Raw genomic sequence first — 60,948 nt, forward strand, 5'->3', positions numbered from 1 at the left:
ATTAATTTTCATGCAAGTAATTAATAATTTTATCAACAATATAAATTTCTCACCCTAAATTAATTTTATTTTTTCTATATTACTTTTAATTTCTGTCCTCCACCATAAAATTTATTTCTCGCCGCTTCTATATTAATTTTCATACAAGTAATTAATAATTTTATCAACAATATAAATTTCTCACCCTAAATTAATTTTCACAATCAGTAAATTAATTTTATTTTTCTTTCACAGTTCTCTCAATTTCTGTCCTCTATCAGAGAATTTCACACTCGCCACTTCTCTATTAATTTTCACGCGAGTAATTGATTATTACATCAACAATATAAATTTCCCACCCTAATTAAATTTTTACAATCAGTAAATTAATTTTATTTATTTTATATTACTTTCAATTTCTTTCCTCCACCATAAAATTTATTTCTCGCCACTTCTATATCAATTTTCACACAAGTAATTAAACTTTATGGTGGAGGACAGAAATCCAGAGTAATATAAAAAAAATAAAATTCATTTACTAATTTTAAAAATAAATTTTGGGTGGGGAATTAATTATTTTTTTAAGAATAACAATTTCCCACCCTTAATCAATTTTCACAATCAGTAAATTAATTTTATTTTTTTTATATTACTCTTAATTTCTGTCTTCCACCATAAAATTTATTTCTCGCCGCTTCTATATCAATTTTCACACAAGTAATTAATAATTTTATCAATAATATAAATTTCCCACCCTAAATTAATTTTTAAAATCAGTAAATTAATTTTATTTTTTTTTATATTACTCTCAATTTCTGTCCTCCACCATAAAGTTCAATTCTTGCCACTTCTATGTTAATTTTCATACAAGTAATTAATAATTTTATCAACCATATAAATTTCCCACCCTAAATTAATTTTTATAATCAGTAAATTAATTTTATTTATTTTATATTACTTTCAATTTCTTTCCTCCACCATAAAATTTATTTCTCGCCACTTCTATATCAATTTTCACACAAGTAATTAAACTTTATGGTGGAGGACAGAAATCCAGAGTAATATAAAAAAAATAAAATTCATTTACTAATTTTAAAAATAAATTTTGGGTGGGGAATTAATTATTTTTTTAAGAATAACAATTTCCCACCCTTAATCAATTTTCACAATCAGTAAATTAATTTTATTTTTTTTATATTACTCTCAATTTCTGTCCTCCACCATAAAGTTCAATTCTTGCCACTTCTATGTTAATTTTCATACAAGTAATTAATAATTTTATCAACCATATAAATTTCCCACCCTAAATTAATTTTTATAATCAGTAAATTAATTTTATTTATTTTATATTACTTTCAATTTCTTTCCTCCACCATAAAATTTATTTCTCGCCACTTCTATATCAATTTTCACACAAGTAATTAAACTTTATGGTGGAGGACAGAAATCCAGAGTAATATAAAAAAAATAAAATTCATTTACTAATTTTAAAAATAAATTTTGGGTGGGGAATTAATTATTTTTTCAAGAATAACAATTTCCCACCCTTAATCAATTTTCACAATCAGTAAATTAATTTTATTTTTTTTATATTACTCTTAATTTCTGTCTTCCACCATAAAATTTATTTCTCGCCGCTTCTATATCAATTTTCACACAAGTAATTAATAATTTTATCAATAATATAAATTTCCCACCCTAAATTAATTTTTAAAATCAGTAAATTAATTTTATTTTTTTTTATATTACTCTCAATTTCTGTCCTCCACCATAAAGTTCAATTCTTGCCACTTCTATGTTAATTTTCATACAAGTAATTAATAATTTTATCAACCATATAAATTTCCCACCCTAAATTAATTTTTATAATCAGTAAATTAATTTTATTTATTTTATATTACTTTCAATTTCTTTCCTCCACCATAAAATTTATTTCTCGCCACTTCTATATCAATTTTCACACAAGTAATTAAACTTTATGGTGGAGGACAGAAATCCAGAGTAATATAAAAAAAATAAAATTCATTTACTAATTTTAAAAATAAATTTTGGGTGGGGAATTAATTATTTTTTCAAGAATAACAATTTCCCACCCTTAATCAATTTTCACAATCAGTAAATTAATTTTATTTTTTTTATATTACTCTTAATTTCTGTCTTCCACCATAAAATTTATTTCTCGCCGCTTCTATATCAATTTTCACACAAGTAATTAATAATTTTATCAATAATATAAATTTCCCACCCTAAATTAATTTTTAAAATCAGTAAATTAATTTTATTTTTTTTTATATTACTCTCAATTTCTGTCCTCCACCATAAAGTTCAATTCTTGCCACTTCTATGTTAATTTTCATACAAGTAATTAATAATTTTATCAACCATATAAATTTCCCACCCTAAATTAATTTTTATAATCAGTAAATTAATTTTATTTATTTTATATTACTTTCAATTTCTTTCCTCCACCATAAAATTTATTTCTCGCCACTTCTATATCAATTTTCACACAAGTAATTAAACTTTATGGTGGAGGACAGAAATCCAGAGTAATATAAAAAAAATAAAATTCATTTACTAATTTTAAAAATAAATTTTGGGTGGGGAATTAATTATTTTTTTAAGAATAACAATTTCCCACCCTTAATCAATTTTCACAATCAGTAAATTAATTTTATTTTTTTTATATTACTCTCAATTTCTGTCCTCCACCATAAAGTTCAATTCTTGCCACTTCTATGTTAATTTTCATACAAGTAATTAATAATTTTATCAACCATATAAATTTCCCACCCTAAATTAATTTTTATAATCAGTAAATTAATTTTATTTATTTTATATTACTTTCAATTTCTTTCCTCCACCATAAAATTTATTTCTCGCCACTTCTATATCAATTTTCACACAAGTAATTAAACTTTATGGTGGAGGACAGAAATCCAGAGTAATATAAAAAAAATAAAATTCATTTACTAATTTTAAAAATAAATTTTGGGTGGGGAATTAATTATTTTTTCAAGAATAACAATTTCCCACCCTTAATCAATTTTCACAATCAGTAAATTAATTTTATTTTTTTTATATTACTCTTAATTTCTGTCTTCCACCATAAAATTTATTTCTCGCCGCTTCTATATCAATTTTCACACAAGTTATTAATAATTTTATCAACAATAAAAATTTCCCACCCTAAATTAATTTTTACAATCAGTAAATTAATTTTATTTTTTTTATGTTACTCTCAATTTCTGTCCTTTACCATAAAGTTCAATTCGCGCCACTTCTATGATAATTTTTACTCGAGTAATTAATTATTTTTTTAACAATAAAAATTTCTCACCCTAAATAAATTTTTACATTCAGTAAATTAATTTTTGTTTTTATCATATTACTCTCGATTCCTGTCCTCCATCGTAACAATTAACTTCGCTGATGTGCTGTTGGCAGCAAAATGCCAAGATCAACCATAACCTGAAAACGAAATTATTGTTGTTTATAAATTATTGATACTTAGAAACTTTTGTTGTCTTTTGTAATGTTGAATTATCATGAATTACCTTCAGCGTATCAACTGATCCTTGTTTTCTTGCCTGGAGTTATGGGTTACACATCTTTTGATTTTTTCATGCTATTTGAGCGACCTGTAACATTTGTTATTAGTATTCGATTCGTTCTAAATTCGACTCGAGTTGAATAGTTAATTTGTTCCATTTTTCACTTACCTGAGTTATTTAATCAACACTTAATTAGTAGAACTCACAAAGTAACTTTAGCCTGACAGTCTAACGGATCAAAAGTTAAGGTTATGAAAGTGCAATTTTATGTATATAGCAACGGCCATTTTGATTAACCGTCACGAGGAAAGTGGCGGGTTTATTCAAATAAATTGTATTACCATTACTTGTGATATCAGAAATAATAATGATCCTGAAGTTTACAAACAGTTAATAATTTTTGAATTTTTTTTTCAATAACTCAATTACATAAAAAAATAAGAATATGCTCATGTAGAAAATTAAAAAATCTACAAGTGTAATATTTTTAAATATTTTTTTTTTTATAATTTGTTGTTTTTAAAACAAATTCAGAAATTATGAAACGTCGGCTAAGTTCAGTATCATAAATAATACCGGATGATATAATGTTTAAACTGTATCTCTTCATTTTAAATGTTTTTATCGCCTACCCTTAACATAATTTTTTATTTATAAATAAAAATAAAAATTATAATTTGTTCAATAAAGTATTAATTATTATTCAATTAATCATTATAAATTAGTAATTATAAATATATTGCCACCGTTAATTATTATAATAAACATGCTATCGGATGAAAATTAAAGAATTGAAATTGAAAAGATTTATTTTATAAAACAGAAACTCAGAAAAAAATTAATTTTTGAATAAAAAAAAAAACAGTTGTAATTTATTATTTATGAAGTAAATAAATTCGATAGAGTCTTTGAGAACCCTGAGCAGACGTTAATAGGGACTCAATTCGGTGTTAAATATTTTAAACCTAAATTATTAATCTTTTTATATTCAAAATATATAACAACAAAGTCTGGCCCTATTAACTTCTGCTGAAGAGTCTGAGAGACTCTCGTTAATTAATTCACCTAATAAATAATAAGTTACAATTATATTTTTTCCGTTCAATAATTTTTTTTTTATTATTTAGTTCTGAAAAAAAGTTTTAAATTATTAGACGTCGGCTAACTTCAGTATCATGTATTCATCTACATAATGAAAAAATTTCATCATTGAGTATATATGTGGTGCGTTCCACTGAGCGTTCACAACTCTCAAAACTCTTCAAAATCATATCTAAATACACGTGAGCGTGTGTGGTGAACGTCAAATTGAACGCACCCATGGTAGTAGTAAGCGTGTGTCTACTGTTTTTGACTTCTTTGTCTCATGCATTTATCGCAGTGTGAGTGCGTGTGTACTAACACACGCCTCATATGATATGTGTGTACGACTCGGTCCTCTTTTTAGTGGTCCTGTCTTATATGTATGTATACGTCCCACACTGATAGTTCGTGCGCCCGACCAATATTTTTATTGTTTCCTGATACTTTGGAACGTGTATAACCGTCGAGCATAATACCCTTTTTACAAGACATTATAATTACACAAATTCATTGTTTACAGTGCAATTTAAATAATTAACATTAAATTTAATTTAATAGTTAATAATAAAAAAAAGTTGCTATTCAAGAAAGTTAAAAAAATGAATCTTTTTAGAACACCAGCACGCGGTAAGTCTTTTATAAAAATATTTCTTTTATTAGAATAATTATAGAATAATAGACAAATCAACCGAATAAATAAATAAAACATAATATTTTGTTGTGTTAATAATTTATACAATTAAGTTTATAAGTTTTACAATTTAAACAGGCGCCATCCTGCTAGCCCTCTTATCAAAATAATCAATTGTACCGTTAATTTACTGATTCCTTATTAATTCTTATTAATTTAATAAATCACTTTCAATATCTTTTTCTAAAAATCTTTGAATGGAACTTAAAATCACGTTTTTTATTTGATAATAAAATCAATAGAAAAAAATAGTTGTAGCCGATTTTTTTTTTAAGTCTTAATTATTTTTTTCAAATAATTAATTCATACAATCTGACTTTAAAATATTTTATTTAAAATTGATGCTATCTTGCTTATTTTTTTAATGACATAAATCAATTCTACTGATGATTGAATAATTTCCGATTCCGTACGCGGTAAGGCTATATATTTTTAATGAATTAAATATGTAAAATAATTTGTTCTTATCATTTTTTTTTCAACAAAATAATTTACAATAAATTTACTTGGAAAAGTTTTCAAATCGAATTTGATGCTACCTTTGCTATTTAACCCAAAAAAAAAAAAAAAAAAAAAAAAAATATTGAAGCTGTGCATTTATTGTTTTGTTACTAATTTTTTAATTACGTAAGTAATAAATTAGGCATATGTACATGATTTGTCTATTTATTGAAAAAAAAAAAGAAAAGAAAAAAAATCAGGTTGCATCTTACATTTCTTGAATTGGATTTTATGATTGAGATTAAAAACAAAAGCATTTTTATAAAAACCTCAGATTTTCAATTAGATTTATTTATTTTTTATTTGTAAAATAAAAATGACAGCGTCACGTTTGTTTCAATAATTTTTAGAATTTAAATTTGAATTGTTTATTTGAAACAAATAATTTATTTCAAAATTATATTATTTAGCTACTACACGCAGAGAATTTTATAGTATTTTTTACATCAAAAATTTATAGAAAAATTACTATGTCATAGTAACATGAGGACAGTATGTAATTATTGAATAAATTACCGATAACGTAGAAATTTTTAAAATACATCGAACTGAATTTACAAGGTGCATTGTAGTTTTGACAAAGCAACAGATTAAGAAATTTAAATTTCTTGGATAAAATTACAATGCACCTTGTAAATTATGTTCGATGTATTTTAAAAATTTCTACGTTATCGGTAATTTGTTCAATAATTCCATACTGTCCTCATGTTACTATGGCATAGTAATTTTTCTATAAATTTTTGATGTAAAAAATACCGTAAAATTCTCTGCGTGTATTTTTTGAATTTCGTTATATGTACTGGACTGATTAAAAAAAATCGACTATTTTTTTTTTTTATTTTTCAAAGACACTCAAACGTTTCAGTAGGTTGAAAAAAGACGCCTGTTAAAATTGTAGCCCTTAATATTAATATTAAGTACTTCCTGATTGCGATTTTTTATTTCCCAATTAAATAACTTGGGAATAAAAGGTTTAAAGTTTGGAATTTTATACCTTGGAAATGGCGTATTGAACAAATAAGCCCAGGGTCCTAATTTGTAGGGAATTTAACGCTCCACAATAAAGGTCTCTTATGATTTTTTCATAAATCCATCCGCTCAAAAGTTATTTCAGCTTGAAGTCAAATTATTCATAAATTTCACGATCTTTTTACTTTTCCAGCGAAACTATCAGACTTATTACAAAATGTCATAGAATCTTTTTTATAAAAAGTTTTACTCCCTACAAATTATTGCTGATGAAGTTTTTTTAAATTCCGCATCATTTTCTAATTGTTTCCATTTTCATGTAAAGTTCTTAAAAAAATTTGTGTTCGGATCAATTCCATGAGCTGGCCATTAAGATGAAAATAACTAGAAAGTTATGCGGAATTAGAAAAAACTCAATCAGAAATCATTTTTAGGGAATGAAATTGTCTACAAAAAAGATTTCATGACATTTTGTAATAAGCCGAATACCTTCGCTAGATAAGTATAGAGATCACGAAATTTATTATAAATTTGATTTCAAACTGAAATAACTTTTGGACAGATGGATTTATTCGAAAATCATAAGAAACATTTTTTATAGCGCGTTGAATTCCTTACTTAACTGTGTCCTGGGCTTATTTGTACAATACGCCATTACCGAGGTATAAAATTCCAAACTTGAAACTTTTTTTTTCCATATAATTCAAATGGGAAATAGAATTCACAATCAGGAAGTACTTGAAATCAATATTAAGGGGTCAAATTTTAACAGGCGTCTTCTCTTATCCTAGTGAAACTTTCAAATGTGTATTTGAAAAAAAAAATAGTTGATTTTTTTAAATCGATCTAATATATACTTTAGGTGATGTTGGGCATGAACTCATGTTCTTTAGTTTATTATTCAGGTATTTGAACAAAAAATTTTCTTTACATTTATTTCTATACTTCAGGAAAGCGATCGAGAGGAGCACGAGGAGCACGAGCTGCACCGACAGCACCTTCCCATCAACTGAGAAATCGTGGAACCGTGGCAAATCCAACGCCTGGACGTAGTGCTAACTACGCACCATTACGGTCTTCTCCACGGAACAGGAACGCGCCAGTAGCACCAATTATCAGGGATCAGATACATAATCCGCCACCAGCACCAATTATCAGAGATCAGATAAATAATCTGCCACCAGTACCAGTCGTCGAGGATCAAATCAATAATCTGCCACCAGCACCAGTCATTGAGGATCAGATAATTCACGCGGCTGAGATGATTAATGACGCACCAATTCCAGTCATTGAGGATCAGATAATTCACGCGGCTGAGATGATTAATGACGCACCAATTCCAGTCATTGAGGATCAGATAATTCACGCGGCTGAGATGATTAATGACCCACGAGTTCCAGTCATTGGGAATCAGATCAATAATGCGGCTGCGATTATTGATGACCCACCAGCTCCAGTCATCGGGGATCAGATACATAATGCGGCTGCGATTATTGATGACCCACCAGCTCCAGTCATCGGGGATCAGACAAATAATGCGGCTGAAGTAAATGATGGGCCAGCAGTACCAGCTGATAGAGCTCAACCCATCATTTCCAATAGAAAATTTAAATTAATAAGAAAATTTAATGCCAATTTCAACAAGGCCCAGAAGATGTTCAGGAACGTAAAAAAACCCGTAGCTACTCCTCAGCTGCCTGTCGCAGCTCCACAACTGCCCGTCGTGGTTCCACAGCAGCCCGTCGTTGTTCCACAGCAGCCCGTCGCGGCTCCACAGCAACCTGTTGCGGTCCCACCGCAGTCGCAAGTGATTCAGCCGGGTTATTATTGGCCACCGTCTCCACAATATCCACCTCCTTTACAACCTTACCCTTACACTCCCTATACTATCAATCCGCTTCAACAACTTTATCAGGCTCCTTACTACTATCCATGTCCACCAAATTATTCGCCTGCACCCAACTATCCATCACCATACTATTCACATCCCCATTATCCTCCCCGTTATCAATAAATCAGAAAAAATAATCATTTAACTTTTTTGCATATTTTTTAACTTTTGTATACGAAAAATAAATTTTTGAGCTCACAATTATTATTATTTTTATTATTGCTTTTCCGAGAAAAAATAATTGGATCGAAATAAATGTACTTCACTTTGATTTTTTACAGTGATAGTTATAAACATAAATTAATGACCAAATTGGAATAAAAAACAAAATCTATCAATTTTATTAATATACTTATTAATATACTTTATTCTTATTCTTTATAAAAACTCAAGTTTGTTATAATTCACTAATCTAAGTCTATATTTATTATTTTCTTTGAAATCAATATTTTTCGGTAAAGACTTAATTTTAATTAAAAACGTTATGAATGTAAGTACTATAACAGTAGAATCCATTTCTTTTTTTAATGATGAAGCATTTGACTTACTGTTTATAAAACTTACCATATAATTATACTTGATGCACCTGAAAATCGGAACGTTCTTCACGAAACGAAAATAAAACACCAGAATGAAATGTAAAAAATCTACTGGATCTAGATTTCTGAAATGTTTCACGTAAGCGCTAGTATATCAGCCAAAAATTGCAGGCCACCCCCTACCCCCGAAACTACTCCTTAAGTCACCTGTCAGCAGTCAAATTACATGAATTTTTTTGATTTTCGTTACCCAAAAAACGTTCTGATCTTCAGGTACATTGCATTTGAAAATAAAATATTTTATTTATTTTTTATTTGATTAATTATTAGAAAGGTTGAACATAATTATTAGACTGATTCAAAAAAATCGACTAATTTTTTTTTTTCTCCATTATATTGAAAATATTGTTGGAAATGACGAAAAAAAAAATACTGTGAAAGTTTGAGCTCTTAATATTAATATTAACAGCTGCCGCATCGCAATTTTTTATTTCCCGTTAAAATAACATGCCCGATGAAAAAAGATATTATACAATTATATATAGACTATATATAGAATATATATGATTATATATAGACTATATATAATTGGATAGAAAAAATGGCCCGATCCAATTGTATACAATTTGTATAAAATCGTATACAATTTCTATACAATTGTATACAATTGGATCAGGCCATTTTTTGTATATAATTTTATACAATTGTATAAAATCTTTTTTCATCGGGTGGGAAAATTTATTTTTTAAGCTTTTGTAGCTCACGGTGGGACCAATACTTTTAAATGTTCAAAACTTATTCTACTGGGACATTTGACGCTCTATAAAAAAGGTCTCTTATATTTTTTCGATATTTTTATTTCTCCAAAAGTTATTCGAAGTTAAAGTTATATTGAAGATCACTTTTTACATTTTTTAAATTTTTTGACGCAGCCATCAACTTTATCGGAAAATTTTATAGGATATTTTTTGTAGAGCATTTTATTTCCTATAACTTATCTTAAAGAAAATTTTCGATATTTCTCACAAGTAGTAAGTTATTTGCAATTAACTGAAAATTTTCTTAAATAATCTAAATTTTGTTGCTTAAAATTAATCACATTAAATTTTTAGTTAATTGCGAATAACTTACTACTTGTGAGAAATATCGAAAATTTTCTTTAAGATAAGTTATAGGAAATAAAATGCTCTACAAAAAATATCCTATAAAATTTTCCGATAAAGTTGATGGCTGCGTCAAAAAATTTAAAAAATGTAAAAAGTGATCTTCAATATAACTTTAACTTCGAATAACTTTTGGAGAAATAAAAATATCGAAAAAATATAAGAGACCTTTTTTATAGAGCGTCAAATTTCCCATTAGAATAAGTTTTGAACATTTAAAAATATTGGTCCCACCGTGAGCTACAAAATTCCAAAACTTGAAAAATAAATTTTCCCATGTTATTTAAACGGGAAATAGAAAATTGCGATGCAGCAGCTGTTAATATTAATATTAAGAGCTCAAACTTTCACAGTATTTTTTTTTCGTCATTTCTACCAATATTTTCAATATAATGGAGAAAAAAAAATTAGTCGATTTTTTGGAATCAATCTAATAATTCTATTATATTATTTTAATTTAATCATACAGTTTTTAATTCCGATTTGTTTTACGGGTAAAAATAGATATTTTTAATTAAAATCAAGATTATTTAAATCTGATAGAATTTGATCAAATTAATAAGACTGAATAATTAGATATAATTCAAACGTCCCTTTTATTAACAAAACACTAAATAATTTTTAATTTGTTATTAGCCGATTAAACTCTTTTTTTTACATAATGAAGTAATGACAGTTTATAATAATCAATATACATTAAATCAGAGATCAATCAGAGATCACATTAATTTTTCCAACACATTTATACAATAAAATAAGTTCAATTATTTTCATAGGTATTTTTAGGTACCATTGAGTATAGAAATAATTATAGGTCTGGACTTGAAACTTTTTTTTTTCGTTTTCTTTGTAGTATTCAGTGGATATATAAAAACTGATAATAAAAAATCTATAATTGTTACAGTTTTTTTTTTAAATCATAAAAATTCAAATTTTTTACTTTGTTACAATTTTCAGTATAATTTTGTTCTCGAGTTAAATGTAGAAAAAAATGTAAAAAAATTATTTGGTGATATAAATCAATCACATTCTTACATAGAAAAATTATTGAATCCCCAATTGTACGTAAATATTTTTTCTATAAAACTAGAGTAACTCGACTCTAATGAAGGTTATTCCAAAAAGGTCAACCTTTTTGACTTCCGGCTAGAAAATTTTCAAAAATTCGGGAAGGTATCGTTTGTAACCTAAATTTCGAAAATCGAGATTTCATTTAATGTCAACGTTTAAAGGTCCTAGAAAGCTATTCCGAGCATTTTCATACGGATGTCTGTCCATTCGTCCGTGTGTATGTATGTGTGTATATTGGGGTGCGTCATTTCGGAGCAACATTTTTTTTTTAAGTGCATATGGAAAAAATCCTAGTTCAACACAAATAAAAAATTTTCGCGCAAGAAAAAAAATTCTATGTCGACTACAGACCTAGCTCATTAAAAAATTCGATTTTCCCATTTAAATAACACGGGAAAAATGTTTTTTTTAGCTTTAAGTATTTTGAACTCTTTAACTAAGTAATAGATCGAATAGACTAATACATATTTTTTTAGGAAATTAAACGCTCTACAAAAAAGGTCTCTTATCATTTTCCGATGAATCCATTTGTTCAAAAGTTATTGGAGCTCAAAGTAAAGTTACAGATCTTTTCACTATTCCGGCGAAACTATCAGACTTATCACAAAATGTTGTAGTTTCTTTATTGTTGACAATTGTATTCTCTACGAATTATTATGAATAAAGATTTTTCAAATTCCGCATTGTTTTCTAGTTATTTCCATTTTAATTTCAAGCCCTTAGGAAAGTGGTTCTGATCGATTTCAAGAGCTCGACATTAAAATGGAAATAACTAGAAAACAATGCGGAATTTGAAAAAATTTCACAAATAATAATTTGTAGAGAATAAAGTTGTTAACAAAAACGATTTTACAACATTTTGTGATAAGTCTGATAGTTTCGCCGGAAAAGTGAAAAGATCTCCAACTTTACTTCGAGCTCCAATAACTTTTGAACAGATAGATTTATCGAAAAATGATAAGAGACCTTTTTTATAGAGCGTTCAATTTCCTACAAAAATGTGAATTAGTCTATTCGATCTATTACTTAGTTAAAGAGTTAACAATACTTAAAGCTAAAAAAAAAAAAAATTTTTCCCATGTTATTTAAATGGGAAAATCGAAAGTTTCAATGAGCTAGGTCTGTAATTGACATGGAATTTTTTTTCTTGCGCGAAATTTTTAACTTCCCGCTAAGAAAATTGTAAATTTTCAAAAATTCGGGAAGTTATTCGTTTCGGTCCGATTTACGAAAATCGAATTTCCATCAGATGTCGACGTTTCGAGGTCCTAGGAAGCTATCCTGACTAATTTCACGATGATGTCCGAGTGTATGTATGTATGTATGTACGTACGTACGTATGTAAATACCTGTATCTTTTGAACGGATGAACCGATTTTGAACTTTAAGGCGTTATTCGACGCGGATTGTCAATATCTTGAAGCCGAGAGAAAATTGAGCTTGATCGGTAGGGCTCGTTCAGAGATATTTCAAAAATAAAGTTTTTTCAAAAATGTTTTTTTTGGATAACTTTTAATGTGCTCGATGGATTAATTCCAAAATTGACTGGGCTCTAGAGCTTTATAAGCCGCGTCGAATGCCACCTCAACCATCAAAATCGGTTCATTCGTTCAAGAGAAACCGTTGTCGAAAGAATTTAAAAAAAAAAAATTTTTTATTTTTCCTGGAATATCTCAAAAACGACTCGATAAATCGAATCCAAAATTTGATCAGCTTTAGAACTTGACAAAACGCGTCGATTGCCGCCTCAACCATCAAAATCGGTTAATTCGTTCGCGAGATATCGTGGGAGAAAGAAATGCTAAAAAATGGTTTTTTACAAAACAACGGCATACAAAAGTATTTGCGAGCTCGAAGAGCTCGAAAATGTATTCACAATAGTGTTTTCGAGCTCAACGAGCTCGAAAACAGCGGGAAGTTTTGGGGCTGGCCCGCAGGGTCAACTGACAGACCGATTTTTTTTTTTGTGTTGTACTGTGATTTTTTCCATATGCACAAAAAAAAAAAAATGTTGCTCCGAATTGACGCACCCTAGTGTATATACATGTGTGAACTCTCTATAACTTTTTATACTAATCAAGCGATCAAGGTAGTTCTTGCAAGAATGGAAAGAGCTCATCAGTTTCGGGAAATAGAGATACCGGGGGAGAAAGAAATGGTAATAAACGGTGTTGTTTTAAATACCTTCGAAATGACTAAACAGATCAAATCTAAAATGATTGTTTCAGAAGTAATCGACAACGAAATATTAAAAAAATTACAATTTACCTAAGTTTTCGGATAACTCATTATGTAATTTATGAAATGTTCCAAAAATCATCATCTTTCTATCTTTTTAGTATTTTTGAAACGCCAGGTAATTTATTGTAATTAGTTCGTTAATCAAAATAATATTATCAACAAAGAACAAGAAAAATTACCGTTTTTCACATTTTTCTCGGATGTTTTTTATATTTTATGATACAATTCGACTTAAAACTCATTCAACTCTCTATATCATCTGATTCTATTAATATCCTTCGAATACATTTATTTTATCAAGTTTGATTGTGAATGAAAATAGAAAAACACTTGTCTATTTTTAATCGTTTGCTTTAATTTTAAATTTCAATAAAAAATGGAATTCTTCTTGAACTTCAAGAGGTCAAAAATCGCAATAGAATTAGGCTATGTTCGAACTGAAAAGCTCAAACATAAAACGACCGTAATGTTTACGAGTTTTTTGGATTCGATAAGCGTGGGGAGTAGGGATCCGCAAGGTTAACGGGGTTCCCGATTTTTTTTTGTTCTTTCGAACACCCACATTAAATAGACACAGCGTCGTGAAATGAGACACCTGTTTTTATTTAAATAACATGAGAAAAACTTTATTCAAGGTTCGGAATTTTTTTAGCTCATTAATGAATCGGGGAAATGAAATAACGAAAACATTCGTTTTGTAAAAAATGAAACGCGATACAAAAGGGTTTTTTTATCATTTTTTGATAAATCAACCCGTTCGAAAATTATATGAGCTAGAAGTAAACTTTAAAGTCCCCAGGAAAAAAATTTCATATCTGACTATATATAATTAGATATGACCATATAAAAACATATATGAATCATATAAGATCATCTATGAAGGAACATAAAAAAATTTTACATGATGTTTAACTCGTGTAAGATATGGTCAGGAATGAACAATTGGAATTGATCAATTTCAAGCTTTTTCGACTTTTCCGGTAAAATAATCAAACTTATCCCAAAATATCGTAAGATTTTTGTTATAGATCAATTTATTTCCTAACAGACTATGTCGTTGAATAATTGCAAATCATTATAGATTTTAGACAAAATATTAATCGTAAATATTTCGGATATTGTCGATTTTCATAGCGGGAAATTGAAAATTGGAATTTTCCCGTAAAAGTAATTGATTTTTTCTCTTATTGTATTTAACTATCTCAAAAATTTTTCTCAACCACATAATTCGTAAAAAAATTCTACACAATAATTGACATTTCAATTATGTGACTATAAATTATCTGATTCGATATCAATTTAATTAAATACAAACAAAATTCCATTATAATGAACTATAGTTTATAAAAACATTTTAATCTGGAAGATAACAAATGTCATAAGACACTCCACGATGTCTTATAATTTTAGTGGAAAAGTATACAAAACTTGAAATTTACAATAAATTTTACTTCTAGCTCACATAACTTTAGAACCGATACATAATCTAGAAAAAGACAAGAAACTTTTTATCGAGCATTCAACTCTCAAAAAAAATGTTTTGGTTATTTTAATCCACTGATCAATTAACATACTACAAAATTCTAAAGTTCAAAAAAACTTTACTCATTTTATTTAAATAGTCAATAGAAAATTACAATGATCGACCTAAATATTTGAATATAAAAGGCTTGTCTATTAAAAAATATCTTATTTTAACTTGAAACACATTTCTGCTGTGCTTCTGAAGAGTTAGGTATGATTTATTTCAGAAAAATCGAAAGATCTTAATTTACCAATATACCTTTCGAAAGTGAAATGAGATCTAAAATTCATTAACAAAACACTATTAATATGGAATTGTAGCATACTTTTATCTTTATTAACAAATATTCTTCACGAAAATTAATATTATATGTGAGAAAAAAAGAAACGGTTTCGTCCCGAACGTAACTACATCTTATAAATGATGTTAATATTAGTCACTTTCTGCCTTAGACCGTTAATGTTTGTTATAAACATATAATTGTACACCTTCAAATTAATTTTAATGGACATACGTCAGAATATATCTTTATGAAGGTGCAGAATGTTAGGTAACAAAAAAATTTATTATTTTACCAAAACTATATGTATAATTTATCCTAAACATTATATGAAGGATTCATCAGTAAGGCTTCTATAATTCGTGTTTAGGATATCTTCATTGGAAATCATTTTGAAGGGTAATTTAGTGCACGGAAAAAAAAACTGTTGTCATCAGCACGATGCAGTATTTCGACTTTTACGATACTTACTCACTTCGCTATTTGAAGGTTAGTGAGAGTAGTAGTATGTATAGTACCGAGAGAAATAGGATCGTGGATGGGACTAAAATCGATCGCGACAGTAAATATTCCGATCGCGATGGTAGCTGTACAGATCGTTCCGATCACAATACAGTATTTCCGTGTTTAAAATTGTTTCCAGAGCTTTGATACAGTTGAGTTCTACGTTTTCAAAGTACATGGAAATTGTAATAATTGATTTCTTTCAATTATTTGGCAAAGCAAATGCTGTCGCATTTCTGCTGCATCTTGCGAATATTCAAATTTTGTTGGATCACCGCCTAATGCAATCGTTGTGGCATATGCAGCTGCATAAACGCCACAAGAACTTCCATCAGGTTGCCGAGTAACTGTCTTAAAATCAATTAGATTTTGTTTAATTTGTTGCGAATATTGTACTCGCAAATAATTAATTTCAACATCTGACAGTTGAGATAAATTACTGCGATTCAAGCTGTCATAGATAGCAACAATTTGACCATTAAAATGTAAACAACACCAATGTTGATTACTTTGATGACCACCAATAATGAGTAAATCATTATTTGAAGTGGATTGTTTCACAGGATTCAGAATAGTGATTGGAAAATGAATAGTGAAATTTTTTTCCTCAAGTAGCAATAGGAAACGAGAAATGGAAATATCATTTAAATAACTACCACTACTTAGAATATTTTCTTGATATTCTTCAATCGATTGATTCAAGACTACTTGTCGATAGTTATTAATAATATCCGCATCGTAGCCATTCGTTGAAAAATCTACTGAATGATCTAATGCACTGCTTAGCTGTGACGCTTTGGCGGCAGATTTCTCAGCTTCTTTTTGAGCTTTCTTAGCTTTCGCTTCAATTGTAAATAAAGCTTCACGAATTGGCATACTTCGTTCTAATCTACTGTCGATAATTTCATCGATTAAAGCAAAATTGTAAAATCTTTCCAGCTTATTTTTCATGTACCGATTCCAAAAGTTATCATCTTTTCTAATTAAATTAGCTACTTTCAAGCCATTCGGTGTATAAGCAGCAAAGTAACAAAATTCTCTTTCAGTGACATGAAGCTGTCCTTGAATGACGTAATACACTGGATGATTGATGTTTACTACATTCGGATCTGATTTAGAGAAAATATTTTTCATATTTCGATTACTTTCTAATGCTTCATCAACATTCATTTTTTCATCTTCTGAAATACAGCCAAGAATGACAATAGAGTCATTATTTACGACCCCGTCGGGTCTGGCACACAAATAAAAGCTTTCTTCATCATTGGAAACAAATATACCACAAGGTAAAATGTCATGACCAATTACAGATTCTAGCTTTCGGAGAGATGCTTGTCTACACGTTTCTGTAGACTCTAATGTGTCGTCTTCATATATAATTGGATTACATATGTCATTGATGACAGGGGCGCATGATGTCGTTTCTAACATTCGACAAATTTTTCCAAAGAAAATAGAAGGAATCATATCTCGTTCAAAACAATGTGATGTTGAAAAGAGTACCTGCTTGGTTTCAGCTTCAATACTATTTCGGATCTTTTGACGATCACGAAGCTTTGTATGATGCTCTTCTTTCTTTAATAGATATAGATTATAATCTGTTTCAGATAAATCTGGTTGAGCAGCATTAGGACCATAATCTTTATCTGCACCATAAGATATAACTCTCCTTTTTCTTTTATTTTTATTAGCTTGGCGATATTTTTTGTTACTTTCTCGTTGCAAACCTCTTTCACGTTCTAATTTTACAATCCTTTCAGGAACATCTTTTTCGCAAAATTTATAAAATGTCGATAAAGGTCTTCCTGAAGTCGCTTGGTCTAGAGCTCCCATGTAAATTCTGTCTTGGAGTTCATCTGCACCACCGAATTCAATTCTTTTACCAATAAGGTATTTTGCTAAAATGGCATGGTATTGTTCTATTCGATTACTTGTGAGCTGATGCAATAAATGACTTGCATTTCCGCTCAAGTCGGCGATAATTTTTTCAACTCGTGTGAACAAACCATATTCTTTAATTTTAAGTAAATAGTCCGGCTTGGATTTATCACAGGTCCAATCAGAAGGGCATTCATCATGATGTCCGAAAACATGAAAAGGTACGATAGGAATATTGTTCCTCAATATGTCAGTATTTTTTTCAAACATCTGAACCAATTCATCTTTTGACAAACTGTTACTGTCTAATTCTTTTCTCAAACGATCGACAACACAGGTTATAACTTTACGCATTTTTAGCCCACTGCAATTGATCTTTCGTCGTATAATACCGACACCTCGTGTATCTACAACTTTAGTTTTAGATGCCTCTCTAATTTTTCGACCCATTGCTCGAAATAGATGATTGGTACACTTTATTCTCTCTACTGTGATACCATAATCACGATACGGGTTAGAATTGAGAATTTCTTTATAAGTGCTACTGTCATCGTCGGAAATCATAGTTTTGTAAATTAGTCCATGTAATTGAAGACTACGATTAAATAATTTGAGTGTACCATGAGATTCCATACTCGAAGAACTTTTTTTTCGATCGAAATTCATGTAGCACGGATGTTTTGGTGGCTCCATATCACAATTTTCATATCGAGCATGGGTAGTGCAGTTTTTATTCAAAACTTCTACATCAATAACTTTTTGAGTAGCATAACCAATTACTGCAACAGAAGCTCCAAGGGAGTCATATTTACCGCCATGATAACTTCTCTTTGAATAAAAACCATCTGTAATAACCTTTATACAAGGAATACCGTCTGCAGTAACGTCACCATTCTTTACGGCAATTTCTGCTTCTTCTAGTGCATTTAAATGCATTTGATGACTAAGAGCAGCGTGTAAAGGCTTAATCATTTTTTTTCGATGTTCTTGATAGGTTTTATGTGTAATATAGGGTATATTGAATACTGCTAAATTAGTTTGGAAAGATGCAAAAGTACTAGGAGAACCTAAAACACTTATGGCAGCAGTATCGTTAATATGAAAATCGTTCTGAGGTTTCGGTGGATTTGTATATATTTTACTAATGAAACCACATTCAAGACATTTCACATAACATAAAAGATTTAAGCCTATGTTTTGAAATTGAAAAAAATCGACATCCTCTAAACGTCGACTACATTTAGAATTATGATTTTTACGACCACCAAAATTTTGCAGCTCCTTTAAGAAATAAGCTACATTGACAATACGACAACCAGAAATAACCGAAGAAAAATCAGTTCGTTTATTTTGAGAAATTGATTGATTGTCATTTTGACCGTTATCCGAGGAACGGCAGTTCAATCTATGAAAACTACTTTCCCGTGAAGAATTATTGTAGGCTTCACTTGAATCTTCCATAAATTCTGGCTCACTATCATCATTATAAATTTCATTAAATGCCACAGATTCAGGAGATATATCATACTCATTTTCATGTACACTATCAAGATCTGGATGATTTGATACTTCTGACAACAGAGAAAATGCGTCATCACAGTCAGAGTCTAATTCGTAGTAGTCAGACTCATCAAAAATACTGTCTTCCTCTGATTGCTCAGAGTATATTTGGCTTGTATTCAAAACATTGTTAGTAATACCATTAATTCCTACATTGCTATTATGCAAATATACATTGCATGAAATAGGGATACCAAGTTCGGATTCATCAACAGTACTAGGCTCTTGACCACTCCTTTCCTCTGATTGCTCAGAGTATACTTGGTTGGTACTAGCAGCATTACAATATGTAATACTATTGTTACTTAATATACTATCATGCAAAGTTGTACAGCTTTTATTAAAAATACCAAGTGCGGATTCATCAAGAGTACTAGGCTCTTGACCACTCCTTTCCTCTGATTGCTCAAAGTACACTTGGTTGGTACTAGCAGCATTACAATATGTAATACTATTGTTACTTAATATACTATCATGCAAAGTTGTACAGCTTTTATTAAAAATACCAAGTGCGGATTCATCAAGAGTACTAGGCTCTTGACCACTCCTTTCCTCTGATTTCTCAGAGTATACTTGGCTTGATTTGTGTACAAAATCTACAGACTCACAAATTGTAAGTTGATTGTCGATAAATTTTGTAAGCGAACTTAAACTACTCGAATTGTTATTAAAAATTACCTGTACTTCCTGTATTTTATCTGCTATGTCAATGTCTTCATTGTCTTCAAATTCAATTATTTCTTCTATAACTTCAACCGTTTCTCCAACTTCGTCTTCTTCTTCTTCTACTTCTTCTTCTTCTTCTTCTTCTTCTTCTTCTCCAACTTTTGCATCATAGATTCCTTGCCCTTCTTGAAACTGCAATATCTCTTCATCAACTTCAGTCCCTTCTTTTTCTGTGTTTGTCTTCTTCTGTCTCTTCCGGCTAAAGAATTAAACATTAGAATTAAAATAAAATATTATCCGGAGAAAATCTATTTTTGCTATACCATAAAGTGATTTTTCCGATTTATTAAGAAATCTATAATTTAATGTTTGAAGGGCACGTTTAAAAAAGCCTGTTAAAAATTTAACCGTTAATATTATTATTAAAGTCTTCCTATGCTTGCGATGTTTTACTTTCGATTCAAATAGCAGTGAAATCCCTAGCGGATCCGAATTATGGTAAAGTACCGTATTTAATCACAAAATACCGTAATTTACTGCAAACTTGCAGCAGTTTAGTGTAATTTACAGAAGATTATGGCAAGATATCGTAATTTACGGCATTTAAAAGAATTACTGCAAATTAAAATACCGCCGTAATTCCTCCAATTTCGCGGTAAATTGCCGTAATTTTGCCGTAAGTTTGCCTTAAACGTGATGTTTTACCGCAAATGACCGTATTTTACATCAATTCTTCATGATACAGTAAATTACGGTAATTAACCGTAATTCAGATCCACTAGGGATCTGGCTTATTTTGATAAAAAGTGAAGTGAACGATAGCTGTTAACAATTTAATTGTTTAAGTTGCAATAACTCCCGACTCATTGATTAGCCAGGGAAGTTAATAAAAAAAACTAAAGAAAAAAATCTGTCTATCGGTTTACCCTGCAGGCTAACCCCAAAACTTCCCGCTGTTTTCGAGCTCCTTGAGCTCAAGGAGCTAGAAAACATTGTTGTAGATACATTTCCGAGCTCTTCGAACTTGAAAATACTTTTGTATACCATTGTTTTCGAAAAAACAGTTTTTTAGTATTTCTTTCTCCCGCGATAACTCTCGAACGAATAATCTGATTGAGATGGGTAAGGCGGCAATCGACGCGTTTTATTGAGTTCTAGAGCTGATTAGATTTTGAAGTTGATCACATAAGTCGTTTTTGAGAAATCAAAAAAAAACTAAAAAAATAAATTATTTTTTTTGTAATTCGCCAATATTATCGAGTTTACTCGATCAAATGATCTGAAATTTCCAGAAAAGTTGATGGCCAACAAGCTCTTTCGATTGCCGCCTTAACCATCTATATCGATTCATTAGTTAAAAATTAATTTACATCACCACAGTCATATGTCGTAATGATAAATAATTGTAATATTTCTTAACAATTTAAATACTTCGTTTGTGAATGCAAATTAGAAAATGAAAATAATTATTTTGCCATGCATAGATATGTATGATTAGATATGGTTATCCTTAATCCATGTAATTATATATTACTACGTATAGCTCGATATAATTATTGAATTCATACAGGAACTTTAGATACAATTGTATATTAGGGTGATCCAAAAAAAACAAATTTTTTTTTTCTCGCAAACAAGTTTAAAAGTTTCATTTAGATAAAAACAGACAAAATTAGAGCTCTTAATATTAACATTAAGAGGTTCCGCATTGCACTTTTCCATTTTCCATAAGAATAACATGGAAAAAAATTTTTTTGTTTCTTCTGATTTTTATAAGTAGCTAACGATGCGTCATAAGAATAATTGGCAGGCATATTTTTGTAGGTAATTGAATGCTCTACAAAAAAAGTTTCTTATCATTTTTTGATAAATCTATTTGTTCAAAAGTTATTTGAGGTTGAAGTCGAATTCATATTAAATTTTGAGATCTTTTTACTTTTCCGGCGAAACTATCAGACCTATTACAAAATATCATGTGACCTTTTTTGTAGACAATTTTATTCCCTAGAAGTTATTTTTTATAAAGTTTTTTCGAATTCCGCATTGTTTTCTAGTTATTTTCATTTCAATGTCAAGCTATTAAAATCAATCAGAAATCTATTTTTTTAAGAGCTTGACATTGAAATGAAAATAACTTGAAAACAATGCGGAATTTCGAAAAACTTTATTTTTAATAATTTGTAAGGAATAAAATTATCTACACCCAAAATTCTATGACTTTTTGTGATGAGACTGATAGTTTCGCCGAAAAAGTGAAAAGAACTCAACATTTACTATAAATTTGACTTGCAGCTTGAATAACTTTTGAACAGTGGGATTGATCAGAAAATGATAAGAGACTTTTTTTGTAGAGCATTCAATTTCCTACAAAAATGTTTATTGTGCATAAAAATCCGTTAATTGGTTTGTGATCTAGAAAGTTGTAAAAAAAAAATTTTCCCGTGCTATTAAAATGGAAAATAGAAAAACGGATTGAGGAAAACCGTAATATTATTATTAAGAGCTCGAATTGGTACCAACATTTTTATTTTTAGTTATACTTTCAATTTTTTTCACCTTAAAAAAAAAATTTGTTCTTTTTTTTTAAACACCCCGATAGTTACATATGATCATTTTTTTCACTTCGAGTGTTCTGTCTAGTTATGTATAATTTGAAATAATTATATATAACTAGACATGATTAGATATAATTATATATAACCATAAAGAAATTTGGATATAATCATATAGAACTATGAATGGTCATATCCAATTAAATATAGTTAGATATAATCATTTTTTCTCGGGACGATAAAATTACGATAAAAAGATTAAAATTACTTACTTTTGTCGACAAGCAAATTTTTTGGAAAGAGGACGAGTTTTCCTCCGTCGTCTTTTTTTTTTATTATTATCCACCACAACGGGATCACTAACATTGTTTTTAACACTAACCATTTTTTTAATTTTATTAAAAACTTTAAATAATAGTTACAACAGCACCAGCGCACTGTAACGTTTTAACAATTACCACTCATAATAATTTTACATGAATAAAACTTAATTAAATATATAATAAATAGTTTTCGATATTAAATAAAATATCAATACGTCCTAGTAGCAACAAAAAGAAAACGACTGCGATGATTTTACCAAATGATACTACGTCTTATATATATATATATATATATATCACATCATGCGTGTTGTGACAATGCATAGACGAGTTATGGCAATGATGGGTAAAATGGACGCTCGCCTGCAGCGCGGTCTTTGTTTTATTTACTATCGTACGTATTAGTACACTTGACTCTCGTTATAAGCAACGATCCTGTCTCACTCTTACTATCGGGAAAAGATCCGATTAACGTAACAGTCAGGAGAGCGCCACATGTTGCTTATAACGTACTACTGTAAATATAAACCACACAGAATATTTAAAAATACTCAATAAATTTTATTTGAGCATATACTTTTAAGATTTTAGAAAAGATTTTTTTAATATTAAACTCATAAAATTTAAAAGAATATTTACAAAAATATGTTTGAAATATCGAATGAACATTTGCAAGAATGAAATAAAATATATTTAATCACGATAAGAAAAAAAGTTTGAAGAAAACAATATATACATATTTTAATAAATCGCAATACAAATATATCAGAAAAGATATATTTGAATGATATTCCAACATAATAGTTGATTAAAATATTGAAAAAAAATTTAAAAAATTCAAATTGAATAAAAAATATTATTAGAATCTGTATAAAGAACATAAATTTTAGTTTGATAACATATTTTAAAAAAACGAATTCACGAAAATATTTTTTTAAAAAAAGGTCAGACGTGTCAAATAGTTAAAAAAGAAGAAAATGTCAGCTGAAAACAATTGAAGGAAATTGTAATTTTTTAAACAAATTTTTGAGAATTCCATTTACTCATTCCCCCCAATAGAAAGTATTCGAGAATTATATAAAATAAATAAATTACTGTAGAATTGATAATTTGTTAATTAATGAAAAGTTATAATGCATTTAAGTTTATTTAATATCTAACATTTAATTAAATATTAGTTTAAATGAAATAAAGAATTCACATCTCAAATTAATATATTTATTACCAATATGTATTAGATATTTGTAGTTGAACAATTTCTGTAATAACAAAAAAAAAAAAAAATGATTTGAAAATATATATATTGAAATATTTATTTATACAATTCGGTAATTGCATGATTTTTTAAAATCTTTACGTTGTGATATTAGAATTTTCTTTATCATTTTTCATAATTTAGAAACAAAAAATTATTTATTTTTGTTTATGAATTTTGACAACTTCATAAATAAATAGTAGCTGATATTTAAACGAATAACCAATGCCATATCGTGCATGTGACGTCACAGTACATTTTTTTTTTTTCAAATTAATGGCGCCAACCCCTTTTGCAATATACTTTTATAAGCACGTGGTAACTGCTGTTGTGATTTTTATTTTAAAAATCATTTGTTTATAGATTGTTTATCACTTAGTTTACTTTCATATGCTGCTACAAATGCTGGTTAGCATTCTCAATAAAATAAAGCATGTTTATAACCTCCACACCCATATTCACATCAGCTCTTAAAAAAATCTTCGATACCGAATTTATCGTAAATTTTTCTATTTTATTCTGAGTAAATTCCAAAATCAAAAATCGATCAATACATTTTATTTGAAGTAAGAACTTATTCAAAATTGTTTTAATATCCCAAAATAACATTAACTACACATTATGGATTCAAATAACGCGCTGAGAATATGCACAATGACGTCGGGCCAATCAAATTGCGTTTCACGTCACGTGACCTATGCAATTTAAGACACCCTTTTTATTAATTTATTTATTTATTTAAATCAATTATTGATTTGTTTTTAAATGTTATATACCTCAAAGAATTGATTTGTTAAATTCTTAGAGTTATACCGTTTTTATGCAAATACCCAATTATAGTATATTTAAATTGAAACTTATATTAAAAAGATTAAAAGATTTGGAGTTTTACAGATATGGTAATTTTTGATCTACTTTTGAATGTATTTATTTCGTCAACTTTATTTTTAAAGTTTTCTGATCAATATAGATATTTTTCTATTAAAAATTATGGATAGATTTTTTCAAATATTAGGCTGACAATTTTACTCCAAACAGTTTTATCTGTCAAGTAGTAATGCATGAAATTATATTAACATAATATTTTAAATAAATAAATAAATATATATATATATATATAAATATACATATACAAAATGATGCGTTTTTTTTAGAACGCACATCACGCAAAAACTACTGAATATTTTGACATGAAATTTGTACCATAAAATTCTGCGTGTTTCAAAGATGGATTTTAGCTATATATATTGTTATTGTTTTGATGATAAAAACTCTATTTTCTTCAAATTTTATTTTAATAAATTAGATCGACTATCGAGCGTTTTTTTTTTTTTTTTTTCAAATATGACAAAAGAACATTATATATGGGGTATTGTACCCCAAATCGCCTACTTTGGGACCCGATCCCCTTCGATTGGGCTGAAAATTTTTTCTATTTTTTTACTCGATCAAAAACTTTTCTCAAAGTTTTGTCAAATTTTTGTACCCAACCAAAAAAAAAAATTATGAATTAAAAAAAAATTCTTTTTTTTCAATAAGCTATAACTTTTTCAAAAATTGACTTATCAGGACTTTTTTTTTTCAAAATTTTTGTTTTTAAATGTAGTTTTTGGAAAAAAATACAAAAAAATTATTGCAACCTAACTTCATTGTTTTTTTGTAGATTTTTAGAAAAAATCAAAAATTTTTCGGTGTTTACCATTTTTGATTTTCTTTTTATATAAAACTTTGATATTTTCTGCAGATCCTCAAATTTTTTCAGAGTGATGTTTTTTCGATTTATATTTTTTTTTCCAATTGAAAAAAAAAAATTTTTACAACTATCCTTATTTCTCATAACACCATGCTAAAAATTTTTGAAAGTGGTCAGAAAACTCAAATTTCGAAAAAAAAAACAAAAAATTTTAATGATAATCCTCGAAATAATTTGAATTTTGTTCGAAAAATCAAGTTTAAAAATAGAAGGACCGTCTGAATAATTTTTTTGTATTTTTTTCTGAAAACTACATTCAAAAACGAAGAAAAAGAGAAAAAAATTTCGTTTGGTCCATTTTTGGACAGATGCTGGCAATTCAAAAAAAAAATCTATTAACCATAAAACAATGAGTGTAGAAGGAATTTTTTTGAATTGCCAGCATCTGTCTAAAAATGGACCAAACGAAACCTTTTTTTTTTCATTTTCTTCGTTTTTGAATGTAGTTTTCAGAAAAAAATATAAAAAAATTATTCAGACGGTCCTTCTATTTTTAAACTTGATTTTTCGAACAAAATTAAAATTATTTCGAGAATTACCATTAAAATTTTTTGTTTTTATTTTTTTTTCCAAGTTTGAAAGGTTTCTGAGCACTCTCAAAAATTTTCTAGCATGGTCTTATGAGAAATAAGGCTAGTTGTAAAAAATTTTTTTTTTCAATTGGAAAAAAAAAATATAAATCGAAAAAACATCACTCTGAAAAAATTTAAGGATCTGCAGAAAATGACAGTTTTATATAAAAAAAAAAAAAAATAAAAAATAAAAAATGGTAAACATCTAAAAATTTTCGATTTTTTCTAAAAATCTACAAAAAAACAATGAAGATAGGTTGCAATAATTTTTTTGTAATTTTTTTAAAAAACTACATTTGAAAATAGAAATTTTGAAAAAAAAAACGTCCCAATCAGTCGAATTTTGAAAAAGTTATAGCTATTTAAAATAAAAAAAGTAATTTTTTTCAAAAATTTCTGACTTTTTTTCGGTTCGGTGAAAAAATTTGAAAAAATTATGAGAAACGTTTTTGATGGGGTAGAAAAAGAGAAAAAATTTTCAGCCAAATCTAAAGGGGTCGATTCAAAAGTGGTCGATTTGGCGTGGAATGCCCCATATATATCTATATATGTATATATATATATATATTCATAATACTCGTATGTATATACGCGTGTATGGTTCCCTGAGTGGATTCTCTGATCGTCTGTTGAATTGTCAAAATATACCTTTCTAATGCCATCTTTAGGAAAAAATCGAAGCTAAAAAAATTAACACAGAGAGTCATCTTGTGGTGAAAACAAAAATACACAAGCTCATTGTTTTTGTTTACATTTTGTATGTGTAATGAATAACCTCACAATTGTTAATTAATCCCGTTTTTTGACTTCAATAATTATCAAAATTGTAAATTAAAGTGTAAAAATAATTCTTTTTATATCTCCCGTTGTACCCGTTCTCAGCTTTTTGATGATATGTGTCGTAGAAACATGTTACAGTCGATTTTATGGTCAACGTGAGGTACGTCTCTTCAAATCCACTATTTTGCAAAATTCGATAATTTTTTTTTTTTATTTTTGAGGATAAAAAAAGAGGAAGAGGCGAACTAGAAAGTTTTTTCTGAGTACGCATGCAAAATTTCATAATTATTCATCGGTTAGTTCGCCTATAAAATGGGACACATGAATTCCGCTCACTACTGGGTATAACAAACTCTCCAACATCTTCTTAAGACAAAAAAAGTCACATTCAAGTCAGAATTGCGTCGATTTTAATACATTTTACTTAGATTTAAGTTAAAAAAAGTTACATTAAAGTCAGAATAAAACAAAATTAGACAGTTACAACGCAATTTTAAAAAATACTTACAATTAGTAACATATAATTAATGATAGTAATAATTATTCGAGGTGTTTATGGTTTAGAATATTTTCGATTATTATTAAATGGTATATTGTTTATATCAAAAAATTATAAAGAAACATTAAAAAATAATTCTTCCTATGTAGCATTTAAATACTTGAATGAAAAACGTTTTGGTCTTCTTCATTCTTTTATAACAATTATTGATAAATATGCGATTGTCAAAAAATTAGTAATTGTAAGTGCCTTGGCCATCATTTTGCAATAATAACTCTTCTGCAAACAAAACCTTTCAAAGAGCCTGTCAGACTTCTCCAACTATCACACTTTTATGAATTCATTGTGACTGAAAATGTATTTGCGATTCCTGTCGAAAATTTACTATCGGTATGTTTTTATATTAATACAGGTAATAAAACGTTTATTGCAGAATTGGTTAATCAGTATGAAAATAAATGATATTGTAAACAAGAGTTTATACAAATTCTTCAGGAACAGAATAAGAAAAAATCGTTCCAATAAAAATTTTTTTAATAGTAATTTTAATTTAATCAGAAATAATTGTTATAAAATTTTGCTGTAATTAAAATTGAGTTTTAATTTTAAATTAGTTTAATTAATAAATAAGTATAAAAACCACGTTCGATTTGACTTAATTTTTAAGTTAAAATTAAGTCAAATATAGAACTAGATTTCGAATCGATAACAAGTTGTTTTTTTAAGACAAAATAAGTGAAATTTAAGTCAATGAAATAATTTAAGCCAAAAAAAGTTAAATTAAAGGAAACTAAACAATTTAAGTCAAAAAAAGTCTAATCTAAGTCAAAAAAGTTAAAAAAAGTCAAGATTAAGTCAATATTAAGTCAAAAAAAGTTAAAATGTGGAATACAGTTGTCGGCATATCGACGACTTCAAAAAAAATTAAGTTAAATAAAGTCAAATTTAAGATTTTTTTTTGACCCGGGGAGTTACAGTCAAAAAACGTTAATAGTCTCATTTAAGTTACCTGACATTATTATTATGACTATTATTTTGATAGGCTGTCATCAAATTTTCAAATTTATTTTCGAGGTATAGAATTTTTCAAAACGGTTTTTATCAGCCTTGGGAATTAAAAGTTCAGAAAAAATAGATCGATTAGTTAATTTATTATGTATTGATATATTTTTAGAGGTCATAAGGCAAACATTTATCGGAAATAAATATTAAAAATAATTGTTTTTAATTATTTAACTTGAGATTAAAACTAAAACTGTGCAATCGTGGATAAATAATAAATAAAAAAATTTTTTAAAAACTCGCGATTTATTGAGACATATTTGATCTACGCACTTTCGTGATTGACTCACGAGTAGTCAGTAGTTGGGTGGTTATTTGAAACGTAAATTAGTTATTATTAGTTATAATGAAAAACATTCAATTTCAATAACTATTTTATTTTTTTAGTTCAGGAAAAAAAACAATGAAAATTTCGAAGTTAATTTTGTTATTGTCTATTTTTTTGATAATTGGCTTCTACGCCAGCGCAGTTGAAGGATGTCAAGGCGAGCCGGTAAGAAATGGCTTCAATTATGAGAAAAAAAATCTGTCTATTGGTTGACCGTGCGAGCCAGCCCCAAAACTTCTCGCTGTTTTCGAGCTCAGGGATCTCGGAAACATTATTACTTGTAAATTTTTGAGCTCTTCGAGTTCAAAAATTTGTTAGGCCGGTAAAACATAACTTCACTAAAAAATTATAATTTTTGTTTGACGATATCTTTGGATGGAATGAATCGATTTGGACGTTCTTGGTGGCAATCGAAAGGGCTCAACAAGACTTAAAACTGATTACATTTTAAAGTAAATCGGGCAAGTAGTTCATAAGTTATAGGAAAAAAACCAAAAAAATAAAACTCGTAAACTACATAACCGATCTACCCCAAAATCTAATCAAGTTTAAGTTTTGGTGAGCCCTTTCGATTGCTACCAAGGACGATCAAATCGGTTGATTCGTTCCAAAGTTATCGTCGGACAAAAAAAAAATCACACACACACATACACACGGACGTCCATCCGGGAATAGTCAGAATAGCTTCCTAGGACCTCTAAACGTTGACATCTGATGAAAACTCGATTTTCGCAAAGCGGACCGAAACCAATTATTTCCCTTTTTTTGAAAATTTTCAATTTTCTTAGCGGGAAATTAAAAACATTTTTGAAACATCTCTGAACTTACCGTACCGATTATGCTTAATTTCTCGAAAAATGTTGGATCTAATGAAATACTTCAAACGCCACCTCAAAAAGCTAAATCCGTTCAGAAGTTACAGAATATTTACCTACGTACGTACGTACATACACACATACATAAACTCGTACATCTTCTCGAAAATAGTCAGGATGGCTTCTTAGAAGTCTAAAACGTCGAGAACTGTTGAAAACTCGGTTTGCGAAAATCGGACCAAAACCAATAACTTCTTTTTTTTGAAGATTTTCAATTTTCTTAGCGAGAAGTTAAAAAGTATAACATTGATTTTTAAGCTCTGACTCGTAACTTTTTACTTAAAAAGTCTATAACTTTTCTAATTTGAAAATTACAGACTCGCGTCATGAGAAGATTTTGTCGAAAATTTAAAACTCTAGATAAAAGGACCCGTGACGCGAGTCCATTAATTTTGAATCTAAGTAGTTGTAGCCTCTTTTTCAAAACCCGGGAAATTCAATTTTTTTATTCTTTTTGTTCTCAAGTCCCGTAACTTTGTAAATTTTGGATTATGGACTTACGTATGAGAAACGTTTTTGCAGAAAATTTAATTTTCCACACGGAGAAAAAAAAACAGTAATTTTTCCTACGTTGGCATAGTAACTATTTCTATGTGCACATAGGAATTTTTCCGATGTAAACATAGGGAAATTCCCTATAGAAATATAGGAAAAAGTACTATGTTACATAGGAACTTTTTCTATAATACGTAAGACAAGTTCCTATGTTAACATAGGAAAAATTCTTGTGCTACAAAAATCATAAAAGGATGAGATTTGTTTATCGTTTCTAAAATTCTAAAATTCAAATATTCAAATTCAGACAAAGTGGGAATGATTTAGACGTTCACCAATCTGAGTGCGTTAAAACGAACCATTAATTTGATTAATCCCGCTTAAACATATATATGTGCAAAATGTGCCCCTTAAGGACAAAATTTTCCAATCCTCAGTTTTTAACTTCCCGCTAAGAAAATTGTAAATTTTCAAAAATTCGGGAAGTTATTGGTTTCGGTCCGATTTACGGAAATCGAATTTCCATCAGATGTCGACGTTTTGAGGTCCTAGGAAGCTATTCTGACTAATTTCAAGATGATGTCCGATCGTATGTATGTATGTATGTACGTACGTACGTACGTACGTATGTAAATACCTGTATCTTTTGAGCGGATATTCCAAAAATAAAGTTTTTTCAAAAATATTTTTTTTGGATAACTTTTAATGTGCTTGATGGATTGATTCCAAAATGGACTGGGCTCTAGAGCTTTATAAGCCGCGTCGAATGCCACCTCAACCATCAAAATCGGTTCATTCGTTCAAGAGAAACCGTTGTCGAAAGAATTAAAAAAAAAAAATTTTTTTATTTTTCCTGAAATATCTCAAAAACGACTCGATAAATCGAATCCAAAATTTTATCAGCTTTAGAACTTGACAAAACGCGTCGATTGCCGCCTCAACCATCAAAATCGGTTAATTCGTTCGCGAGATATCGTGGGAGAAAGAAATGCTAAAAAATGGTTTTTTACAAAACAATGACATACAAAAGTATTTGCGAGCTCGAAGAGCTTGAAAATGTATTCACAATAGTGTTTTCGAGCTCGTTGAGCTCGAAAACAGCGGGAAGTTTCAGGGCTGACCCGCAGGGTCAACTTATAGACCGATTTTTTTTACTCCTTTGCCAAGTATTTTATTTTAATTTGTTCTGTCCATTGAAAATAAAAAAATGAAAAAATGTTGGGCAAAATCGGCCCCCCCTCAAAAAATATTTATAATGTGAGTTTTTCAGCTTGCGTCACTTTTTTTTCCTTCTGCTGAGTTTTCGGTGTTAATTTGCTGTGTCTATCAAAATTAATAAATCCTGAAAGGTCGGGTAAAACGGGCCCCCAACAAAACTCAATAGCCATTTTGCCTTCGTGGCCCACTTTGCCCCTCCCCGCCTCACCCCAAATACTTTTCATGCAAAAAATTTTGGGGGGAGCATTTTGCCTCAATGTCCCCCCCCCAACCCAAACACTTTTCATATTAAAAATTTTAGGGGGACCATTTTGCCCCCGATTTCGAAGCATACAAAATTTTAGGGGGGCCATTCTACCCCCCCCCCTCCCCCTTCCCCTATATGTAACGAAAGAAGTAAACTATCTTTTTTAAAAATTTTTTATGTATAGAAATTACTCCTATGTTAGCACAATAGAATTTACTATATAGACATATTTCCTATAGGGAAATGTACTATGTAGCATAGGAAAATTTACTATGCTAACATGGGAATAATTCCTATGTTGCATAGTAAATTTCCCTATGCTACATGTAAATTTTCCAATGCTGCATGGTATATTTTTCTATGTTCACATAGGCAAATTTATTATGCTCGCATGGTAAAAATTCTTATGCGAACATAGGAAATATTACTATGCAACATAGGAAAATTACCTGTTTTTTTTTCTCCGTGTACAAAAACAACCTTATACCGCGAGTTTGTAGCTTGAATATTTAAAAAGTTACAGCCTTAATAGTAAAACCGCAAATATTAAAAATTTTTTGTGGTTTTGACTCTAGTCTTGTTTTTAAATTTTAAATTAATGGACTCGCGTCTCAGAACTTTTTTTTCACAAATTAAATTTTTTTTTAAAATAAAAAAAAAATGTTCTTAGATTTATCGCAGAAAAACTAAAAAAATTGAAATTTAAAAATAACAAACTTGTTGAAAAATAATACAATTTATTTTTTAGTGTGATCTTTACAACGGCCAAGATTGTTGCCATGGTTATGAGTGTTCTCACCGCTCTCACGTCGGCACTTGCAGACCCTACCGTCAACTATACACGAGCCTTTAAATTTACGAGAAACAAAAAAACATGTACATAATTTTATTTAAACAATAAAATTGTTCACAAATAAATAATAAATGTCTTTTTTCGCTGACACAGTGATTTTTACAGACATGTAATTACACGCGACAGATGCTGTACTCAATCATAATACATTTGCTCTATTCTATTTCTGTGGTTCATTGGCAGGGAGCCTAGTATATGGTGGGGACAACTGAATCGATCGCAGCGCCCGCTGTGGGCACAATTTTGTTGAATTATGCTCTCGTTGAAAATAAATACGTGAAAATTGAGTTTAAAAATAGTGCATAATAGTTATTGTGTCGTTAATGTTTGCTTTGCTAATCGTTTGAGATTCAAACAACTTTTATAATTTATCAATTCAAATCCGGTTCGGATAATGATTTTCATCATTGCCTAAAAGTTGTTTTTTAAAAACACATTTTAAGTTCCCTAACGGACCCAAATAACGGTAAATTACGATAAACCCACCGTAAGTTACGGTAATCCACCGTAAAATGCCGATTTACCGTAAATTACGGTGGATTTACCGTAATTTACGGTGGTTGTACCGTACTTCACGGTGGATTTACCGTAAAATACGGAAATACGGTAATCCACCGTAAATTACGGTAATTCGGTAATCCACCCAAATTTTTTACGGTAGATTTATCGTATTCGACGATAAATTTACGGTATACCCGCCGTAATTTACGGTAATCCGCCGTAAAGTACCGATTTACCGTAATTTACAGTGGGGTTACCGTAATTTATAGTGGTTTTACCATAATTTACGGTAGTTTTACCGTAATTTACGGTGGGTTCACCGTAATTTACCGTAAATCTACTTGAATTTTACGGTATTCTACGGTAGATTTACGGTAAAATTACCGTAAATTTACGGTAAATCATGTCTGCTAGGGTTAGTACTTTCTTAGTTACGATTCACAAGCAAATTATCATGAATTAAAATAAAATTATTTATTTCAATTTTGTTGAATAAACTCAATTTACTATTCTACTATTTTTAATAACTTTTATCATTGTAGTTGTCATGTATTATTTGTTTTGGTTTTATCGGTTATCCTTACCCTAGCGGATCCGAATTACGGTAAATACAGTGATTTACCGTAATTTACGGTACCTAGCAGAATTACCGTAAATTACGGTAATCTACGGTAAAATGCGGTAAATTACGGCAATTTGCCGTAGATTACCGTAATTTACCGTGGATTACCGTAATTTACGGTAATTCTGCTAGGCACCGTAAATTACGGTAAATTACGGCAAATTACGGTAAATCACTGTATTTACCGTAATTCGGATCCGCTAGGGTATTCTATTCTAAAATAATAGTATTTATTATTTATTAAAATTTTTTATACTTAATTTCGTTATTGAAATATATTTAATTTAATTTCTTCTGTCAAAAATTCAATTCCGCATTTTTATTTATATCATTATAAATTTTTATATTTTGATTTAACAACGAATTTTTATTTTTTAGACTGATTTTATATATCTTATATAATTCTCGAGCATGATTTTTTGTAACTATCAGATGTCGTTTTCGTCGCGCTTTCTGCCTATATGTGAAATACGAATAAATAGACAGTCAACCCGGTAAATAATCCGCTCACGCGATAGTGGCTAGTGGGCTGTAATGAGCTCTATACAGTCGAGGAGGAAGTTGCGCATGCGTGGACTGATCTTCACACAGTCGAGTAGCTCTGTTGTCAGCTGTAATTTCGAGAAGTTTGCCGGGCGCATGTTATGCTGAAAAGATAATACAATATCAAAAGCAAATTCTGACGGTATTTCTTGGTTGTTTAATAAGAAATAAAGTTTCGAAAAATAGATTTGGATAATAATAATTCTGATAGCGAAAACTGTGACATACCAATTAATCACAAGTACTCATTTTATTTCTAATCATTAAATAGGATTACGATAGGTAACTTTGTTAAAGAATTTATTTGTGATTAATTTATTAATGATTAATATATTTTGACGTTAGAATTTATTTAACTTAATTAAGTAGTAAGAAACAATAAGATAAAACAAGAATATTAAGTTATTAAAAAATGTAAAATCTGTGTATTTTTGCGACGTATGCTACTTATTTACCGATCGAGTGACCTCTCCACCTAAAAACCCACATACGTCCACCGTAGGGTGAAAAATTTTTTAAGCACCATGGGCAAACCTCGCCTGCCAATACGGTCTCAGTGATTAATTTTTGCAGCAGAGATACAAAGCCTTGGCCCTAACGTGTCTCGGCTTTATACTATCCCTGCTGTAAACATTACTCACCTCGACCGTAATGGCGCGAGGTTCATCCAAGGTACATAAATAACTATTTCTTGCATAGACAAAGAATTTTCGTACTTATCCTGTAATTATTCACGTTTTAATTATAAAAATGATAAATTTACTTTTTAGAATGATATTACTTGTCGTTCTCAACTTACATAATTAATTTTTTCCGTCTATATGCATATCTATAACTGTCATGAGATAAATATTTATCTTTGATCATTCCTAAAAATAATTTTTTTTCGCTATTGAACTTGATATTGAACCGCAAATCGTGTAACCGCAGAAGTAGAATCGATAACAAATGACTATATATCGTGAATTATCATAACATATATACTCTCAACTCCTGCCTGGAGTATTTGTTACTGCAGTGTGCAGTAGAATTAACCGCAAGATAGGAGTAAATTCAACTTATTAACTTGGTAAAATTTGATGCATATTTAGTAACTGTTATCATTTATATGATATTTTTAACTACAAAAACATTTACTGCAATCTTGTAGTAAATGATACTGCATATTATTGTCCATGATATGATGATAAGACGGCCAGATTAACATATAGATAGACAGAAAAACAAACAGAAAGATAGAGAGACAAACAAAAATTGCAAAAATGGTATAATGAAGATTAATAAATCATAAAGTTAATATTCCACAAAAAAATTTAATCAACAAATCAAATGTGCTAACAAAGCTTACAGATTCAGATACTCATATACTACGAAATATTTACTACGAAATTTTTGAAGTGGCATTTTGTCGTTACAATACTACTTCCATATTTTTAAATCATTAACGTCTGCCTTCACTAATTGCTCCATTAGGTATACAATTGCCTTGGCTAAAATATGAACTGCATCCATAGAAGGAACAACAACCATAGCCTTGGGAAGGATGACACTGAGAAAGAAAAAAAAAGTTAGTTTTTAGAAATTTTTTTTTATAATTCAGTTTAAAATTTTTTTTTCATTTGTTTGCAACAAACTCAATTATTTTATTTTTTAAATATTAGGGTTGTCCTTCTAAACCGTCTTAAATCGTAAAAAAGTTAACCAGGTTAATAAGCTGGTTAGCTCGTCAACTTAGTTGACTTAACCGGTTAACTTAATTAGCTTTTTTAATTAGTTAAAGATTAAAACGTTTAATTTAATTTTTTATCAATTTGCCATTGAATGTTGAGAAACAAGAAGGGATAATCAAATCAAATAAAATTTTAAGCTGAAGAAGCAATTTTGTAATATAAATACATAAAACAATTTTAATATATGAAATTTTAAAGTCGAAAATAAAAAAATTAAAATTTCTCGTCGGTTTTAGATTTTTAGCTATAGAATATTAAATTTTGAATAAACGAGTTCGCGGATAAGTACTTTTTTTTAATAAAATTTAATTTCGAAAAAAAAAGTCTAATGCCGCGGGCCTGTAAATTTGAAACTTCAAAAGTAATGATAGAAGTCAAATTTTTATAAAATAAAAAAAAATACCGCGTTACTAGAACCATAAGGGCGTATAAAATAGTACCTTAGATAACTAGTGCCATCGAGTATAATACTCGAGTTCGGAGTTTGGGAACACGAGCGAAGCGAGTGTTACCAACCGAACGAGAGTATTATACTCGATGTCACTAGTTGTCTACGATATTTTATATAATGAATGCTCAAAATTAAAACGTCGTTAAATGCATAACGTCAGCCTCATGCGGTCGCGATTATTTTAATAATTTGTCTTTATAGAAATCAATGTTTTTTTTTTGGTTCAAGTTATTTATTTATAAAAAATTACTCAAGTGCTTATTTATTTAATTATTAAAAATAAAATTGCATACTTATTTATTCAATAGAAATTAAAACAATCTTTTTATATTATTGTTTTATTAATCAATAAACATGAAAACTAACCAAATACGAAGTCTAATACATGTGTATTATTCAAATTATAAACTTGAACAAATTTTTTTTTGATATAAATCTAATAAGTCTTAGAATTTTAGGTTAATTAACATTCTCCTTTGATTAGATTTTATTAAAATGTAGTATTTATTTTTACTTTCAATCACTTTTTGATAAAATTAGAGTTCAGGTTATAAATTTAAGGTGACACAAATTCATCAGTTAATGACGATCCACAATCGTTAGCCGATGAATTTAATGCGCATGTGTAATCTAGGGAATTTTCTTTGGTAGTGATGCAGTTTTAGGTAAAGGTGAGCTCACCCCGGTAACCTATCTTGAACATTTTGACAACTTGGATTACAGAGTAGGGATATATCACGCCTATTTTCGTCGAATTTCGGGGTAGAAGGAATGCACAAATGCTTTAAGAGAGTTTAAACACTGCATTTGACCAATCAGAAGTCATGAGTGTTTAATGAAAAAGTTTATGAGGCCAAGGTTAGGCATTTAACGGCGTTTATTTTAAGCATGTATTATATAAAAATTTTTTTTAACTCCAATCAAAGTAAAAATGTTGAAAACATTAAAATCAATGGATAAATCGAAAAAAAATTTTTTTGTTATACGCTGTTTTGGTTTTAAGAAAAAATTTTTTTAAAGTCATAAGGGCGTATCCTGTTTTTTCGGTTGTTATCAATTATAGGTCAAAGTAAGAAAAAAAATCTGGGCGTCGGTTGGCCCTGTGGGCCAGCCCCAAAACTTCCCGCTGTTTTCGAGCTCAAGGAGTTTGAAAACATCACTGTGAATATATTTTCGAGCTCTTCGAGCTCGAAAATGCTATTACATGCAGTCATTTTTTTATGAGCTTTTCAAGATCTAACAAGTAACGTTTTATGCTAGAGTTTAAAAGTTAAGAATCAAAAATCATTAATAAAGAAGCGGCTTTTAACTTTTTATTTTCGATTATGTTCTCTGAAGTACATGTTATTGAGGCAGAAATCAATGCCAGTGATCAAAATCAAGATTTAAATGAGTTTTGACTTAGGTCAGAGCAATAATATATGGAATATCCGAGAAAAACATTAAAGACTGGGTTTTTAAATTTTTTGCTGACAATATGTTTAAAACTAAGGAACAAGTTACATGAAATTATTTGATAATTGAAAAAGACTATAAAGAGAAAGAGTTGGTATGATTTCAGACACATTTTAGCACATTAGATTTTGATTTATGCGGAAAAAATAACATTTTATGTTATTTTTTTAACTTTTCAGCGCCGATATCTTTTGAACTAATGAACCAATTGTGACGTTCGAGGTGGCATTCGGCGCGTTTTATTGCGTTCTAGAGCGGATTAGATTTTAAAATTGATCGGATAAGTCACTTCGAAGATAATCGAAAAAAACTGTTTTTTATCATTTCTTTCGCCAACGATTTCTCTCGAACAAATTAAACGATTGAGATGGTTGAGGTGGCATTCGACGCGGCTTATAAAGTTCTAGAGCTGATTAGATTTCGAAGTCGATCGTTTCAGTCGTTTCCGAGAAATCACTAAAAAACTAAAAAAAAAAATTTTTTTTTTTTCGTAATTCGCTAATATTTTCGAGTCTACTTGATCAAATGATCTGAAATTTTCAGGAAAGTTGACGGCCAACAAGTTCTTTCAATTGCCACCTCAACCATCCAAATCGATTCATTAGTTAAAAAGTTACAAAGAGTTTACACACACACACACACATACATACATACACTCGGACATTATTCTGAAAATAGTCAGAATAGCTTCCTAGGACCTCAAAACGTCGACCTCTGATGAAAACTCGACTTTCGAAAATCGGACCGAAACCAATAACTTCCCAATTTTTCGAAAATCGTCGATTTTCTTAGCGGGAAGTTAAAAAAAAGTTATTTTTACTAAAATTAACTCGACCCTTTTTCTAAATAAATTTTATTATATTTTCAACTGTATTTTTATATATAAAAATTTTAAAAACATTTGTTTTTCGACATACATATTTTCAAATAGAAAAATATTTGTTTTTACTTATCAAGTATCAATATTGTTTGTTATTGTAATTAATAAGTGTTTTTGTTTACAAGATCGAGTGACTCTTACGTATAGATATGCGGTAAATTATATTATCGAACTATCGGGTTCAAACGTGCATGGTTAAGACTAAAATATAAATACTCCTACCCGAAGAGTTGATCATCAGTAAACACAAAACCAACGTAATTGTTACATTCAGCGCAATAAAATAATTAATATGTCAAAGTTTACTATTTTGATTTTATTGGTCGCCTTGTTGGCTATCGGAGCTGAAGTTAACGCTTGTATACAGCATGGAGGAGATGTAAGTATTTTTATAAGTTCAATTATCATAAATTTTTCATTATCTAAAATAAGGGCGGATGAAATGGGACCAGTAAGCAAAACAGACCCCAAAAATTTGGTAAATAGTATATTACACAACTAGGGAAGTAAAGTAAGAAATGTCTGAAATCACATGTTTGTTGGCCTAGGTGAAGCCGAGCCGCCATTATATGTGATCTGAGACATTTCTTACTCTACTGCCTTAGGTGTGTAATATAATATTTCTATTACAATCGGAAATTTGGTCCAAGACCTTTATACGTAAGTCAAAAAACAATTTCGCTGTATTCCCATTTTGCCCACCCTCCCCCTATCAATTATTTAGTTATTGATATATTAATAATAATGTCTTATGTGTTTGCAGTGTTCCGCAGGCGGTAATTGCTGTAATCCTTACCATTGCAGAAAAAATTACTTCGATAGACTTGAATGTGGAATGACAATGAGCTCATATGGTGACGATGACTAATCAGTCTCGGATTTTTTTTTTCTGACAATAATTATGATTGCAAAGATAATAATTATTTTCGAAACCAAATAATTTGTCATGTAAAACTTTTTTTTTCATCTATTTGATGTATGAGTGAATTTTTTTGTAAGCTTCTATGTCAAATTTAATGTTCAAAATTTATCAAAATAAATGACATATATTTGTGTAAATTATACGATTACATATATTATTATTTTATTTTATAAAATTGATTAAAATATGTATCCTTAGAAATTATTTTCTCAATTGATCTGAACAATTCATACAAATATATGGATAAAATATATGATTTTAACGAGCTATAATAAATTTAAAAGTATTTTCTGTTAGCGACATATTCCCGCCGGAAAATATTGAGTTGATAAACATAATTACTGTACATATTTTTTAAAAACGTGAGTGCCTGAGTCGAAAGTTCAGGTCTGTTTTCATCGTAATCATAGGAGTTTTGACCCATTCTGACACAGTTACGATCAAATCAGGCCCGAAATAATAATAATGTAAAATATAATAATAATGGTAATATTATATTTAAAAATACCTAGCAACTCAAGTTCAAATCCCACTGGGGTCATATATTTTTTTAAATAATTTTTCATTTAAATAGCATAACATTATTCATAGTTGCTAATAATAATTATTAGTTGTATTATGTATTGATCATAATTATAGGGGAAGGGGGGGGGGCAAAAGGGGGTAGGGTGGGCAAAACGGGGTACCCCAAAAATTTTATAAAAAAAAAAAATTTTTTTTTTTCGTCTAATTAGTATAAATCCGATATATTTGCGCACTTTTAGCCCTACGCATAACACCTAGGGCAAAATGGACCAGCCGAAAATTTTTAAAAAATGATGCTTTCATATTTTTATCGTCAAATTGAAAAAATTATAATACACTAATCGATTTTTCGGCTGATTTGTTATAGCTGGGGCAAATTTTGCCACTAAAAATATTCAAAAATAATATTTTATTTTTTTATTGATAAAATATTTTAAATAATGCAAAATAATCTGCAATCTACAAAATCAAAAAACACGTTTTTTGGGTTCAAAATAATGACAAATAAGAAATACAGAATTGTTTTTTTTTATTAAATAGCAATTAGTAATTAAGCTAATCGAGGGGAAACGATTTATTACACTTAAAAAAAATTTTCTTGAGTATTATAAAACCAAAAATAGTTGTCAAAAGAAAGAAATACATTCTTAATAATGAAAACAATTAAAAAAAAAAAAAAAAAAAAAATCATTTTTTGGAGGGAGGCCTCTCTGCCCCACAAAAATTTTTTTTTTTGCCTTCGTGTCCACCAATGATGTGAAATGTAGTTTTTCTTTATGTATATTACATATAAAAGATTCAAGTAATAAAATTTGATCGATTTTCAGAAATTTTTTTTTTCAACTTTTTTTAAGGGTACCCCGTTTTGCCCGCCAAAAATAAAAATTTTATTTTGCAACGGCAGCTGAAAATTTTGTCTATTTACCTCGAATATCACTAAAAACAAAAAGATTTAGCGTATTTTAGTCCTCGAAAACTTAGTATTTCCTTAGGTACCCCCTTTTGCCCCCCCCCCTCCCCTATAGTGCTTCATTGAAATTAATATTGATAAAAACATAATATGAAAAAAATCTATCATGTTATTTGCGATTCAAAGTCTAGATTAAGAAGCAAAATTTTTATTTTTTTTTTACTCTGGATCGTAGTTGGAGATAGGATGTTATAGCTTCAAGGTCAGGAGAGGTGACTTTTATTCGCTTTGTAGAGATATAATCATACTATACAATTAGATATTACACATACGCTTAACTTATTAAATACAAATTATTAATTATTTTCGCCCATCCCGAGATTCGAACCTACAACCTAACGCCCGCCGGACTATCGCTTTACTCCCTAACCACGTCCGGAATATTTGGGTCTTGTCTGAGGTGCGTTATAAGTTAGTCGTAAAATAATAATAAGTCATAATAATAATAATAATAATAATCGTACATCTTTTGATAACCTTTACGATTGAAACGGTACTGCTCAGGCCAGGTTTAATCGTATTTATTTTCCGAAACCGTCATCTACGCTCAAAACAGGTCTCGTTTTAGGCGGTAAATGAGACTTCAAAGGGTTTGGAAACTTTTACGATTAAAACAGACCTGAGATTTCGACTCGGGTGTTATCATTTTCCATAGCGCAAGCAATTATTTGATCAACTAGACGTTACGTCACTTAGTCTTTAGTACAAATAAATTGTATTTATGTGTAGCACAGCTTAAACTTATATAAGTAAATGAATATTAAGCTATTGATTGGGTATACTCTGTGAAAAAAATCTGGGCGTCGGTTGACCCTGCGGGCCAGCCCCAAAACTTCCCACTGTTTTCGAGCTCAAGGAACTTGAAAACATCACTGTGAATATATTTTCGAGCTCTTCGAGCTCGAAAATGTTGTTACAGGGAATCATTATTTTATGAGCTTTTCAAGCTCTAACAAGTTACGTTTTATGCTAGAGTTTGAAAAGTTAAGAATCGAAAATCATTAATGAAGAAGCAGCTTTTAAATTTTTATTATCGATTATGTTCTCTGAAATGAATGTGTTGAGGCAGAAATCAGTGTCAGTGATCAAAATCAATATTTGAATGAGTTTTGACTTAAGTCAGAGCAATATTATATGAACTATCCGAGAAAAACATTAAAGACTGGGTTTTTTAAATTTTTTGCTGATGATATGTTTAAAACTAAGGAACAAGTTATATGACATTATCTGATGATCGGAAGAGACTATAAAGAGAGTGAGTTGGTATGATTTCAGACACATTTTAGCACATTATATTTTGATTTATTGTAAACATATTGTGCAAATGTGTTCGGGTGTGTGCGAATGTGTGCGTATGTGTGCGAATATGTGCGTGCGTGTGTTCGGGTGTGTGTGTGTGTGCGTATTGGTTGATCGGTACTGTAATACGCGAATTTTTATTTCGACTTTACTTAGCGGAGTTATATTTTATTAATAATAATTTTAAAACTCCCCTCCGGAGTGAAATTCACTCCGGAGGGATTAAATTGAAAAAAAATTATTCACTCAGCGAAAACTCCCCTGCGGAGTGAATTTCACTCCGCAGGGGAGTGAATAATTAAAAATTCATTCACTCCGCATTCACTCCGAATTTAATCCGCATTCACTCCGCGAATTTTTTACAGTGTATTGGTGAATTACGAAAAAAAAAAAATTTTTTTTTTGTTTTTTAGTGATTTCTGAGAAACGACTCGAACGATCGACTTCAAAATCTAATCAGCTCTAGAACTTTATAAGCCGCGTCGAATGCCACCTCAACCATCTCAATCGTTTAATTTGTTCGAGAGAAATCGTTGGCGAAAGAAATGATAAAAACAGGTTTTTTCGATTATCTTCAAAGTGACTTATCCGATCAATTTTAAAATCTAATCCGCTCTAGAACGCAATAAAACGCGCCGAATGCCACCTCGAACGTCACAATTGGTTCATTAGTTCAAAAGATATCGGCGCTGAAAAGTTAAAAAAATAACATAAAATGTTATTTTTTCCGGATAAATCAAAATATAATGTACTAAATGTGTCTGAAATCATACCAACTCTTTCTCTTTATAGTCTTTTTCAATTATCAGATAATTTCATGTAACTTATTCCTTAGTTTTAAACATATTGTCAGCAAAAAATTGAAAAACCCAGTCTTTAATGTTTTTCTCGGATATTCCATATATTATTGATTGCTCTGACCCAAGTCAAAACTCATTCAAATCTTGATTTTGATCACTGACATTGATTTCTGCCTCAATAACATGTATTTCAGAGAATATAATGGAAAATAAAAATTTATAAGCCGCTTCATTATTAATGATTTTTGATTCTTAACTTTTAAACTCTAGCATAAAACTTTAGTTGTTAGATCTTGAAAAGCTTATAAAAAAATGACTGCATGTAATAGCATTTTCGAGCTCGAAGAGCTCGAAAATATATTCACAGTGATGTTTTCAAACTCCTTGAGCTCGAAAACAGCGGAAAGTTTTGGGGCTGGCCCACAGGGCCAACCGACGCCCAAATTTTTAACTTCCCGCTAAGAAAATTGTAAATTTTCAAAAATTCGGGAAGTTATTGGTTTCGGTCCGATTTACGAAAATCGAATTTCCATCAGATGTCGACGTTTCGAGGTCCTAGGAAGCTATACTGACTAATTTCACGATGATGTCCGAGTGTATGTATGTGTGTACGTACGTACGTACGTATGTATGTATGTAAATATTCATAACTCTTGAACGGATGAACCGATTTTGATCGTTGAGGTGTCATTCGACGCGGCTTGTTAATGTCTTGAGGCCGTAAAAATTTGAACTTAATCGGTAGGGTGCGTTCAGAGATATTTCGAAAATAAAATTTTTTCAAAAATGTTTTATTTGGATAACTTTTAATTTGCTCGATGGATTGATTCCAAAATCTAATCAGCTCTAAAACTCTATAAGCCACGTCGAATGCCACCTCAACCATCAAAATCGGTTCATTCGTTCAAGAGAAACCGTTGACGAAAGAATTCAAAAAAAATTTTTTTTTTGGTTTTTTCGAAATTTCTCAAAAACGACTCGATAAATCGATTTCAAAATTTGATCAGCTTTAGAACTTGATAAAACACGTCGATTGCCGCCTCAACCATCAAAATCGGTTAATTCGTTCGCGAGATATCGTGGGAGAAAGAAATGCTAAAAAATGGTTTTTTACAAAACAATGGCATACAAAAGTATTTGCGAGCTCGAAGAGCTCGAAAATGTATTCACAATAATGTTTTCCGAGCTCAACGAGCTCGAAAACAGCGGGAAGTTTTGGAGCTGGCCCGCAGGGTCAACTGACAGACCGATTTTTTTTCTTACTTTGACCTATTATTGATAACAACCGAAAAAACAGGATACGCCCATGTGACTTTAAAAAAATTTTTTCTTAAAACCAAAAGGACGTATAACAAAAAAATTTTTTTTTTTCGATTTATCCATAGATTTTAATGTTTTTAACATTTTTACATTAAGTGGAGTAAAAAAAATTTTTTTATACGCCCTTATGGTTCTGCAGAACTAAAAGAGCGTATAATTTGAGATACGCCCTTATGGTTCTAGTAAAGCGCTATTTCTGTGGGTTTTATTAAAATTTCAAACAATGGGCTGAAACTTTTATAATTTCATACATTGAAGTAATTACTTACCCACTGGCCATCACACTCGCCAGCTGCAGTGGCAAAAATGCCAATTAATACAAAAAGTGATAATAATAAAATGATTTTCGACATTTTAAGTTTATTGTTGAGCTGGAAAAAATAAAAAATAAACTTTCATAAATATTCTGACGGAAATGTCAAATGGGACTAAAAAAAAAGTCAGATTTATTTCTACAAACTTGAAAATAATATATACTTACTTATTAATTACAGAGAGAGCAAGTACACTCAAGTCAGGTGACAACTAAGAATAAATAAATATACTATGACAAATCGCGATATATATAGTCAATTTGTTGTCGATTCTTTTTCTGTGGTTAGACAATTTGCGGTTCAATCTCAATGTTAAATTGTGAAAAACAATTGTTTATAAAAATAATTACGAATATAAATAGATCTTATGAGATGTAAATATATACGTCCATCTATGATGAATTATGAAATCGATAACCATGTAAATCGAATAAAATTAGAATTTAAAAGACAGGATATTCTGATTAAAAAAATTTTAAGTCTTATTTTAAACAATATAGGGGAGGGTGAGGCAGAGCGGCCCCCCTGAAATTTTGACCAAAAAAAAAATTTTTTTTTTTTCGACTAATTACTATAAATCCGATATGTTTGCGCATTTTTACCCCTACGCATGACATTTGGGGCAAAATGGACAAGCCCAAAATTTTGAAAAAGTGATTTTTTCATATTTTTATCGTCAAATTAAAAAAAAATTATTATAATTCCACATTTCTAGCTCTACGCATAACACCTGGGGCAAAATGGACCAGCCGAAACTTCCGAAAAAATTATTTTTTCATATTTTTCGGCCGTTTCTCTATATAAGAGGCAAATTGGGTCACTAAAAATTTATAAAAATTAAATTTTTTTTTTTAGTTGATAAATTTTTGAAATAAAGTAAAATTATAGAATTGATTTTTTAATTTATTAAATAACAATTAGTAATTAAGGTAATCGAGAGTGAACGATTTTTTACGCTTTAAAAAATTTTTTTCGAGTAATATAAGACCAAAAATAGTTGTCAAGAGAAAGAAATACATTCTTAATGATGAAAACAATTAAAAAAAAAAAAAACGAAAAAAAAATTTTTTTAATCATTTTTTGGAGGGGGGCCGCTCTGCCCCACAAAAAAAAATTATTTTTTCAGAATTTTGGCAAAATGTCCATAAATTTGTTCGAAATAGGACTAAAGTAAAGTGATCTTATGGTTGAAAGCCACAGAAAATAATAATTGGCTTAGGGGGGCCGCACTGCCCCACCCTCCCCTAAGACAATTAAAAAAGTTGTTCAGACCTTTTTTATAGAAAATTTATTGAGCTATAAAAAAGATCCTTATCCGCGAATTGATAAATTTTAAATTAAAAAATCGGTCTATCGGTTGACCCTGCGGGCCAGCCCCAAACCTCCTGCTGTTTTCGAGCTTCTTGAGCTCGAAAACATTATTGTGAATGCATTTTCAAGCTCTCCCGGGAAAAAATGATTTTGTCTGATCAGACATGATCATATATAATTATACATCAGATTATATATAATCATATATGATTATATATGCGATTATATATAGTTATGCATGAGCAGATATAGGATTATATATAATCATACATGATTATATATGGACCTGTATGAATATGTATATAGATATAGATATAGTTAGATCTGATCGGACATGAGTAACACACGTTCATGTCTAATCATATATAGGTCTATATATAATCAGACCTGATCATATATAACTGTATATGCCCATGTCTAATCATATATGAGATATTATATATAATCAGATCTGATCTGACATAATTGATTATAAGTCCATATATAATCAGACCTGCCCATATATAACTGTATATGCCCATGTCTAATCATACATAAGATATTATATATAATCAGATCTGATCAGACATAATTGATTATAAGTCCATGTCTAATCATATATAGGTCCATATATAATCAGACCTGACCATATATAACTGTATATGCCTATGTCTAATCATATATAGTCAAATCTGACTAAGACATAACTGTGGTACAAGTTCATATCTGATCATATATAGATCTACATATAATTAGATCTGGTCAGACCTGACGTTTGTATGAGAGCCTGTAGTTTGTTATTTATAGATATATGTTTAAATTTATTTATAAAAAGCTTAATTAAAATAATCAAAGGTTCATTAACAAAAGATTTATTAATAGTTTCAATATATTTTTCACAAATTATTATTATTATTATTATTATTATTGTTATTATTATTATTATTAATTGTTTTAATGTAAGTTGTCAAAAGTCATAGCAATTTATTACCAAACTTTTTTTATATTGTTTGGTGTTTTACATAAATAATTACCGACCCTTACAAGTTGCATTATCAATTTAATATTATTATATTTGATAAGCAATAGATTATTGGTCAATGATTGGATCTGACCATATATACTTACCTATACATAATCATGTATGATCAGATCTGACCATATCTAATTATGTATAATCATATATGATTAGATCTGGCCAATTTTTGGATCTGACCATATATTACTAATTATATATGATCATGTCTGATCAGACAAAATCATTTTTTCCCGGGTAGAGCGTTCACATCCACACACACTCACACACATACATACATACAGACACTTAGACATCATTCTGAAAATAGTCAGAATAACTTCCTAGGACCTCAAAACGTCGACATCTGATGAAAACTCGATTTTCGCAAATCGGGGTGAAAACAATAACTTCCCGAATTTTTTGAAAATCGTCGAATTTATTAGCGGGAAGTTAAAAAAAACAATTCTATATTTTTAAGCCAAAAATCGTGTTTTTCGATTTTTTAGATTGATAGTTTCTCTTTATTAAAAAAATTCTATCAATTAAAATACAAATTATTATTTTTGAATATTTTTAGTAGCCAAATTTACCCCAGCTGTAGAGAATCAGCGGAAAAATGGATAAGTATATTAAATTTTTTATAATTTGACGATAAAAATATAAAAAAAAATTTTTTTAGAATTTTCGGTTGCTCCATTTTGCCCCGGGTGTCATGCGCAGAGCTAAAAATGCGGAAATATATCAGATTTATAGTAATTTGACAATAAAAAAATTTTTTTTGATCAAAGTTTCAGGGGGGCTGCTCTGCCCCACCCTCCCCTACAAGCAGTGATAAAATTGAACTAATTAAGTGGGTAAATATTGACTAATTTCTAGTTGTGTACTCATTGCAGGTAAAAAATATTGAATTTTTACTGTGACCCAGTAAAAATACACATTTTTATGTTTAGTCTAAAAAAATTTTTTTTTAATGATTTTCAAATAAACATATTTGTTTGTAATTTATTTACATATTAATTTATTGTAGATAATAATTTTATATTTGCTTTTCTAAACCTATGATCTTTTACAGTGTTAGATAATTACAAATTCCTTGATCTTAAAATGTCAAGAAATCGAAGTTTTCCAAGAAAATATCTAATAGTAATACGTAATTTGAATAACAATAATATCATAATTCCGCGAGTTAAGGAAAACAAACGACCACATACTCAGCATTAATCAATTGATTCTGTACGAATGTAAATTATTTAAAGTTCGGGACTTGGTCTTGCAACGAAAAAAAAACTATTTAAGGTCTCATAAATTTTTTTTTATTTATTTTGTGGGAAAAATATTTCAATTTAATAATTTTTTTGTTTTTTAGACACAAACAAAAAATGACAAAAATTATTTTATTATTGTTATCAATTTTATCATTTGTCGTTGTCTATAGCGATGCATTTGGATGTCCTGGAAAATGGGTGTGTATAAAATAATCACAATTAATTTTCAATTAATTCTAGTACAACTTAAAGTATTTTTATTTTAAATTTTAAGTAAAAAAAAAAAACAACTATACTATTTTTTTATGGTTTATTTAAATTTTAAAGTTCTGTACACGGAAAGAAAATTATGGGAAGTTTTGCTATGCATTATGGGAATGGTTCCCATACCCTAGTAGCAATTTTGTCAAAGCCTTGTACCAGCCTGGATCAAGATACTTTAAAAAGATTTTCGATCAAGAATTGTACAAAAATTGGTCCAGATTCTTGACCAAGATTATTGGTCAAGACTTGAGCCAGACTGTAGTCAGAATTTGTCAAGAATTTGACCAGAAATCTGGAGCTGTCTATTGCTAAACTTTGGGACTATCCTATATAGAGGTTCTCATTCTACATTAGTTTGTTTATAATACTGTAGTCGAGAAATGAGTTCTCTGTAGAAAATGAATCTAGTTTTTTTAAAAATGCGAGCGACAGCTTATTGAATTCGTCATTAAATTTGACAAGACATTTTTTTTTTTACAAATAAAAATAGCAATTTTTATAAGTCAAAATCAAATAGAAAAAATGAGAGACTCTGATTATTAGCAATAACTCAAAAATTAATAGAGGAAGCGTAAAATTAAAAAACGATTATTAAAGAAGAAGCAATTTTCTATTTGTCACAACTTTCGGAATTCTATTCCCATTTTTTATAATTTTAATTATTCATCTTAATCTATTCAAAAACTTCCGAAATTTTTTAAGTGCTAAAAAATTCTGAAAATCAATTTTTGTAGGCATTACTACAAACTCAATGCGTAATTTAAAAAAATAACATTTTTAAACTTGTTGACTCAACTATAAATGAGAACCACTGCAATACTATACTTTTTATATTCAAGTGGAAAGGAGGGAAATAGGTGCGCGCTCGTCGTCTTTTGCGTTTCTCGCGCAAGTCTATGTCAAAACTCTGGGTCAAGAATCTGGTCAAATTCTGGTCACAGACTGGCCCAAGTCTGCAGCCAGTCTGGATAAAGATTCTTGATCAAGTGTCTTGGTCGAGAATTGTACAATTCTTTACAAAGTGCTTCTTCAAGTATCTTGCCAAAGAATCTTGCCCAATTCCATTGCTACTAGGGTAATGGTATGGGAATAGAACCTATATTACTATAGGGATGGTTCCCATATATTATGGGAACCATTCCCATAATAGTATGAGAATAGTTCCCATACCATTATGGGAATGGTTCCCATAATGATATGGGAACCATTCCCATACTATTATGGGAATGGTTCCCATATTGGTATAGGAACTATTCCTATAATATTATGGGAACCATCACTATAATATCATAAAATTTTTTTTTTGCACAATAGTGTAGAAATTTCCCAAAATTTAAATTTTCTTGAATGTTTTGTGCTGACAAAAAATTCTTGTTAAAAATTTTAATGTTTTTTTGCCAAATACGATTTTTTTTTTCAATGTTTGAATTTTTATTTTTATGTTTAATAATATTTCTGTGTATTGTAGAAGTGATTACCACACTTCTTTAAAATAATTTTTTCATGATAATATGGGAACCATTCCCATAATATTATAGGAATGGTTCCTATAATAGTATGGGAGCTATTCCCATAATATTATGGGAATGATTCCCATAATATTATGGGAATGATTCCCATAATGGTATAAGAACCATTCCAATTGCATTATGGGAATCATTCCCATAATATTATGGGAATAGTTCCCATACTATTATAGGAACCATTCCCATAATATTATGGGAATGCTTCCTATAATTTATGGGAATGGTTCCTATAAATTATAGGAACCATCCCCATAAATTATAGGAATGAATCCCATAATATTATAGAAAGTATTCCTATAAATTATAGGAACCATTCCTATAATTATAGGAACCATTCCTATAATTATAGGAACCATTCCTATAATTATAGGAACCATTCCTATAATTATAGGAACCATTCCTATAGTGTTATGGGTATCATTCCCATAATTATAGGAACTATTCCTATAATTATGGGAAACATTCCTATAATTATAGGAACCGCTCCCATAATTTATGGTCGTAATTCCTATGATGGTATAAGAAAAAATTTCACAAAATTATGGGAACCGCTGCCATAATTTTCTTTCCGTGTAGCTCTTCAAATTTTGAAATTATGAATTCGCGGCACTAACTTTTTTTTTGTAGAAAATTAAATTTTCTACAGAAAAGGTCTTGAGACGCGAGTCCGTTACTTGAGTATTTAAAGAGTTATGGCTTATTATTTAAAACTTGCAAAAAATCTGCGGAAGTAAAATTTTTTCTGGCTTCTACACGGAAAAAAAAATCTACCGAAATTTACGATGTTAACATCGTAATCTCGGACTAGACTTTCATTACTGTCAATTTTTAAATGTTTTATTTCAAAATTTATTATGTGGGTTATATTTTTTATTATTTAACATCGTAATTTTAACAAAGACTTTTAGGATTAAAAATTACTGCAAAAAATACAATTTAACATCGTAAAAAAAAATAAATAAAAATTACACTTTAAAAACTATATTTATTCGTACATTTAATATTTCTATTTACTTTTTAACAAAATAAATATTACAGTGCTGCCTCTGTTATAATACGATGGAAGCTATAAAAAGTACGATGTTACATCGTACTTTTTAAATAGTAACTGGGTCCTCCGCAAGTCGTTTATATGGATCTTAAAAACATTATACAGTGTAGGACCTTCAGTGGCCGAGTGGTCCAAGGCGTCGGACACTTCGCTCTCGAAAGGACTTGGGTTCGAATCCAACTGCCGAACGATTATTATTTTAATCTTTTATTTAAAATTTCTCTTAAAATTTTACGATGTTACATCGTAATTTATATTAAAGAGCTTAAGACTTCGTATTGTTTGTCTGAAGTATTATTTCTTAAATGAAATTTCCAACCCTACATCATAAAAATTACGATGTGAAAAGTCTAGTCCACCAATACAATAATTAATAGGACAAATTACGATGTTAGCATTGTAAATTTAACTAGAATTTTTTTTTCCGTGTAATGTCCATATCTCTTTTACTTTCCAACTACCAGCCTCGCGGCATTAAAAGTTTTTGTAAAAAATTGAATTTCCTACAAAAAAAGTCCTATTCCGCGAGTTCGTAACTCCAGTATTTAAAAAGTTACAGATCATAATTAGAAACAAGCGAAAAAAAAAATACAAAATTTCGATTTCTCATGGTTTTACTTAAAAAATTAATAACTTTTCATACTTTCAATTTATGGAATCGCGGCACAGGATTTTTTTTTATAAAGAATGAAACCATCGATAAAAAAATGATTTATATCAATTTCAAATAAGTTTTATTTTTTTAGTGTCATCCCCAGCAAGGGTATCATTGTTGTAAGGAATATGAGTGCACTTGGTACTTTTGGCAAGGTACTTGCAAACATTTTTCGGAGTTTGGACTGCCGCCAATAGGAAAATAAAATATAAAAAAATATTGAAGCCTCATATTTATGGACCATAGCATTCAAATGAATGAGTCAATAAATAAATTTAATGATAATTATCGAATTCAGTTTTTTATTTCATATCCTTTAGTATACATTATAAATTAATTATATATATAAAATATCACTGATATTATATACACTAGTCACAAAAATTAAAGGACATCAAAAAAATTCCAAATTTTCTTGATGTCCTGAGGCTCTTGAGGCTCTTCGAGCTCGAAAATACGTTTGTGTTCCATTGTTTTCGAATAAACCGTTTTTTTTCATTCTTTCGTCGACGATATCTCTCGAACGGATTATCCGATTAAGACGTTCTTGGTGGCAATCGAAAGCTTTTATCGAGTTCTAGAGCTGATTAGATTTTGGAATTGATCAATCCAACAGTTTTCACAATATCCAAAATAAACGAAAAAAAAATTTTTTTTTTTCGTATTTCTTAAATATCTCAGACTTTATTTGACTAAATGGTCTAAAATTTTTTTGAAAATCTAAGTTCAGAAGATATCTTTCGAATGCCGCAAGAACCATCTAAATCGGTTCATTCATCAAAAAGATATGAGAGGTTTACATCCAAACACACACACACACACACACACACACACACACACACACACACACACACATACATACAGACATCGCTCTGAAAATGTCAGAATAGCATCCTAGCACCTTCAAATGTCAACATCCCTTATAGGAAGAAACAATAGGCCCAAGCTTGGCCGAGGCTTGGCGCAAGACTTATTATCTCTGGGGAAAGCTTGAAATCCAAGCTTGGCCCAAGTCTGTCTAAGCATCGAAATGATAACACCCAGCCAAGCTTGAGTGACAGTGTCGTGCCAAGACTGCATCTTAGTATTGGCCCAATATCGAGATCCAGTATTGTGCCAAGACTGTTGCTAAATAAGCACCTATGCTTATTAAAAATAAATAAAAAAAAAAAAAAAAATATTAGTCAACATGTGCGTGATGGTAACATATGGAAATAAATATGTACACAGAGAAATCAGGTGCATCGATGAAACTAATTTTTTTTTTGCATTTGCTGGGTCTCGAACCTGGTCTTTCACGACTGCTAGGCAAGCGTCTTATCCACTAGGCTGTTACGCTATTCAAAGAAGCCAGGGGTTTTTAGTTACCATTTGTTATTTAGACTGGTAAACCAAGGCTTGTCACTTGAATAATGGCTGAACCTTGTCCCAAGACTGGCAAACGAAGGCTTGTCACTTGAGTATTGACTAAACATTGGCCCAAGACTAGCAAACCAAGGTTTGTCACTTGAGTATTGGCTGAATCTTGGCCCAAGACTGGCAAACCAAGGCTTGTCAATTAAATGTCTGTTGAATCTTGTCCCAAGACCGGCAAACCAAGGCTTGTCACTTGAGTATTGGCTGAACGTTGGCCCAAAACTGGCAAACCAAGATTTGTCACTTGATGACTTGTCACGGATCTCGGACCAACCTTGGGAGGCCGAGCCTCGGTAGCCCAGTATTGTGCCAAGACTGGCCCCGTTGTCAATATTTTTTTTCCTACAAGGGATATGATGAAAACCCGGTTTTTGAAAATCGGGGTAAAACCAATAACTTCCCGAATTTTTTGAAAATCGTCGATTTTCTCAGCGGGAAGTTAAAAATATTTAAAAAATTGCACCTATTGTTTATTTAATTTTCTACATGTGCATATTTAAAATTTTTTTTTTTCAAATTTAATTGTTCAAAAAAAAAAGTCTAAAAATCTTCAATTGTCTGCTAACTTTAGGATCGTAAATTTAAAAAAAAATTTCTTCAAACTTTAAAAAAAAATATTCATAGATTAGTATCCAATAATTGCTGGCAATTACCAAAAATTTAAGTGTACTCACGATGCTGCCATATTAATTTATTTTAAACTTGACTCAATTCCCGCCAAAATGATTTTCCTCACTTTTAATTAATAAAAAAATAATTTATCACAATTACACGACAATTGTCATCACAAAAAAAAATAATTGATACTCCACAACAACTTCAAGATAATTAATCACTTTAATTTAAATTAATAAATTAATTATTTCCACTGACCGTTAAAATGACAACTGAGTGCCCGAATTATTTTCGATATTTTTTTAAAACTTTACCACTAGTGCGCGGTCTAATTAATATCAAAATTTAAAGATCACTTAATGATAATTAATTTGAGACACTAAATAATTACTTTAGTGGTTAATCACTCAGTTAATTTAATTTATTTACGTCCACTGTCAGAGCAACTGAACGTTAGTCAACGAACGTTGCGGCCATTTTGAATCATCTTTGCATGCGCGGCGCTTTTGAATTTTATGTGCGTGCGCAGACAATTCAAAATGGCTGCAACGTTCGTTGACTAACGTTCAGTTGCTCTGATAGTGGACGTAAATAAATTAAATTAACTGATTAATTAACAACTAAAGTAATTTTTTAATGTCTCAAATTAGTTATCATTAATTAATTGATAAATTTTGATATTAATTAGACCGCGCAGTCGTGGAAAAGTTTTTAAAAAATAATGAAAATAATTCGGGCACTCGGTTGTCATTTGAACGGTTAGTGGAAATAATTAATTAATTAATTTAAATTAAAGTGATTAATTATCTTGAAGTTATTCTCGAGTATCGATTGTTTTTTTTTTGTGATAATGATTGTCGTGCAATTGTGATAAAACATTTTTGTGAATTGAAAGTGAGAAAAATAATTTTGGCGGGAAGTGAGTCAAGTTTAAAATAAATGAACATGGCAGCATCGTGAGTACACTTAAATTTTTGATAATTGCCAGCAATTATTGGCTACTTCTTTATAATTGTTATTTTTTTTTTAATTTAAAGAAAGTTTTTGAAAATTTGGAAAAAATAAAAATTTTACGATCCTGAATTTAGCAGACATTAAAAATTTTTTGATTTTTTTTTGTACAATTAAATTAAAAAAAAAAAAAAAACTAAAAACATGCACATGTAGAACATTTAAAAGCCTACAAGTGCAGTTTTTTTAAATATTTTTTTTTTCAAAATTTATCGTTTTTTAAAAAATCAAAAAATTATTAGACCGGCTAATTTCAGTTTCATTAAATTTTACGTCTTATCTAAATTCATTATTGATTTAAATCATTAACTATTAAGTTTATGAAAAAATTCATAAGGACATTTTTTGTAGGAAATTTCATTCTCTACAAATTTGGATTTCTATATTTTTATCATATTTTTGATATTTAAATCACAAATTAAATATAAAGTTGCGGAAAAAAATGAATTATCCAAAAATGTCAATTTTTCGTTTCTATTAAACTTTAGATTTAAAATTGCAGCTAAACTATCAGAGCTGCGTAAAAATTTATAGAGACATTTTTTGTAGGAAATTTTATTCTCTACAAATTTGTATTCTTATATTTTTATCGTAATTTTGATAGATTTTCTGCAATTTAAATTTTAAGTCACGAGTAAATAAAATTTTACCAAAAAATCTATCGCTATCTATATAGATCGATATCTCGAAACCTAATGAGCGGAAGTCGATTAACCAAAAACGAAAATTGTAGCAAAAAGTCTAATCTTTGAGATGAGACCAAAGACGAGCCTTAATCTCAATTAGACTTCGAGTAATAAATTTTAAAAGCCAGAAAAAAATTCATCAGAAAATTTAAAATTTTCCTGTCAAACTTCAGCTCTAATAATCGATATATCGAAAACTATTAATCCGAAATCGATCAACAGAAATTGAAAATTGAGGCCTTAGGTGACCTTTAAAATGAGAGCAATCCCACTTTTTAAATTTAATTAGTTAATTAATTATAAAATTTCCAAGTTTTGGCTCAAAAAATAAAAATAGTTTTTTTATCAAATTATTTATTTAAAATTACAAATTAATTAGTAACCGGGTATGATACGTCCCTTCTTTGAAGCCCGTTTCAATTTATTTGTCTTCTTATCCTTCTTACGCTTCAATATATTTTCCTGTCTCTTTTTCTGTCTGTCTTCTTTGTCCTTCTGCACTTTATTTAATCGCGCTTCCCATTTTTTTGCGCTGTATGCTTTCTGTTTCTCTTTACGTTTTATCGATTGTTTGAGCAGCTCAGGATCATCCAGTATCTAAAAACAAAAAAAAACAAAAAAATTAATCTCGAATAAAATTAGTAAACTCTGCAAGTGCACCAGACATAGATTTATGATAAATATCAGGAATAAGTAAGACTTGTGGGTACTCTTTCCACAGGAAATTCAATTTCCTACAATTTTTTACTCTTAACATTTTGTCCTACGACCGATAGTTTATGAGATAATTATACTAGGCATTAAAAATAGTAATCAATATTTTCATTTTCGTAAATGTTTTAAAAAAGTCCATCTTGTTGGTACTCATTTTAAAAGAAATTCAATTTTCTATTATTTTTGCCCTGTGAAATTTTGTCTTAAGACCGTTAGTTTCGAAAATAAAAATTATATGAACTTGCAATGTAATTACAGTAAGTACTTAGGTACGTGTCAGTCTAAAGTATGTCTTGTGGGTACTCTTTCCACAGGAAATTCGATTTCCTACAATTTTTGACTCTTAAAATTTTGGCCTACGACCAATAGTTTACAAGATAATTATACTAGACATAAAAAATAGTAATTAATATTTTTATTTCTGTAAATATTTAAAAAAAGTCCATCTTGTTGGTACTCGTTTCAAAGGAAATTCAATTTTCTATTATTTCTGCCCTGTACAATTTTTTCTTAAGACCGTTAGTTTCGAAAATAAAAATTATATGAACTTGCAATGTAATTACAGTAAGTACTTTAGTACTTATTAGTCTAAAGTATGTCTTGTGGGTACTCTTTCCACAGGAAATTCAATTTCCTACAATTTTTGACTCTTAACATTTTGTCCTACGACCGATAGTTTACGAGATCATTATACTAGGCATTAAAAATAGTAATTAATATTTTTATTTCTGTAAATATTTAAAAAAAGTCCATCTTGTTGGTACTCGTTTCAAAGGAAATTCAATTTTCTATTATTTCTGCCCTGTACAATTTTTTCTTAAGACCGTTAGTTTCGAAAATAAAAATTATATGAACTTGCAATGTAATTACAGTAAGTACTTTAGTACTTATTAGTCTAAAGTATGTCTTGTGGGTACTCTTTCCACAGGAAATTCAATTTCCTACAATTTTTGACTCTTAACATTTTGTCCTACGACCGATAGTTTACGAGATCATTATACTAGGCATTAAAAATAGTAATTAATATTTTTATTTTTGTAAATATTTCAAAAAAGTCCATCTTGTTGGTACTCGTTTCAGAGGAAATTCAATTTTCTATCATTTCTGCCCTATAATATTTTGTCTTAAGACCGTTAGTTTCGAAAATAAAAATTACATGAACTTGCAATGTAATTACAGTAAGTACTTTAGTACTTATTAGTCTAAAGTATGTCTTGTGGGTACTCTTTCCACGGAAAATTTAATTTCCTACAATTTTTGACTCTTAATATTTTGTCCTACGACCGATAGTTTACGAGATAATTATACTAGGCATTAAAAATAGTATTTATTTTTATTATTATTGTAAATATTTTAAAAAAGTCCGTGTTGTTGGTACTCATTTTAAAGGAAATTTAATTTTCTATCATTTCTGCCCTATAATATTTTGTCTTAAGACCGTTAGTTTCGAAAATAAAACTTATATGAACTTGCAATGTAATTACAGTAAGTACTTAATTACGTATTAGTCTAAAGTATGTCTTGTGGGTACTCTTTCCACAGGAAATTTAATTTGCTACAATTTTTGACTCTTTGTGTTTTGTTGTACGACCAACGGTTCTCAAGAAATTTGAAACCTCGATAGTTTTCTTTTAAAAAAATCATAAAATTTAAAACAAAAATTATAATTACCTTCTGACCAGAAGCTTTAGCCAAAATAGCTCGCCATGACTCCTTCTGCTCCAACAATTTAGCTTTCTTTGTATTGCCCTCAGCCTTCAGTTGCTTGAGTTTCAACTTTTTGTTTTTTAATTCTTCTAGCCGTTTCTTTGGGTCCTTGGAGCCCATTGATTTTTTCGGCTGTTTCTTTGTGCCAATCTCCGAAAAATCAAACTTTGAAAATATCATATGCCCCTCGGAATTAAATACCGGCTTCACTCGTGACTGTGATTTTTTTTGTCCATTTTCTTTTTTTATGTTTGTTTCTAAAAAAAAAATCAATAATTAATTAATTAATTGTATTATTACTCTAATTATCCAGATTTTTTTTTTTTCAATTTTTCATTAAAACAAAAAAAATTTCTCAAATTTAAAAAAATTTTTTTCTTCTGCTCCTAATTTTTCAAAAATTAACTGACTGATTTTTCAAATTCTTCATTTTAATTACAGGGTAATTATCTCTCTAGTAATTAAACTAAAAAAAAATCATCAAGTCTTAAATTTCTACACAATAAAAAAAAATTAATAAAAAGAAAATTTGAAAAACAAAAAATTTTGTCAATTTTTTAAATTAATTTTTTGACAAAATCGTGAAAATTTGAAAATCAAATTAATGGTTACTGAGATTTACAAAAAAAAATTTTCTGGTCAATTAAAAAAAAAAAAAAAAAATCTTTTTTTTTTTTTTGTGAATGGGTAATTAGAGAAAAAAAAATAAATTAATAAAAAATTTTTTTTTTTTAAGAAATCGGTCCTAGAATTAAAAAAAAATTAAATAATTAGTGAAAATAATATTTACCTAATTTACATGGAGCTATAGGCATTTTATCAAAAATATTTTGAATAAAATCTTCTTCTTCTTTGATAGATAATTCAATTTTCTTATTTTCTTTTTTGTTGCCTTTTACTTTCATTTTATATGTTTATATATTTAAATATATAGATATCAAAACAATATAAATAATAATTACAATGCACGGGTGAGGATTGAGGTTATAAAATATTTATCACACGTGTTCGATCTGTTCCCTCACTAGAATCTGGAATTCGACTCTCGACTGTTGACAGCCGATAGACTGAGATTTCTAATTCGAGACACTAGAGAGCGACTCATCTCTTTATTTTCGAGTGTTAGCTGGAGATAATGCAGACCACGGTCGATATGACTGCGATCTTACTTATAATTAAATACCTGTCGCTAGATGGCGGCAGATGTTCAGTGACTGCCTTGTGGTCGAGCTTAGGGCTCGGACCGAAGGAACCGGATTTTAGGATTTTGCTTTTCTTTTTATTTATTCATCGGGTATGACAGAAATTTTAGTAGCTTCTGAAAAGATGTGTAAGATAAACTTTTTCAGAAGATTTTCATAATTTTAGTGACATAATTCGTCGAGACGTCATTAGAGAAGTAAAATGCGTGCAATCAGTTTCTAACTGTTTGGAAAAAATTGAAATGAAACCTCTTTGATTTCGGTCACTTTTTATTGCACTGGCGCCCCTCAATAGTTTTCACGACCTGGGGTCATTGTAAGGCAGCCAACCCTGGAATAAATTTTTCGGACTTTTCTCTGAAAAACTATGAAAAAGTCTTTAGAACTTTAAAAAAATTTTTAGGACTTTAGAACTGAGTTTTTCAGAGGAAATTCCGAAAAATTTCCACTAGGACATGGGTCATTCCACCAATTAAAATTTTTTTTTGAATGTGACCCCCGCGGATTTTGTTCAAATTTTGTGATGATTCTCTACATCAGAATGAAGATTCCCTGAAGAGTTGAGCTCTTAATATTGAGTACTTTCGAAGTAATGATTTTTGAATTTTGGCGATTTTTTTTTTTTAACTTTTTCATTAATTTTTCTACAGTAAAAACATTTTCTATAAAAATGCAAGCCCTGGTGAAAATTTTTCGGACTTCTGTCTAAAAAACTCAGTTCTAGAGTTCTAAAGACTTTTTCAGAGGTCTACAGACTTTTTCGGACAAAAGTCCGAAAAATTTTCACTAGGGAGCTCTACATTCCCTGATTAAACAACTGAATTCGATCGAACTAAAAAGAATTACATTTTTAATTCTATTTAATTCAGTTGAATTCTGTTAATTCGGTACCTAGCTTAAAAATGAATTCTGTCTAATTCGGCAAGAAAACCAGAATTTGTCCAAATTAAAACGAATTTACATAATTCTATTCGGTTTAAATCTGATTAATTCGAAAATAATTCTCCAATTTCTGGTTCTGAATCCGAATTAAACTGAATTATAACGAATTTGAAATTTCTAAATCGGTTTTATTCTGTTTAATTCGAATTCAAATTTTCAATTCAGTTGAATTCTGTTTTGCAGAATTCGACAGAATATAACAGAATTAAAATTTTTAATTCGCTCGAATTCAGTTGTTTAATCAGGGTTGTTTCTGTGAAAAATTCTCAGCTTTTCGATAAAAATGTTCATTTTTCATTATAAGTAATGGAAGACCCTCATAACTTTAATTAAAGTAAAAAAAGCGA

The 60,948-nt window shown here is 29.3% G+C and overlaps 2 protein-coding genes and 5 long non-coding RNA genes across 13 annotated transcripts in view; 4 read left to right on the forward strand and 3 right to left on the reverse strand.

Annotated features, from left to right (window-relative positions):
- LOC130677623 (uncharacterized) overlaps positions 1–3,716 on the reverse strand; it is a 68,694-nt gene extending 64,978 nt beyond the window's left edge. For all 4 annotated transcript variants that reach the window (XR_008991654.1, XR_008991653.1, XR_008991652.1 and 1 more), the window contains exons 1-3: positions 3,702–3,716; positions 3,537–3,620; positions 3,320–3,450 (exon numbers count right to left, since the gene is read on the reverse strand). This is a non-coding gene — a long non-coding RNA (uncharacterized LOC130677623). The remainder of the gene's footprint in view (positions 1–3,319; positions 3,451–3,536; positions 3,621–3,701) is intronic.
- Positions 3,717–4,835: 1,119 nt separating this feature from the next.
- LOC130677612 (uncharacterized) lies at positions 4,836–8,904 on the forward strand. Its single transcript, XM_057484456.1, has 2 exons — positions 4,836–5,243; positions 7,728–8,904. The coding sequence occupies exons 1-2, from the start codon at positions 5,216–5,218 to the stop codon at positions 8,789–8,791; spliced, it is 1,092 nt and encodes a 363-aa protein (XP_057340439.1). The 5' UTR covers positions 4,836–5,215; the 3' UTR covers positions 8,792–8,904.
- An 18,571-nt stretch (positions 8,905–27,475) lies between these two features.
- LOC130677629 (uncharacterized) lies at positions 27,476–52,601 on the forward strand. The gene is made up of 4 exons (XR_008991663.1): positions 27,476–27,490; positions 48,620–48,843; positions 48,914–49,010; positions 52,400–52,601. It is a non-coding gene; the product is annotated as an uncharacterized LOC130677629 (long non-coding RNA).
- On the forward strand, positions 29,060–33,019 carry LOC130677639 (uncharacterized). Of its 2 annotated transcripts, none has more exons than XR_008991676.1 (3): positions 29,060–29,213; positions 29,279–29,384; positions 32,803–32,967. It is a non-coding gene; the product is annotated as an uncharacterized LOC130677639 (long non-coding RNA). The 2 variants fall into 2 exon arrangements; XR_008991675.1 differs by adding an exon at positions 33,001–33,019 and having other exon boundaries at positions 29,156–29,384; positions 32,803–32,930.
- Positions 34,663–45,555, reverse strand: LOC130677624 (uncharacterized). Of its 2 annotated transcripts, XR_008991658.1 has the most exons (5): positions 45,407–45,555; positions 45,195–45,296; positions 35,373–36,122; positions 35,029–35,294; positions 34,663–34,677 (listed from the first exon to the last, which is right to left on the reverse strand). It is a non-coding gene; the product is annotated as an uncharacterized LOC130677624 (long non-coding RNA). The 2 variants fall into 2 exon arrangements; XR_008991657.1 differs by lacking the exon at positions 35,029–35,294 and having other exon boundaries at positions 45,407–45,552.
- LOC130677620 (uncharacterized) lies at positions 34,841–40,151 on the forward strand. 2 transcript variants are annotated; one of them, XR_008991648.1, is made up of 3 exons: positions 34,841–34,855; positions 39,215–39,468; positions 39,853–40,151. It is a non-coding gene; the product is annotated as an uncharacterized LOC130677620 (long non-coding RNA). The 2 variants fall into 2 exon arrangements; XR_008991649.1 differs by lacking the exon at positions 34,841–34,855 and adding an exon at positions 35,628–35,642.
- A 3,772-nt stretch (positions 52,602–56,373) lies between the features above and the next one.
- LOC130677616 (surfeit locus protein 6 homolog) lies at positions 56,374–59,502 on the reverse strand. The gene is made up of 3 exons (XM_057484462.1): positions 59,248–59,502; positions 58,422–58,714; positions 56,374–56,633 (listed from the first exon to the last, which is right to left on the reverse strand). Exons 1-3 carry the CDS (start codon positions 59,360–59,362, stop codon positions 56,412–56,414), a joined length of 630 nt encoding a protein of 209 aa, XP_057340445.1. The 5' UTR covers positions 59,363–59,502; the 3' UTR covers positions 56,374–56,411.
- Between the last annotated feature and the right edge of the window lie 1,446 nt (positions 59,503–60,948).

The sequence above is a fragment of the Microplitis mediator genome, chromosome 11, assembly GCF_029852145.1.
Source record: "Microplitis mediator isolate UGA2020A chromosome 11, iyMicMedi2.1, whole genome shotgun sequence".
Taxonomy (NCBI): Eukaryota; Metazoa; Arthropoda; class Insecta; order Hymenoptera; family Braconidae; genus Microplitis; species Microplitis mediator.

Bases quoted from the DNA above. Each gene is read 5' to 3' on its own strand.
- LOC130677616 (XM_057484462.1), bottom strand. From the start codon at position 59,362: ATGAAAGTAAAAGGCAACAAAAAAGAAAATAAGAAAATTGAATTATCT. The intron at 58,715-59,247 runs GTAAATATTATT...TTTTTTTTTTAG, and splicing joins TATAGCTCCATGTAAATTAG to AAACAAACATAAAAAAAGAA. The intron at 56,634-58,421 runs GTAATTATAATT...TTTTGTTTTTAG, and splicing joins CTAAAGCTTCTGGTCAGAAG to ATACTGGATGATCCTGAGCT.
- LOC130677612 (XM_057484456.1), top strand. From the start codon at position 5,216: ATGAATCTTTTTAGAACACCAGCACGCG. The intron at 5,244-7,727 runs GTAAGTCTTTTA...TCTATACTTCAG, and splicing joins TTTTAGAACACCAGCACGCG to GAAAGCGATCGAGAGGAGCA.